Source organism: Onychostruthus taczanowskii, unplaced genomic scaffold (genome assembly GCF_017590055.1).
Source record: "Onychostruthus taczanowskii isolate IOZ18803 unplaced genomic scaffold, ASM1759005v1 scaffold188, whole genome shotgun sequence".
Classification (NCBI taxonomy): Eukaryota; Metazoa; Chordata; class Aves; order Passeriformes; family Passeridae; genus Onychostruthus; species Onychostruthus taczanowskii.
Window position 1 is genome coordinate 406,246 of NW_024499106.1, and position 67,889 is coordinate 474,134.

The window sequence follows — 67,889 nt, forward strand, 5'->3', positions numbered from 1 at the left end:
GTGTGGTCATGTGTGCATGATTTATGTGTTCGGGCATTGTTCATGTGTGCAGCCGTGTCTGATGTGTGTGCACACGTGTGATCTGTGTGTTCAGGTGTTGTTTGTGTCTGGTGTGTATGCACATTTTGTCATGATGTGTTTGTGATGTGTGTGATTTTTGTGCGTGACATATGTGTGATTTCTGTGTGTGAGATGTGTGTGCACACACTGTACCGTGTTTGTGCAAGCATGATGTGTGTGGTCATGTGTGCATGATTTATGTGTTCGGGCATTGTTCATGTGTGCAGCCGTGTCTGATGTGTGTGCACACGTGTGATCTGTGTGTTCAGGTGTTGTTTGTGTCTGGTGTGTATGCACAGTGTGTGATTTTTGTGTTCAGGTGTTGTTTGTGTCTGTTGTGTGTGTGCACACGTGTGATTTTTGTGTTCAGGTGTTGTTTGTGTCTGGTGTGTGTGCACAGTGTGTGATCTGTGTGTTCAGATGTTGTTTGTGTCTGGTGTGTGTGCACATATGTGATTCAAACATGACGCGTGTGCAAGCACACCTGGTGTGCGTGTGCTCAGGCACAACGTGTGTGCAAGCACTCATAACGTGTTCAAGTGTACATGGGCCGTGTGTGCAAGCATGATTTGTGTGTGCAGGTGTGCAGGATGTGTGTGCAAGCATGATTTGTGTGTGCAAGCATGTTTTGTGTGTGCAGGTGTGCAGGGCGTGTGTGTGCAGGTTTTGTGTGTGCAGGTGTGCAGGATGTGTGTGCAAGCATGATTTGTGTGTGCAAGCATGTTTTGTGTGTGCAGGTGTGCAGGGCGTGTGTGTGCAGGTGTGCAGGGGATGTGTGCAAGCATGATTTGTGTGTGCAAGTATGTTTTGTGTGTGCAGCATGATTTGTGTGTGTGATTGGTGTGGCAGTGTGCGTGTGCCATCCTCTTGGGACAGGTGGGGACTGAGCCACCCTGGGCTGGGCATCCCAAACCCGGGCAGGGCACTCCAGACCCTGAACAGGGCACCCCAAACCACAGGCTGAGCACCCCAAACCCTGGTTAGAGCACCCCAAACCCTGGTTAGGGCACCCCAAACCACAGGCTGAGCACCCCAAGCTCCAGGCTGAGCACCCCAAACCCTGGTTAGAGCACCCCAAACCACAGGCTGAGCACCCCAAACCCTGGTTAGGGCACCCCAAACCACAGGCTGAGCACCCCAAACTACAGGCTGAGCACCCCATATCCTGGGTAGGGCACCCAAGCCCAGGGCTGGCCATCCCAAACCCCAGGTAGGGCACCCCAAACTGCCATCTGAGCATTCTAAACCCTGGTTAGGGCACCCCAAACCCCAGGTAAGGCATCCCAAACCACAGGCTGAGCACCCCGACTTCTAGGCAGGGCACTCCAGACTCTGAACAGGGCACCCCAAACCCTGGGTAAGCACCCCAAACCACAGGCTGAGCACCCCAAACCACAGGCTGAGCACCCCAAACCTTGGGTAATCACCCCAAACCACAGGCTGAGTGCCCCAAACCTTGGGTAATCACCCCAAACCACAGGCTGAGCGCCCCAAACCTTGGGTAATCACCCCAAACCACAGGCTGAGCACCCCAGACCCCATGTAGGGCACCCAAGCCCGGGGCTGGACATCCCAAACCCCAGGTAGGGCACCCCAAACCACCATCTGAGCATCCCAAACCCTGGCAGAACGCCCCAAGATGAGCACTCCAAGCCCAGACTAAGGCACCCGAGCCCCTCCATAACCTCATGCCATGCCCAAAAACAGCAGCTGCCCTTTCCTGCCCAGTTCCTCCAGTCTCTAACTGGGCACAGACCAAGGTGTGCTGAGAACACTTTGGACTGAAGCCCTAAGCTGAGCCAGGCAGGAGTGCCCATCCTGCCGTGGTGCCCAGTGCCCAGCATGGGAGCTTGGGCAGCTCTTAGGTGATAAAATAGCTTTACACTTTATTAAATATATTAAATCTTAATAATTAAATAGTTATGTGGCAAAGCTGGTTCTGCTGAACGTCCCATCCTGGTCATGTCCAAACATCTCCAAGCATGGGGTGGATTTTGGGATGGTGAGGAGCAATGCAGGATGAAGCTGGCCGAGCCAAAACACCAAAATATTGACAAAGAGCCAAGAGGGCACTTCTTTGGCAAGGGGGATGCTGGCTGCTTGAACTGATGAGCTTAAAAATCCTCCCAAATGACACTGTGACGTCTCCCCCCAGGGCTGGATCACCACGGGACCCTCACCCTGACGCTCAGACCACTCTCATTTTTGGGATCCTCACAATCCAGGCTGCGGATCCGGCCTGCCCAGGGTGGGTGCTGCCCTTGTGCCATCCTTTGCCAGCAAAACCCATCCCTCCTTTAGCGGGGCACCGCGGCTCTGCCGGGGAATTCCTGCCGCTGCCAGCGCCGGGCGGGTCCGGGCAGCTCTCGGCCCGATGGAGCCGGCGTTGGGTGGGTGCCCCGGGCGCTGGGTGGGTGCCCCGGGGGCTGGGTGTTCTTCTATTTTTTCGTGCGTGCGCCAGGGGGTGGTTCTGCCACCGGTGCCCCTCGCCGTGGACTCGGGGTGGGCGAGCAGCTGCCGTCCCTGTCGGCGCAGCGAGACGCGCCGGTGTCGGATGACGGATCCAGGGATATTTTTATGGCCGGGTGGAAGATTCCTCCTTTGGTGTTTGGGTTTTTTTTTTTTTTTTCTTCTATTTTTTCGTGCTTGCAAATTCAACCGGCTCGAAGGAGGAGTGGGAGAGGCAGGAGCTGCGAGCGAATCCCCTCTGTGACCGGAGCCATCCCGTCCCCGGTGCCGCCCGTCAGTGGCTCCGGTGTCCGGTTCTCGGCACTCACTGCTCCAGTTTTGGCTTCTCCACGGAATTGTTCAGCTTCTTCAACGTCTTTTTAATGCGCAGGGCGGTGAGACGGGCCGAGGGGCTCTGGTACCAGCACTCCTTCATGATTTTCGCCAGCGCCGACAGAACCTGAGGGGAAGGCACAAAAAAAGGGATAAACGCGAGGGTTTAGTGGGCAGCAAAGGGGTGGGAGGGGTGCGGCCCCCCCGGGACTCACCGAGTCGGAGAAGAGGCGGTTGGGGATCACGGGGGTCTGCTGGTCCACACACACCACCTTCTTCATGTCCTCGAAGCTGGGGTCGCTGGGCACGGCGTCGAAGAAGGGCGGGCGGTATTCCTCCACGATGCCTGCGGGACGGGGGGGGCGTGAGGGCGGGGAGAGCGAGGGGTTCACCCCCATCCTCACCCCCATCCTCACCCCCATCCTGTACATCACGTGTAGGAATGTGCCCCCTGTTGACGGAGTGACCAAACTATCCTTTGTCCGCTTAAAAAGGAAAAAAGCCCAGAAGTTTCTCTCCTCAATTAGTGAAAAAGACATCGCATAGGACCTTGGGGACTTCACCTCAAATTTAAGGATAGCCAATTGGACAGAAGCCAAAAAGTCCCGCCTGAACAATTCACTAGAAAAAGACGAGAACAAAGGAACTAATTGCTTTGTGGGGTGTTTTACCAGGAGCAAGAACCCCTTGCACCTGGCTTGGTTATTCTCTGTAAAGAGTTTTGTTATTTTGCCTTTTGTTGAAACCTTTTTGTTTCCAACACCACCAAAGAAGCCATCCTGCTGATTCTATGCCTTCTAAGGTAGCTGAGCTATCTTGGGTGTGAAACAGATCTCCAAGATTTATAAGACCTGGCTCGAGGAGATCCATATTTCAATCATGGGCTGCTGGAGGGTCCCGGCACGGCCGAGCTGCTCCCTGCAGCATTCTCGGTGGGATGTGCCTCTCCTGGGCACACGGGGTGCTGACAGCTGGCTCTGGCACCACCGCTGGCTCCAGCACCAGCTGCAGCCCTGGCACCAGTCCAGCACCAGCCCCACCGCGAAGATCATCAGCTACAGCAGCCCTTGGCACTGTGGCCACCTCCACTCAGCACCTGGTGGTCAGCCTGCCAGCTGGCCCAGCTAATCTCGGTTTAACGCTTGCATATGTCCGTGTCCCCGTGGGATTTAATGGCTCTGGGAAGCATCGAGCCCCCAGCAGCTCCCTGCACCCCAAAGAGTGACCCCAAAACCCCGGGGTCCCCTGGAGTTCCCCATCCCCGATGCCCTGAAGCTGTCCTGGAGAGTGAGGGGTCTTGGAAGGGTTAAACCCAGCCGGCTGAAGGCCATTCCTGCGCAAGGCTGGGGTAATTCGGAGTAAATGTGTAATCTGAGGGAGCCCTGGGGACGTAAATGAGATTATCCCGGCCAGACTGCCCCTGGGGGGACCTCCCACCCATCCGCCAGCGCCCGCCATTTAATTAATGTTCAAATGGACTTTGCCGGGATGAGCAGCGCTGGCCAGGCAGCCCCAATTCGGTTCATCCCCAGCTAGGGGAGGACCCTTCCCCTTGCCCCAGACCCGAGTTCCCGAGCCAAGCCCGGCGGCCGGAGGTCCCGGCCGTGGCCGCTTTCCAGGCAGCGCTTGAAGCTGCTTGTTTTCTAATCAGCGCTGAACAAACAAAGCACTGATTGAGCCTAATGGGCCCTTTAATCAGGGAGCCGGGTGCTGACACTAGATTACAGTGTTTATAATTTACAGCTAATCTTCTGGGCGAAGGAAAGGGGAAAAAAAAAAAAAAAAAAGGAGCAAGAAAAGGAGGGAAGGAGGGAACGGGCGCGGAGCCTCGCGGGGAGCCGGGAGCGAGCGGGGCCGGCGGCCGGGAGCTGCTCACCGTTCACCACGGTTCTCCGGGTGATCTCCCAGAGCACCAGCCCGTACGCCCAGATGTCTGTCTTCTTGTAGGACTCGAAGCAGTCGGTGCGGATCTGCTCGCTCAGCACCTCCGGGGCCATGTAGCGCTTGGTGCCCACCCGGGGGTTGTTGCCAATGTCCAGGTAGTCGCTGCCCTGGGAGTGCATGACGGCCAGCCCTGGGGGGACGGGTCACAGAGTCATTTGGGATGATTTTAAGGTTATCAGTTCTATAAAATGCTGGGATACCGGCCCTGAGCAGAGCTGTGCTGGTGCTGCATCCATGGGGCTCAACATCCCTGAGGTCCCAAAACCCCAGGACGCCACATCCTTGTGGAACCACCACCCTGGGGCATCACATCCCTGGAATGTTACATCCCCAGGGTACCACATTCCTTGGAGCATCACATCTGTGGGGTTCCACAACCATGCAGCACCACGTCCCTGGGGTTCCAGGGTATCTCATTCCTGGGGTACCACATCCCCGGGGTACTTCATCTGTGGGCTACCTCACACCCAGGGTACCCCATCACTGGGGTACCACATGCCCAGGGTACCTCATTCTTGGAGTACTTCATCCCTGGTACCTCATCCCTGGGGTACCTCATCACCGGAGTACTTCATCCCCGGGGAAACTCATCCTTGGGGTACCACATCTCTGGGGGTTCCACATCCCTGGGGTATCTCATCCTTGGGACACTTCATCCCCAGGGTACCACACGTCTGGGGTACCACATGTCTGGGGTACCACACCCCTGGGGTGACACATCACTAGGGTACCTCATCCCTGGGGTACCTCATTCTTGGGGTACCTCACCCCTGGAGTACCTCATCCCTGGGGTACCACCCCCCTGGATTCCTCATCTCTGGGGTACCTCACCCCTGGGTTACCACATCCCTGGGGTACCACATACCTGGATACCTCATCCCTAGGGTACCACATCCCTGGGGCATGTCATCCCCAGGGTACCTCATCCCTGGATACCACATCCCTGGGGTACCACATACCTGGATACCTCATCCATAATCCCCAACATCCCTGGGGCATGTCATCCCCAGTGTACCTCATCCCTGGATACCACATCCCTGGGGTATCTCATTCTTGGAGTACCACACCCCTAGGGTACCTCATCCTTGGGGTACCTCATCACTGAAGTACCTCATCCCTGGGGTACATAATCCCCAGGGTACTTCATCCCTGAGGGACCACATGCCCAGGGTACCTCATCCCTGGAGCACTTAATCATGGGGGTACCTCATCCCTGGGGTACATAATCCCCAGGGTACTTCATCACTGAGGGACCACATCCCCAGGGTACCTCATTCCTGGGGCACTTAATCACGGGGGTACCTCATCCCTGGGGTCCCTCATTCCTGGGGCACTTAATCACTGGGGTACCTCATCCCTAGGGTACCACACTTCTGGGATACCACACCCCTGGGTACCTCATCCCTGGGGTGCCTCATTCTTGGGGTACCTTATCCCCGGGGTACCACACCCCTAGATACCTCATCTCTGGGGTACCACATCCCTGGGGTACCACACCCCTGGGTACCTCATCCCTGGGGTACCTCATTCCTAGGGGTACCTCATCCCCGGGGTACCTCATCCCTGGATACCTCATCTCTGGGGTACCACATCCCTGGGGTACCACATACATGGGTGTTCCACATCCCTGGGGTACCTCATTCTTGGGGTACCTCATCCCTGGGGTACCTCATCCCTGGGGTACCTCATCCTTGGGGTACCACACCCCTGGATTCCTCATCCCTGGGGCACCACACCCCTCGATACTCCATCCCTGGATACCTCATCCTTGGGGTACCTCACCCCCGGGGTACCTCACCCCCCCCCATCTCACCCAGGTCTGCGATGCAGCACTGCCGGTTGCTTTTCACCAGGATGTTCCTGCTCTTCAGGTCACGGTGGGCGATGGCAGGTTTGCCTTGCGTGCCAAAAATCTCTACGTGGAGGTGGACGAGGCCGCAGATGATGGAGGAGGCCAGGCCCAGGCAGGTGTCCACATCCAGGGCTGTCCTCTGCAGGTAGTCGTAGAGGGAGCCGTTCTCGTGGTAGTGGGTGATGAGCCAGAGCTGCGTGCTGGAGTTCCTGGAGGTCATGTCAGAGGCGATGAAACCTGGCCAGGGAGAAACAGCTGGGGTCAGGGGCAGGGAGAAACAGGTGGGAAACAGCTGGGACCCTGGGAAACACCCGGGATCAGGGGCAGGGAGAAACAGCTTGGAAACAGCTGGGAAACAGCTGGGAAACAGCTGGGACCCTGGGAAACACCCGGGATCAGGGGCAGGGTAGGGAGAAACAGCTGGGAAAAAGCTGGGAAACACCTGGGATCGGGGCAGGGAGAAACACCTGGGAAACACCTGGGAAACACCTGGGATCAGGGGCAGGGATAAACACCTGGGAAACAGCTGTGAAACAGCTGTGAAACACCTGGGATCATGGGAAACACCTGGGATCAGGGACAGGGAGAAACACCTGGGAAACAGCTGGGAAACACCTGGGATCAGGGGCAGGGAGAAACACCTGGGAAACACCTGGGAAACATCTGGGAAACACCTGGGATCAGGGAACCTGGGAAACACCTGGGATCACAGGAAACACCTGGGATCAGGAAGCATGGAAGAAACACCTGGAACCTTGGGAAACACCTGGGAAACACCTGAGATTCTGGGAAACACCTGGGGACACAGACCCTGGGAAAAAGCTGGGATCAGGGACAGGGGGAAACACCTGGGATCATGGGAAACACCTGGGATCAGGGGCAGGGAGAAATACCTGGGAAACACCTGGGACTGTGGGAAACACCTGGGAAAACACCTGGGATGAGGAAACCTGAGAAACACCCGGGGACACAGACCCTGGGAAACATCTGGGACCCTGGGATCAGGGACCCTGGAAAACACCTGGGAAACACCTGGGAAATACCTGGAAAACACCTGGGATTATGGACAGGGAAAAACACCTGGGGACAGGGACCCCAAGAAACACCTGGGGACACAGACCCTGGGAAACATCTGGGACCCTGGGATCAGGGACCCTGGAAAAGACCTGGAAAACACCTGGGAAACACTTGCAACCCTGGGAAACACCTGGGATTAGGGACGGGGAGAAACACATGGGGACAGTGACCCCGGGAAACGCCTGGGGACACAGACCCTGGGAAACACCTGGGATTAGGGACGGGGAGAAACACATGGGGACAGTGACCCCGGGAAACGCCTGGGGACACAGACCCTGGGAAACACCCGGGACCCTGGGATACTCCTGGGATCACAGACCCTGGGAAACACCTGGGATGAAAGATCATGGGAAACACCTGGGATCAGGAACCCTTGGAAACACCTGGGATCAGGGGCCCACCCCTGCTGCCCCCCGCTCACCCAGGATGTTGTCGTGCCGGAGGAGGACGGTGTTGTAGATCTCTGTCTCACGGAACCACGACTGCTCGTCCCGGGAGGAGAAGATCTTGACGGCCACGCTCTCCCCGTGCCACACGCCGCGCCACACCTCGCCGTAGCGCCCTTTACCTGCCGCAGCCATGCCACCGCGTCACACGGTGCCCCCAGGAGCCAGCGTGGGCCCCTGGATCCCGTCTGGGAGAGCCCTGGAGCAGCACGGGGCTCCTTGGCCAACATCCCCTCACCCGCCCAGCTGCTCCCTCCCTCCCCAGGGGCAGGACAGGGGGAAGAACTTGGAGTTTGTCCTAAATTGGGAGGTACTGTGTGAATTCTATTTGCCATCTCTCAGAGGTGGGGCATTATCTGCTGTTCATTGGGCAGTTTTCTTTATCTCTTCCACAAGCAATCCTCCCTCCAGGAGAGATCTGCTGTTAATGGGCCATTAATTATTAATTATCTTCTATTCATGGGCCTTTAATTATTAATTATCTTCTGTTCATGGGCCAGTGAGTGTCCCTGAATGGCTGATAAAATTCCATCATCTACTGGGAGATGCTCCACCCAGCGGAGGAGCCAAGCATTCCTACCTGGATAGAATCTGAGATTTCAAACATTCCTACATGGATAGAATCTGAGATTTCAAATATTCCTACCTGGATACAATCTGAGATTTCAAACATTCCATCTGACTTTCCAAACCAAGACAAGGTTGCTGCTGGGTTTTGGCTGACACAGCTGGGTCCGAGCCCCTCCTGGTTTTGAAGCTGTGCTGCCAAAGCTCCAGCATCAGCTGGGGGTGGCTGGGGCAGCCTCCTCTCCTTACCCACACACTCCATGAGGGTGATCTGCCGAGCCACCGTCCTCTGCACGAGGAAAGGCAGCCCAGAGCCACTGCCCGTGGTGCAGTCGTCGTTCAGCAGGTCCTGTGCAAACAGGGTGGCCACGGCGTCAGCGCGGTGGCCACCCCCACACACACGCACCTTGGGGACGTTTAGGGTCCCTCACGGAGCTCACCCACCTCTAAGGTGCTGTCTCCCATCATGGAAGCCTTCAGCATGAGGTCAGTGTCACCAAAGTCGCTGTGCTTGTGGCGGTGCTGGGCCACCTTCCAGCAGAAGAGTGCCGTGAGCGCCGCGAGGACGAGGAGGGAGAGCAGCGGGACGAAGATCATCAGGAGGAGGTTGGGAAGGGAAGGTGTCTTCACCAGGGCATCTTCTCCTGGGTGGGGGAAATGAGGGTGTGGCATTCACATTCTCTGAAAAAAATCCCTTCACCCAGGATTTTTCTCCTGGGAAGCTGAAAAGCCTCAGAGAAAAGGAAAACAAAATTATTATCTTGTTTGCTTCTCCTGTGTTTTGCTCATGTGGAATGTGTGTGGAGATTGTTTACCCACATGATTGTTTTATGTGGATTCAATCATTAATCCAATGGTTGTTTGATTGGATTCTGGTGTGAATTTTTTTGACTCTGGCCAATCAGCGCCAAGCTGTGTCAAGACTCTGGAAAGAGTCACAAGTTTTCATTATTATCTTTTTAGCATTCTGTAAGTATCCTTTCTGTATTCTTTAGTATAGTATAGTATAGTATTCTTTAGTATAATATATTATTATAAAATAATAAATTAGCCTTCTGAGAACATGGAGTCATTCTTCCCTGCTGTGGGGATCCCTGCAAATACAAAATGAGGGATGGAAGTGTGAGGGTGGACCTGGAAAGGTGGAAGGGTTTGGGCTTGGACCTGAGGGAGAGTGTCCCTGCATTGGACCTGTGGTATTTTCAGAGACCCCTGATGAAGGGGGAATGATGAATCTGACTCCATGTTCTCAGAAGGCTAATTTATTATTTTATGAGCTGTATTATATTAAAGAATACTAAACTGAACTACACTGAAGAATACAGAAAGGGTACGTACAGAAGGCTTAAAGATACTAATGAAAAACTCGTGACTCCTTCCAGAGTCTCGACACAGCCTGGCTGTGATTGGTCATTGAGTCAAAACAATTCACATGAAACTAATTAAACATGCACCAGTTGGTAAACAATGCTCAAACACATTCCAAAGCAGCAAAACACAGGAGAAGCAAATGAGATAACATTGTTTTCCTTTTCTCTGAGGCTTCTCAGCTTCCCAGGAGAAAACCCTGGGCAAGGAGATTTTTCCAGAAAACATGACAGTGACAGGGATCAACCCCAGGGATGGCAGCTCTGCAGGCACACCCCAAGCAGGGACACCTTGGCGGCTCTGCAGGTGCTGAGCGAGCACAGGGACGATCCTGAGACCCAAGCACATCTCCAGCCCCGTGGGCAGCTCATCCCCTGCCCCCTGTCCCCCGTACCTTGCAGGAAGATCTCCATCTTGGCGTTGCACATGTGGAAGTTGCAGCACCTCATGCCGTACTGCTCCGTCACGGGCGTGTGGCAGTGCTCCAGAATGTTCTGGGAGAAGCAGCCCCGGTGCTGGGTGACGGTGCCCTCCTCCCTCCTCTTGCTGACGAAGCACACCTTGCCCGTGCAGTTGGGCTGGCTGCAGTGGGGCACGTCACAGGCGCACAGCAGCTCCTCTGCGGGCACCAGGAGGGGACATGTTGTGCCACAGGGTCACCCCCACTGCCCACCCGGGAGCTTTGGTGGCTTTGGGGACAGGGACATTCTCCTAAAGGCTCTAAATTTTGAGAATGGGCAGCCTGGGACGGTCAGAGAAGGAGGGGAAGGCTGATGTGGGTGCTCAGTACAAGGAGCCCATCCTGGCACCTCCCAGAAAATCACCTGCTCCCAGCTGGGCTCCAAATCCAAGCCCTGAACCTGGGGGTCCCCTGTTCCCACACCCCCAAGAGGCTCCATGGGATGGACTGGGCATCCAGCCCAGCAGCTGGGATTAACTGGGATGCACTGGTTTACAACACACAGAGTCACATCCTGCCCACAAAATCCCAGGGCACGTGGGACCTATGGGAGCCTGGGGTGAGGTCAAAAACCCCAAACTCAGCCAGTGCCTTCCCAGTGGGTGTTTTGGGAGCTGGGTGCCAAACCCAGGGTCTTTCCTGGAGTTTTTCCTGACTTCCCTGAAGGCATTTTCCTGTGCCAGAGTGGCTCAGATGGCAGCCACACTCCCAAATTCCTAATTTAGCTCTGCCCTTTTGCACAGAAAATATCCCTCCTGGAATCAGGGAGTTCAGCATGAGGGCAGCCAGACATCCGGTGGTGAGGGGACAGCGAGGGGACAGCGAGGGGACAGCGAGGGGATGGCTGTGGTGGCCATCCTGCACTCCTGTCCCCCTGCCTGGTGCTGTAGGATGGTGCTGGGGCTGGTTTGGGGTTGGTGGCCCTGTGGGCAGGACAGGGACTCGGCAGAGAATCATCTCCCAGTGAGCTCTGCTGCTCCTCCCTGGACCTCCCTGCACGAGCACCCAGCCTGGATCTGTCACCTGGTGCTCCCCTGGGATGCTGAGCAGCTCCTCCTGCTTCCCACCACCAGCATCATCATCATCCTCACCACCACCACCCCTGGGAAAACCCACATTTTTGCTATGTGGTTCCAGCCTTTCCCCATCTCCCCTCCGGTGACAGCAAAGCGCTCCATCAACCACAATTAATTAAGCTGAGATCCTCTCCGGGGGATGGCTCACCGTACCACAGGGGCACAGCACAGTCCCTGAGGAGCCCAGCTTCCTCCCTGGCTTTTCTTTTGAGCAGAGATGCTCCCAAAAAGCCGAGGGTTTATTTTAAGCTGCTCCCACCCCGCTGCATCGGCACTCACCGGCGGCGAAGCTGAGGGACAGGCTCATCAGCGCCAGCACCACCCGGCCACCGGCCCCGCACGGCATCATCCTGGGGACAGAAGAGGGGTCAGAGCAGCCCCTGCACCCCCAGGGCACATCCCCAGCCCTGGGGGCTTTGGGAAGGGAGGGGGGCTTTGCGGAGGGCAGGCACAGACAGAGTGAGGTGGGATGTGCTGCTCCAGCGGAGCTTGGCTCCGGACATCCTGGGCACGGCCCTTCCTGAGAACAGATCCCGGGACCTCCCAGCTCTGGGGACCTCCCTGCCGTGGCGTGGGGTGCCACTCGTGGCCCCACAGGGCTCAGGGAATGTGCTGGAACCAGGCCCTTGCCTCGTCCGTGCAGCCCCAGCTCCTTCCTTTCTCATGGTGATCCCCACACTGGCCCTTCCTGTTATCTTCACATTTTCAGGATTTTTCTCCTGGGAAGCTGAGAAGCCTCAGAGAAAAAGGAAAACAATAATTATCTGATTTGCTTCTCCTGTGTTTTGCTCCTTTGGAATGTGTTTGGGGATTGTTTTCCCACAGGTGATTGTTTCATTGGGTTTCTGATGTGAATTGTTTTGGCTCTTTGGCCAATCAGTGCTAAGTGTTGGGGCTCTGGAAAGAGTCACAAGTTTTCATTATTAGCTTTTTAGCATTCTGTAAGTATCCTTTCTGTATTCTTTAGTATAGTTTAGTATTCTTTAATATAATATAGTATTATAAAATAATAAATTAGCCTTCTGAGAACATGGAGTCAGTTCATCATTCCTTCCTTCATCGGGGCACCCCATAAATACAACCTCCCACTGTTCCCAGGGCTCCTGCTCCATAAAGACACAGCCCCCGTGGGCCTGGCAGTGGCACAGCACTGCTGGGGATCCCAGATTTGGGAAAACCTGACTGTGGGATGAGCCCAAATCCCCCACACCACGAGCAGCCCCCGCCGCTGGCCACGGGCAGGGTCTCCCTCCTGGGAGGGAGTGTGGAATGTGTTTGGGGATTGTTTTCCCACAGGTGATTGTTTCATTGGGTTTCTGATGTGAATTGTTTTGGCTCTTTGGCCAACCAATGAGCCAAAACAATTCACATCAGGTCAAGCTGTGTTGGGGCTCTGGAGAGAGCCACAAGTTTTCATCATTAGCTTTTCAGCATTCTGCAAGTATCCTTTCTGTATTTGTTGGTATAGTTTAGTATTCTTTAATATAATATAGCACCATAAAATAATAAATTAACCTTCTGAGAACATGGAGTCAGTTCATCATTCTTTCCAATACTGAGGCACCCTGTAAATACAACTTCCTACTGTTCCCAGGGCTCCTGCTCCATAAAGACACAGCCCCCGTGGGCCTGGCAGTGGCACAGCACTGCTGGGGATCCCAGATTTGGGAAAACCTGACCGTGGGACGAGCCCAAATCCCCCACACCACGAGCAGCCCCCACCGCTGGCCACGGGCAGGGTCTCCCTCCAGGGGCTGCTTTTGTGTGCAGCTTATCAATGACACAAACAGAGGTGCTGGGACAGCCAAAAATTCCTTGCTGAGCCTTTGGGGGAAGTTTGGCTATTTTTAATCTTCCCTTTTTTTTTTTTTCTCCTTGTGAAAGAGACGTTTCTGCCAAGGCAAACAAGGCCGTCCCCCCGCTGCCCCCCGCTCGCTGCGTGGCCGCAGGCCCCGGCCCCTCCTCAACTCATTCTTCGTGTTCCCGACATAAACATGCCAAAGGCTCCGTTTCCTGCAATTGAAGAGCCCAGCCCAGGGCCGCTGGGACAGGAATCAAGATTGTTTAGATTCTGGCCTTGATGGGGAAGCGCAGTCACGCAAGGCCGGCCCTCGGGAGCGCACACACGGACGGGGCTGACCCCGGCGGCTCCAGCCCTGCTGGAAACCGGGCTGTTCCTCCTGAAATAACTCTCTTGGTTGTGCCTCGAGAGGAGGAAACGCAGAGCAGATCCTGGGTCCTGGGGCTGGTGGAGGAGGGATGCCAGGCGGATCCTTCAGACCCTCACCTGGGCCAGGATCTGCTTTGTTATAAAATCCCAGCTCTCCCAGCTCTGGGCTGGGATCAGCTTTGTTTTAAAACTCAGCCCCTCTGGGGCTGGGCTGCTGACTCCTGACTGCCAGCACCACACTTCTTGCAGTCCTGAGAGCTCCAGGATGCGTCATCTAAAAGGGAAGCTGATCCTCCCAGGTGGTGAATTCCCTCCCTAGAGCCACTTCCCCAAAATCCTGAACCATTAGACAGCTGCAGGATATTTGCCATGGAACACAAAGCAGGCAGGGCCTCACCCAAACTCTGCTGTGTACAAAACATCCCATGGATTGTCGTTGTTACTGAGAGCAAACCTTAATCCAGAGCTGCTCCTGGCATCCCACAGGAAAAACATCCCAGGTTCTTCAGAAATGGCACAAACCAGACCTGGCATTCCCATCCCTCCTTCCTCCCTTCTCATCAGGAACTGCAGCTCACGTGCCCTCCTGGCATCCAGAGCATCTCACCCTGCCTGCCTCCTGCTGTTTTATGTTCTCTGGGATTTGTAGCATCACGAGAAGGAAAAAAAACTCCAGGGGAAACCTCTGGGATGGGACCTGGGTCTGGCTGGGAGCAAGAGGCAGCTCGAGGGTCAGGAGCAAAGCCCAGGGAAGGGGAATTTCCCCACCACCCTCATGGAGGGAAAAGGGAGCAGGAGACAAGAGGAGTGCAGGGAAGGGTGGCTGGGCACAGCCCTCGGGGTGGGCAGGGTGCTCCAGGGGTCCCTGCTCTTACCAGGGCAGCTTGGCCAGGCTCCTCAATCCCAGCTCCTCCACCTTCCCCTGTGCTTTCTGCTGCTCACAGGGGGTTTAGCCATGGGATGTGGCTCAGGATGTGCTGCCTTTTCCCAGGGAGTCACACACAGCCCAGCCCCTCGTGCCAGTGCCAGTGCCAGTGCCAGTGCCAGTGCCAGTGCCAGTGCCAGTGCCAGCGCCAGCCAGGGGTGAAGGACTGCATGGACACCAGGCCAGAGCTGCCAGGAGCTTCACCACACACCCCAAGGCTCCAGCCTGGTTCCAGGCACAGGGGGAAGTTTTTCTTTCCCTGTCTGCTGCTGCAGGTGGGTCACAGGTGGAGCAAAGCTGTGTTCACCCTCCAGCAGAACCCACCAGCCCAGCCCCTCTCACTGACAGGCACTTCCACTCCATGAACGTGCACCACACAAAGAGAGCAGCCAAACCCACTGAAAAGAGCAGCAAAATCCACTCAAGGGAGCAGCAAAACCCACTCAAGGGAGCAGCAAAACCCACTGAAGAGAGCAGCAAAACCCACACAAGAGAGCAGCAAAACCAGGGGTGAAGGACTGCATGGACACCAGGCCAGAGCTGCCAGGAGCTTCACCACACACCCCAAGGCTCCAGCCTGGTTCCAGGCACAGGGGGAAGTTTTTCTTTCCCTGTCTGCTGCTGCAGGTGGGTCACAGGTGGAGCAAAGCTGTGTTCACCCTCCAGCAGAACCCACCAGCCCAGCCCCTCTCACTGACAGGCACTTCCACTCCATGAACGTGCACCACACAAAGAGAGCAGCCAAACCCACTGAAAAGAGCAGCAAAATCCACTCAAGGGAGCAGAAAAACCCACACAAGAGAGCAGCAAAACCCACTCGAGAGAGCAGCAAAATCCACTGAAGGGAGCAATAAAACCCGCTCAAGGGAGCAGCAAAATCCACACAAGAGAACAGCAAAACCCACTCAAGAAAGCAGCAAAACCCCACTCAAGGGAGCAGCAAAACCCACTCAAGGGAGCAGCCAAACCACTCAGGTTGACCTTGGTGGCACCCCTGGATGCCGTGGCCTCTGTCACCTGGTGCAGGGCAGGGACAGGGCAGCGTGGCTGCCCTGGCCTCTCAGGGGGCTCCAGGGGCAGCACGGGGAAGGGGCTCCATGGTGGGGCTCTCCCCAGCTTGGTTTTGGAGATGGAGCCTCTCTGGTGACCATTTGGGTGTCTCCTGTGAGCGAGCTGGAGTGGGGCCATGCAGCACTGAGGTGGCACATTCTGTGCTGCTGGAGCTCACTGCAGCCCCTGCCAGCAGAGCTGTCAACTTTCCCTCCTTTTTCCCCCACGTTTTTTTAAAAATACACCCAAATTCCCTGTTTCCCATGTCGATCCCAGCCCTTCTGCTGCAGTTGCTTGTTATTTCAGCTCTTTAGCAAGGACCTGGGGACAGATCCTGCTACCCCCACACTGATGTGAGCCCTGATTCGTGCCCCTGGCCCCAATTCCAGCCTCTCTAACCCTGATGTCAACATTGCTGTCCCACAGAACACAAAGGAAATGGGGCCAAATCCTGATTTCGGGGGTCAGTCAGGAGGCAAACCCTGAGCTTGGTGCAGCCCCAGACCCCAGGAGCACGTGGCTGTTCCCCACTCACCTCCAGCATCCAGGTCCTGCGGGATCCCCTGGCACTGCCCAGCCCTGGTGGGGCTCTCCCAGCCACGATCCCGCTCCTGGATCCTCCTCAGCCGGGACAGCTTTGCTCCTGAGCCCCAACTCCGAGGAATCTTCATGGATCTGCTGCCCTCCCACCACCCATCCTGCCACCCAGGGGGCTCCCACGGCCGTGCCCGTCCCTCTGGGGCAGGAATTGTCACCCTTGCCCTGCCTGCAGGGCCCTGCTTGGCCACCCCGCTGTCCGACGCAGCCGTTTGGCAGCTGCTCTGTGGTCTGGATGTGGGAGAAGTCAAAAAAATGTTTCTTATTACTGCCTCTTCCTGCCTGGCTTCTCTCCACCACTCCCAGCTAATAAAGCATTTCCTATTGCTGAGCACACAGCCACGACCAGCCTCCCTTCCTCCCGCTCACCGGGCCCCAGCTCCATCCTGGCTGCTTTGACTCCCTCCTCGTCCTTCCCCGAGTGTTTTCCCACCCGATTTCCCGTTTTTTGGTGGCAAATTCCACCCCACGGTGCCATCAGCACTTCACGCCGAGCATCCCAAGGTGCTCAGCAGGAGAACAGCTTGCTGGGATGGGGATGGAATGTTCTAGAGAGGTGCTGTGGGAATGACCTGGGTCGGCTTGGCCGCCCCTCCTGCTCCAGCCCTGGTGGCAGAGCCAAGGGGCTCCCTGCTTATTCCATGCTGGAATTCCAGCAATTCCAGGGTGCACTGCTGAATGATGCCTTTCTTGGGCCACCTAAAAACAGAGGCCAGACAAAATTAAGGGAATAAAAAGCAGTTATTTGTTTATTTATTTATTTAGTTAGTTAGTTACGTATCTATTTATTGAAGGCCTTCAGGTACATTTCAGGCAGATGAAGCCCCCCCAGGGACTACACCCAAAAATGGACCAAACTTATAAAAGAATTAAAACTCACGGCCCATTGTCGCAAATTTTTGTACCAAAATGTACCTGAAGGCCCTTCAATGAATAGAACCACTTTTTTATTCCCTTAATTTTGCCTGGCCTCTGCTTTTAGGTAGCCCAAAAAGGCATCAGGAGGGCAGGAGAGGATTTCACCCTGGGGTGTGACGTGGCATCAGGTTGTGATGGATGAGCAATGTGATTGTTGACTCTCACAATTAAAAGGCAAATATTAAATATATATATATATGTGTATATATATATATATGTTAAGAGAAGTTTTATAGGTTTATAGTTATGTTTTACCCCCCTTGTGTTGTTATCACGGGGTTGCCTGGGGTTTGGGATAATTGGGAGGGTCGGCTCGTTACTATGGCAACACCTGACCTCCAATCACGATTTAAACCCCACCAAGGGGCAGCGAAGGAGTCGATGGACAAAACTTTGGGGAAAGTAAGTGTTAAAAGGTGAAACCCCCATTGTGTGGACGAGCACATGATGGGGAAAATCCTCTGCTCCGGGTGCCTATTTTCTCTATTCAATCTTCTGCTGTATTTTTGATAAGGTTTTAACAAACCTTTTACATTTCGGAAGCCAGCAGCATTTCTCCCAGGGCCGTGCCGGGGATGTGGAGGGCACGGAGCCGGGCACGGTGACCACGGGGCTGCGCTCGGAGCCGGGTGCCGGCGCGTCCCCGCTGTCCCCGGGGCACGCCGCGGTGGCAGGCGCTGGGACACGGCCACCAGGGCAGTTCCCACGGCCGGGGCCGGGCACTTCCCGCTCCCCCGGAGCCCTGGGACCCTGGGCAGAGGAAGCACCGCTTCCCGTTTTGCCACTTTCGGGGTTGCTCTTTGGGCCACCCCAATTTCAGCCCCACCACTTCTCCCTCCAGCGCCATTCCAAGCTCCATCCCTGCCCTTCTGCCTGCGGGTTTTTGGCAGAAAAGTGATATTACACGCTTCTAATCAACCGCACGGCCGCGATCTCAGTGCTACCAATCAATTTTGGAAGCCTTTTCCACGGCCGCAGGTCAAAACTCAGCGCTCTCCTGGGAGTCCGAGTGTGTCAGCACAGAAATTCTAAAATCCTCAGCGTCCAAACTCCAGCATCTGCCAGCTGTTTCCCTGGCACGGTGCCCCTCTCCAGCATCGCAGCCTCTTTCCCAAGAGGTGCCAGGACCTGATTTGCCTCCTGCCATTGCACCACCAGCCCAAATTTCATCCCGAACCCGCCCGGAGCCTCCCGGAGCCTCCCGGAGCCGGGGGCACCGCGGCGGCGGAGCTTTGAGTCTGGCCAGCCCTATCAGGCGGGATCTCGGAAGTTTAAACAAACAAAAAGCACAAAACCAGGATAAAACACGCAGGACCTTCGGCGGTGCCTTTGCCCGTGCGGGAGCCGGAGCCGTGCCCGAGCGGCGCGGGGGAAACGAGCGGTTTCCATCCGATAGGAGCTGCCCGATGCCTGCAGAATCCTTATCTCCGTGACCATCTTTGCTCCGCCGGGCGGCTCGCAGCGATCCGGACGGATTTTGGCCCCTCCCGGGTTATTCCTGGATGGTTCTTGCTGCCCTTCCATGGGAGCAGACACGGGGCATCCTGCTTGTGCGGCTCCAGCAAAGGCTGCTTTGATCCCTGCTACTCCGCCTTTCCAGCCGGCCACCTTCCTTTTTTAAATCACTGAGCGGGTAAACACTGCTTTAAAACTCCTGAAAGTTCCTAAATCCTAATCCTGGGTGACTGGAAAGGCGGGGATGGGTGGTGGTTTGTGGAAGCAAACAGATTTTACAACTTTTGTGAAAGTTGTGAAGTTGGTGTGTTTATTACAGTGTTGGATGCATGTGGGGATTTATTTTTTTTTTTTAAATGACATGTGTCTTTGGGAACTTTAGATTTTTTAAATTTTTGAAATTAATTTATGTGCATGGAATTTTACAACAGGTTTATAAATATTTATTTTACTGCTTTTGTGTTATACTTGCAGCTAGTTTTTTTATTAGAAAGTACAGAAAGAATTCTTGGGTCATCTCGTTTTGTTTTTTGTAGCAGTTTTTCTGTTTGTTTTAGAATCCAAGGGGCTTTCTCTTATTTTTGTTTTTTGGCTGAAGTAGTTTATTCGAGCACAGTTTTTTGGTTGTTGTTGTTGGGTTTTTTTTGTTTGTTCTTCGAGCACAGTTTTTTTGTTGTTGTTGTTGGGGTTTTTTTGTTTGTTTGTTTTTTTTTTTTTTTCTTGAGAACAGGCAGTTAGACTAAACAGCTCTGTTTGCAAGTTATAGACCTAATTCAGAAATGTACATTTTACTTAAATCAAAATGGATTTCTGCTCTGGAATTTTTTTCCTCTGTCTCAGTGGGAGCTCAGCTGCAGCTCTGACACTGCGGGAAAGTGAATTCCTCCAGAGTGGGAGGTTGGGATGGGCAAATCCGACCCACCGCGGGCTCCTGCCCCGTCTGGGGCACACGGGGTGAATCAGCGGGGCTGGGCACCACCCACAGACCCGTGCCAGCCCCGGGACAACCTCCCGAGGCCAAAGGGAGGCTTTCCGTCATCATCCCGGCGCTCATGGCTGAGATTTCATCCCGGGAAGGGAAGGGAAGGGAAGGGAAGGGAAGGGAAGGGAAGGGAAGGGAAGGGAAGGGAAGGGAAGGGAAGGGAAGGGAAGGGAAGGGAAGGGAAGGGAAGGGAAGGGAAGGGAAGGGAAGGGAACGGAAGGGAAGGGAAGGGGCTTCTCCGGACCCTCCCCAGGTGCACCCAGCCATCCCTTGGGGTCTCACTGAGCCATCCCCACGATGGCAATGGGCTGAGGGGCCGGTGGGTGCCCGTGTCTCCCTTCCCCCTGCGTGGCAGGAGCCAGGCTGGCACAGCTGATGGCAGGGCTGATGGCACGGATGATGGCACGGCTGATGGCAGGGCTGATGGCACAGCTGATGGCAGGGCTGATGGCAGGGCTGATGGCACGGCTGGTGGCACGGATGATGGCACGGCTGGTGGCACGGCTGATGGCAGGGCTGATGGCACAGCTGATGGCAGGGATGATGGCACGGCTGATGGCAGGGCTGGTGGCACGGATGATGGCACGGATGATGGCAGGGCTGATGGCAGGGCTGATGGCACGGATGATGGCACGGCTGGTGGCACGGATGATGGCACGGCTGGTGGCACGGCTGCTCCATGTGCCGCCCTCCCCCGGCTCAGCTGCGAGCGGCAGGGAGCTGCCAAGGAGGGCAGACACGTGCGGGGAGCCCGAGCGAGCCAGGGCATGGAGGAGAACACGCGGGGAGGCTGCAGCTCCTTCCCCCAGAGCAGCCCAAACCTCCCGGTGCCCCAAAAGGGCAGAGCTGCAGCCTCAAAGGGGGAGCGTGGACTCCTGTCCCCCCCAAAAAAGGGGGTGATGAAGGGAGGGGGCTGCACAGCTGGACAAGAATTATCTTTGCTCTGGAGTCCTGGAGTCAAACTCTGCCCACACTGCAGGAGCCAGCAGCCCCCCCAAACCCAGTTCCTGCACCCTGGGGTGGAGCTGGGTTTGGGGGGATCTGGAAATCTGGGAACACCAGGGCCCTGCTGCTGCTGCTCGGCAGTGCTGAAGCTCTGAGAGCAGCTGGGATGGAGCCCATGAGCATCCCAAGCATTTCCAGCCTGTGCCTGCAGCTGGTGCTCCTTCCACAGCACGGAGCTGCTCCCTGTGCTGAGCCTTGGTGTGTCCATCCAGCACCCAGGAACACCCAGGAGTGGGGAATGTCACTGAGGAGGTGACAGGGCGGCCAGGGGACACTGGCATCAACGGGGGAGCATTCCTGCCAGCCCCACAGCAACCCTGAGCTTTATTCATGGGATCAATCCTGTTAACATGGCAACCACTTCCATTTTAATTTGCTCAGCCACATTCCGACGCACGCCGCGGAATCCAGAACTTAGGAAAATCAGAGGCAAAAAAAAAAAAAAAAAAAAAAGGGAAAAATAGGAAGGGCTTGTGCCACAGTCCTGCTCCCTGGCATTCCTGGAGCTTCAGGGTCCCAGGATATCAGTGCCCAGCACGACATGTCCCATGCTAGGGTGGCCACCCTTGGGGTGGAGAGGACGAGAGGCCAGGCAGGGGCCTGAGAACCCTCGGGGATATTCCATTCCCATCCACCGGGAACAAAACCCCCCTCCCGTGTCAGAGAAGTCAGCAAATCCAAGGGGACAGCAAGACCCTTGTCCCCACCCCGACACCTCCCGCCTTATCCTTTCTTTTTCTTCTTCTTCTTCTTCTTCTCCCCCGTCTTGGCCTCCTCGGCCGCTTTCCTCTCCTCCTTCAGCACCTTGTACCTCCACTGCGGCGGCTGCAGCAGGTGCTTGTCCTTCACACGCGGCTTCCTCTCCCCGGCGGCCGAGCCAGAGGCTTTGCTGACTTTGATTTTGGGGACGGGCTCCCCGGGGCAGACGCTGTTGCCCCGGCGCAGCCACAGCGGCAGGAAGCTCAGCAGCCGGCTGGGCGGTGGCCGCGGCGGCGGCCGGAGCTCGGCCACGGCCTGGCCATTGCAGGAGGATCCCCCCGTGCTGGGCCTCGAGGACATTTCTGATTCCTTCTCTGGGTCCGGCACGTGCTGCCCGAGGATCTCCGGCACCGACAGCCTGCGCTTGCCCACCTCGGGAGGGCTGTCAGGGCACACGGTTTGGCAAGCGGTGGCCACGAAAGGGCTGGCGAGCGCCGTGGTCATCCTCACCATGTGGTCCAGCACGCCGTCCTCCTCGGGGTTGCGGGGGATGTTGAAGGTGAAAATGGAGCGGATCTTCTCCGAGAGCCTCTTGCTCCTGGATTTGGGGCTCAGGGCTTTGGCCACCAGCTCGGCCAGCGCTGGCCACTCGGGCTGGTACTGCGCTGCGAACTGCTCGGCACGCGGGCGCCGCAGGAGGCTCCGGATGCGCACGGTGGTCTCGAAGCGGCCGGTGAAAGTCGCCCATTCCCTGGCTGTCTTCCCCTTGACGGCATCCACAGCCTGCAGGTCAGCTCCTGGGGGCAGCAGAGAGCGCCGTGATGCCTCAGGAGTTTAGATTTGATGTTTTTCAAATGTTCTGCATTAGTGCATAACTCTAAACTCCATATATAGTGTAAACTCTAAGCTCCATATAAAGTGTAAGTTACTGTCTTCACACTTTGGTTTGACAAAACAATTCCTCTAGACCCGAGATCCAAGGACATCCTACAGCTTCAGGCCCCAAAAAGTATAAAAAAAAGTGAATTGAGGGGGTGCAAACTGGGGGAATATGTCTTTGTTACCCAAAGGTAATTAAGGTAATGAATGAGTTCATTACCCGAAGGTAACTGGAAGATTAAGTCTTGATATGTAAATGGACTAAACTTCTATCTGTCTGAAAAACTCATCATCCATCTTGGGTGTAGCCCCTGGGAGGCTTCTGACTGCCCAAATTGTTTCTATTTATAATAGAAATTGTAAATTGAAGGCCTTTAATAGATACTCACTTTATTCTTTATCCTTGACCTTTGTCTGTTCCTTGTCCTCTGACCTTGTCTAGCCTCTGTTCTAGGCAGCCTCTCCAAGGCATCATCACCACATTGTCCCACTCTGAGTGGCAGTGCCACCCCGAGCAGCAGTGCCACCCTTCCCCAGGAACCCCCAGGTATTGTGGCAACGGTCCCCTGAGCGGGGAATAATTAGCATTGACTCCCTGATTGCAGAAGGCTGATCAATTGCTTTATCATGGTGTATTATATTATACCATACTATTAAGAAACTCTTAATAAGTAACCCTTAATAAGAAACTCTTAATAAGAAACTCTTCAGTAACCCTTGCAGACTGATACAGCTTTAACCTAATTGGTCAATCAATCAATCCAAACACCATCCAGTGTCCAATTAAGAAACCACCCTTTGGTAAACAATCTCCATAACACATTCCGCGTGTGCACAACAACAGGAGCAGCACGTGGAGACAAGAATTGTTCCTCACTCTCTTCTCTGAGCTTTCTCACAGCTTCCCAGGAAAATGCTGGGACAGAACTATGTGTGTCTCTCTGTTCGGGGAGTAAGAGCCTGAATGAGAGATGTGGGACTCCAGGCAGCTCTTCCAAATGCAGTTTATTGTATCCAAGAGGTTACAGCAGCCCAGGATTGTGGGTGACAGAGCCTGTGCCTACAGCTGTCAGCTCCAGCTGCAGGCAGGCCTGGAGACCCCTTAATTTTGGTTACAATGCATTATATAATTTGCAATTATATATAATTAATTTAATATATAATTTAATTTAATATATAATTTGCAATTATATAATTATACAATTATATAATGCAATGCATTATATAATTTTCTTTGCTGAGCATCTTAATAGAGAAGAACCAATCTATACCTTAACTTTTACCCATAGCCTATCACAACTACTATAATTACCACATTCGTGTTACTATTCCCCAATCACTAAAAGTTGGTACATTCCAGTTGAAGCTAGAAGTTGTTTTTTAGTTTTCTTGCAGTGGAAAATTCTGGGACCTTTTTTCTACTTACAACATCTGCTGACTTGTTTGCCTGTATTATCTTTCTGCTTGGTAAAAACATCTTCTTGTCTGAGGTGGGTTTATCCTTTGTTCTAAGCCATAAAACCCCTTCTAACTAACAACCCTTTTCCTCCTTGGTTGTCCAGTAAGACCGGCTCATCAATTCTTTTCTTCTGTGTCAAAACTTGCTTCCATCTCTATTCCTTCTTCAGATTCTACATTCAAAAAAATCTTTCTCCAAGCTTTGTAAATCTCTGTCTGAAATTCCTCTCATTTTGCCTCACGATTGTTGTGAAAAGGACAGAAACCGGGACCACCGGGGAAAAAGAAGGATCCTGCTCTGGAATCCGGGTGGACCTGCTTGTCCACCAAGACCCAGGAGCATGAGCAAAGCTTGAGGCTTGCCAAATCACTGTCTGCAGGTGTGTTTGCCATGCCACAAGGAGCACTGAACTTACTGAAAGAAGAAGGGGGGGGCACCTTGCCCTTCTTCACCTGCGTCGCTTCGCAGCACCGGCTCTGGAATTTCCCCACCTCCCGACTTGGCTGGACTTTTCTCTGGAATGACCTTTTGGTGGTCCCCTCAGAAGACCCTTCCTCTGCTGTAGAACCACCGTGACAGACGGGCTGAGATGGGAGAAGCCTCTCCCTCAAGGACTGAGACTGAGACCCCCACATGGAAAAGGACTGAGACTGAAAGCCCTGACCCAGGGGAAGGCACGCTGACCAAAGCGAGATGTTTGCCGACCACTGGACAAGAAGACACTGGTTCTCACCCATTGCTGAGAACATGGACTATTGTATCTGTTCCCCTCCTTCACAATTTTCAATAATAAAACCCCCTGAGTTAGCTAGGGGTTTTGACATCTCCCCTGATGTGAACACGACAGGTTCCGTTGACAGGACTTCGAAGGACCACGTTGTTCCACGTTTGGTAGCTATGTACCTTCCTGTCTTTCTCCCCTTTTTTTCGTTATTCTTTCCCTTTTTCCTCACTCCCCCCTCTCTAAGGCATTTTGCTGAGGTCGTTCAATAAAGGTACATTTGCTCTTACCACTGCAAACCCCCTTTGTGGTGTTGGTTTTTGCACCCTGAGCTCAGTAAAACATCGCGAGCCCCGTTCGTGAGGACGGATCGTGACAAGCACACATACATATCTGTGAGACTTTCTTTTCAACCTCTGATCCTCACCAACACGGAGATCAGCACAGCCGGGGTCTCTGGGGTCGCTCACCTGCCAGGAGCAGGGCGGTGACGCAGTCCTGCCGCCCCTGCACCGCCGCCTTCATCAGCGCCGTCAGCCCCCGCGGGTCCCTCTGATCCACCTCCAGGGCGGGGTAGTAATTCAGGAGATAGTTGACAATGGTGATGTGTCCTTAAGAGCCAGAGAAAAGCTGTGTTAGAGTCCCCACAGCCACCAGCCACCATGGCTGGGCTGGACAGAGAATTCAGCATTTTGATATCTCCCCTGACGTGAACACGACAGGTTCCGTCCACTGGACTTCAAAGGACCATGTGTTCCACGTTTGGTAGCTATATACCTTCCTGTCTTTCCCCCCTTTTTTTCCTTATTCTTTCCCTTTTTCCTCACTTCCCCCTCTCTAAGGCATTTTGCTGAGGTCGTTCAATAAAGGTACATTTGCTCTTACCACTGCAAACCCCCTTTGTGGTGTTGGTTTTTGCACCCTGAGGTCAGTAAAACATCGCGAGCCCCGTTCGTGAGGACGGATGGTGACAAGCACACATACATATCTGTGAGACTTTCTTTTCAACCTCTGATCCTCACCAACACGGAGATCAGCACACCTGGGGTCTCTGGGGTCGCTCACCTGCCAGGAGCAGGGCGGTGACGCAGTCCTGCCGCCCCTGCACCGCCGCCTTCATCAGCGCCGTCAGCCCCCGTGGGTCCCTCTGATCCACCTCCAGGGCGGGGTAGTAATTCAGGAGATAGTTGACAATGGTGATGTGTCCTTAAGAGCCAGAGAAAAGCTGTGTTAGAGTCCCCACAGCCACCAGCCACCATGGCTGGGCTGGACAGAGAATTCAGCAGCTGCATTCCGTGAGGGTGCTGTCACTATACAAAATAACACGACATGGACACGCTGCTCTTTTCAAAGTAGAAGGGGCTTTTTAATTTCTGACTCTAACATTTATAGGTTTCTAAAAGTGACAGTGGATTGGAGGGGGAAAGTGCCACCTTTCCAACAACACTGGACAAACCAACAGCCTATCAAATTTCTCCTCCTCTACAAACAAAAATACAAAACAAGTTATTTACATAAAGTGTGTGAGAAAGTTTGCTACAAAAATGTAAACATCAGAAAATTTAAAAAAACTTAAAGCAACAGGTTGCAGGTGTGGAAGATTGAAGGGGTCAGGATTGAAAGGGTTTGGGTCTATTTTGGTTTGGGTTTATTTTGGGTTGGGTTTATTTTGGGTTGGGTTTATTTTGGGTTGGGCATGGAGTGAGGAGCGATAATGAACCAACTGCTTTAGTGGAGAACACAGGAAAGAGTCCAAAAATGGAAAAAAATACCCAGAAAATGATGAATTCTAGCAAGGATACAATGGGAATCGAGGGTGATCCCCACTTTGGGACCCTTCTCCTTCCCCTCCTGGTAAGTCAGGGGAAGGGAGCCAGACTGGAGGTTTGGGCTCGGAGCCTTTTGCCAGGTAAATCCCTGTGACTCCTGGGGCACAAGGGGCAGCTCCAGCCCAGCTCTGCCCCTCGACCCAGCACCACTGCAAGAATCTCCATTTTCTCATAATTTTTAAAGCAGAGCTGAGGTAAACAACAAATTTAGCAGATGTCACCTTGGGAGCACGGCTTTCACCACAGAAAAAAAACCTTTTGGGGTTTTTGGGGGAAGCACGGGGGGTCACATCCCTTCCTGAGGGTGCCACCTGCGCCAGGGCCGGGCTCAGTGCTGACCTGCCTGGGCAGCCATCATGAGGGCCGTGTTGCCATCGTTGTCCTGCTGGTTGATGTTGATGTAGGGACACTTCTGCAGCAGTGGCACGATGTCCACGAAGCCCTTGGAGCAGGCGACCATCAGCGCGTTCTGGAGAGGGAACAGCACTCAGCACCACGGTGCTCCCCTGGCCATTCCAGACTGGCCCCCCACCCAAACCAGGCTGGAGCAGGATGGGAGGGCAGAGAAGGTTCTGCTCCAAGGATTGGATCAATCCCAGAAGATCCATCCCACCCATCCCATCATCCTGCTCCACCTGCTCTAGCCTTCAGGCTTTGCCTGCTCCTGGAAATCCCTCCTTCTGCTACAAGGATTGGATCAACCCAGGAGACCCATCCCACCCATCCCATCATCCTGCCCCACCTGCTCTAGCCTTCAGGCTTTGCCTGCTCCTGGAAATCCCTCCTTCTTCTCCAAGGTTTGGATCAGTCCCAGGAGATCCATCCCACCCAGGCCTCTCCCACCTGCTTTAGCAGCCCCCAGCCTTCAGGCTTTGCCTGCTCCTGGAAATCCCTCTTTCTGCTCCAAGGTCTGGATCAATCCAGAAGATCCATCCCACCCTCCTGTCCCACCTGCTCGAGCAAGCCCCAACCTTCAGGATTTGCCTGCTCCTGGAAAATCCTTGGTCTGTTCCAAGGATTGGATCAATCCAGGAGACCCATCCCACCCAGGCTTCTCCCACCCTCCTACCCCATCTGCTCTAGCAGCCCTCAGCCTTCAGGCTTTCCCTGCTCCTGGAAAATCCTTGTTCTGCTCCGAGGTTTGGATCAATCCAGGAGATCCATCCCACCCTCCTGCCCCACCTGCTCTAGTCTTCAGGCTTTCCCTGCTCCTGGAAATCCCTCATTCTGCTGCAAGGATTGGATCAATCCAGGGGATCCATCCCAGCCAGGTGTCTCTCTATTCCTTTAGCAGCCCCCAGCCCCCAGGCTTTGCCTGGAGCCCCGTGCAGCCCTGCCCAGCCGCTCACCCTCCCGTTGATGTCCAGCTCCGTGGCCTCGCTGCGGCTCACGCCCCGCTCCAGCCTCTCCCACACCAGCTTGGCATCATTCCTGGCACAGCACTGGTAGAGACTGAGGAGTCCAGCCCCGCCAGCCTCGGGGGACACCTCGTAGCAGGGGTACACCGAGTCATCCGAGAAGATGCTGCTGGCGTCCGAGGGCTCCGAGGATCCTGATGATGCCTCCTCCTCCTCCTCTTCCTCCTCCTCATAGTGCAGCTCCGGGTCGGAGGCATCCAGGCTGGCAGCGGGAGCTGCAGCACGTTCTCCTCCACTGCAGGCATCTGTCATCCGGCCCGGGGGGGCAGCGAGCCCTGCCCGGCGCCAGGAGCCGCTCCCGGGCGGCCGCGGGGACGCTCGGGGCTGGCGCTGCCCTGTGCAGGCACAGAGGGGCTGGGTGGGCTCCGGGCTCCCTGATCCTGCTGGGGAGCCTCGGCTGCCTCCCAGCCTCCAGCACAGCCCAGGCTCCATCCCCTGCAAACTCTCCCGGGGGTGTCTGGAGCTGTGACACCCCCAGAAGGGAGCAGCCCCCCATGGCACAGTGGGGCACCCTGTTGGACTAAACTCCTTTCTGAGCCAGAGGTGGGGTCGCTGAGAGGCATTTTAAAAAACTTTTATTCCATTTTCAGTCCCATGTGATGGGTGGGACAATAGAGATGTTACAATTCACGCCATCACAATAAGAAGCTAATTATTTCCTAATTATAGTACACTATAAGCATTTCTTGGCCTGTCAACTTTTGTTACAAGAAGCTGAAAATGCCTTAAAACCAATAATCAAAAATTACCCCTCGTGGCTCCTACTACAATGCATCTTTCATAGTTCTGTTTCTCCAAAGCATCTAGTCTTATTTTCACCATTTGAACCTTTTTTTTAGCTCCATTTCTCTCTCAGCAATGTCTGTCCCATTCCATGGCATTTCTAAGCCAGCATTTCTTATCCCAAGGTTTGCATAAAGATGTGGGAGCCTTCTCTCAGGCTTGGGGAATTCTCTACAAACACATTTCCCACATTTCCCCCTCTCTCTGGGATGGATGATGGGTGAGTGTGGCACAGCTGGGTGCTGAATCCAGGGCTGTGGTGGGGCTGGAAAGGCTCCAGGGCTGTGGAGGTGCACGGGGAGCTGAAGAGCTGGGCTGCTGTGCAGAGCACCAGAGGGGAGGACACATCCCCAAATCAGTGCCACACACAGGTCTGACCCTTCCCAGCCCCCTCCCCACTTATGAGTTGGGTGAGTGTGGCACAGCTGGGTGCTGAATCCAGGGCTGTGGTGGGGCTGGAAAGGCTCCAGGGCTGTGGAGGTGCACGGGGAGCTGAAGAGCTGGGCTGCTGTGCAGAGCACCAGAGGGGAGGACACATCCCCAAATCAGTGCCACACACAGGTCTGACCCTTCCCAGCCCCCTCCCCACTTATCCAGGGCAAATCCCAATGGATTCAAAGGTTTTTCCATGGAACAGCAGCTCCTGGCTCCCTCAGAGCACAGAGCCCTGCCTGCTCGTGGTGTGCAGTGAAGCTTCTGGATCACTGGGCTGTGTTTATTCTTCTACTACAGTTTGCAATTTTTAAGCTCTGAATTCCATGAGTGAGGTTAGCAGATCTCAGCCTTGGCTGTGGCAGTTGTCTTTTAGCTACAATTAGAGATTTCTTTGGCATCCTGATGTGAGGATATAAATGGCCTCCTCACCCTCACTGCAGAGTTTTCATCCTCGGTGAGATGTGATCCCTCTGGCAGGGAGGGCTAAAATCAATTCAAAGGCTTTTCCCACGGAACAGCAGCTCCTGGCTCCCCCAGGACACAGAGCCCTGGGACAGGAGCTGTGGGCAGGGACACCCTGGCAGAGGGATCAAACCCTCTCACTTCTTAGCAGAAATCCAGCAATTAATTAATTAATGAGTGCCATGAAAGGAGGAAAATTCCAAATGCCACTAAACTTCCCCACCCCTCAGGTGTTCCCAAGCAGGCTCTGGGAATGGAGGGCGTTCCTCTCACCTGGATCTTCCCTGGGGCTGCTCAGATCTTCCCCGTGGCTCCCTCTTCAGCTGGGCAGCATCCCGGCCACAGCCAGGAGGGAAACCTCACCAAGCAGCCATGAATGTCCCTCTGTACCCTCTGCAGGGAAAAACAGGTTTGTGCCCCGTGGCTGAGGTGGCCTTTTGGCACCAAAGCTGTGACAACCTGCACGTTGACGTGGGCTCAGCTACCCAAGAGATCTTAAATTAAACTGTTGCTTAAAATGGCTGCATCCAGCCTGAGCAGGATCAGGACAGGATTTAGTGTCTTTAGCTGAGGAGCTGCTGGAGCCCTGGGCTGTATTTTTATACCTGTCTCACTGTGGTGTGACTGTGCTGCCTGAGCAGTCCCACAGGCTCAGCTGAAACCCCAAAACCTCCCCCCACCTGACTTTCTAGCCAGGTGAATTTGGCTGAGCAGATAATTCTGGGAAGCCGCTGCTCCGCTCAAGGGTTTGGACATCTGAAATGTACACGTGTGTTAAATAAACTCTGTGATTTCCCCTTGGAGCTGCCTTGGAGTTCCCATCCCTCCTGCTCCACTGGGAACGAATTCCAAAGCTCTCAGGGCAGCCTCAGCCCAGGAGCTTCAAAAATTGTTTCCCAAATTCCACATGAAGCTTGCCTGTTCTTTTCTCTTTAGCTTTAAATTACACATGAAGCTTGACCTCTTCTCTTCAGCTTTAAGGGTTTTTTTGTTGTTGTTTGTATATTGTGGAGGTTTTTATGTGTGTCCTGAAGTTCAAGGGCCACCTGGATTCTGAGAGAGCATTCCCAGTCCCTGGATCAGCTATTTTCTTGCCAAAAAGGCAGGAAATTGGTGCCAAGGCAAATCGTGGGGGGTAGTGCTCCCTGTTTTCAGCAGAACCCCAGAGGGTCTTGGCTGCACACATGAAAATATGTGAAATGTATGAAAAATATGGATCAGAGGAAGGATTCCAGCTGTTCCCTCTGTGCTGGGAAGCACAAGCTGGGAATCCTGGTGCTGAATATAAAGACCCTGGTGCTGAATATGAAGATCCTGATGCTGAGTATAAAAATGCTGGTGCTGAATATAAAGATTCTGCTGCCCAATATGAAAATGCTGGTGCTGAATATAAAGATTCTGGTGCTGGATATAAAAATGTTGGTGCTGAATTTAAAAACCCTGGTGCTGAATATGAAGATTCTGGTACAGAATATGAAAATGCTGGTGCTGAATATAAAAATGTTGGTGCTGCATATAAAAATGTTGGTGCTGAATATAAAGACCCTGGTGCTGAATATAAAAATACTGGTGCTGCATATAAAAATGTTGGTACTGCATATAAAAATGTTGGTGCTGAATTTAAAGACCCTGGTGCTGAATATGAAGATTCTGGTCTTGAAGGTGCAGCTGCTGCTGCTGACCACGAGGATCCCAGTGCTGGATCAGAATCCTGCTGCTGAATGTGCAGATCCCAGGCAGCGCGCGGTCACCACGGCGTCACCCTGCTGTGACACCTCCTGCCACCCTCATGCTCTGCCTTACCTCAGGGAAGGGCAGGGAGCAGATTTAGGGCTTAAGGAGTCACCCTGGCAGCCATGTGCCGTAATCTGCTGCCTGGAAAAGTCAGGAGGTTCTGAGGCAGTTATGTAAAGGCAGGGCTGGGTGCTGGAAGGGGTGCCCAGGTGGTGCCAGGGCTGCTGGCAGCACAGAAAGGTCCTGCTGGTTATTAGATACAATAGGCAGCCCCAAATCTGCACCTGACACACTGGGGTTAAGTGCTTTCATCATATGGAAAAGATCAGTAATTCTCCCACAGGAGCTCAGGGCAGAAATTTCAATGTCAGCTCCAAAACTCCAAGACAAAAGCTGCCAGGACAAACAGGACCTGAATCCCCTAAAAAGAACTCAGGGCAGAAATTTAAATGTCAGCTCCAAAACTCAACACGTGCAAGGATTACTCCAAGACAAAAGCTGCCAGGACAAACAGGACCTGAATCCCCTAAAAAGAATACCCTAACCCTAAAACCCTAACCTGAACATAACCCAACACTCACCTGTAAGCAGAAACAAAGCACAAAACATAACTCTAAAGTTAAAAAAAAACCCTAATCAAAAAACCTTAAGTCTTACCCAAAATCTAACCCTAAAGATAATGATAATGAAAATCCTAACAAAACCCCACACAAGAATCCTATTCCAAACTCAAGGCAATAAAAATAAAGTTAAAACAAAAGCCCAAATCAAAAGCAAACCCAAATCCTAACCATAACCCTGACCAAACAATCAATCCTAACCCTAATCATAACCTTAACCATAACCCTAACCCAACACTAACCTATAACCAAATCCAAAATATAACTATAAAGCTAAAAAAAACTAATAATAAAAAAAACCCACTAAGTCTTCCCCAAAATCTCCCCCTAAAGACAATGCCAACAATAATCATAACAAAATCTCTAAACCTGAATAATAAGCCAAACCCAAATAACACTAAAGCAAAAACAAAAGCCCAAACCAAGAGCAAACCAAAATCCTAACCATAACCCTGACCAAACACTGAACCCTAACTATAACCCTAACCCCAACCCCTAGCTCATACCCTAACCCAACACTAACCTATAAGCAAAAACCAAATCCAAAACATAACTAAAAAGCTAAAAAAAAACCCTAATAAAAAAACCAAAACACTAAGTCCTCCCCAAAATCTACCCCTAAAGACAATGCTAACAATAACCCTAAGAAAATCCCTAAACCTGAATAATAAGCCAAACCCAAATAACACTAAAGCAAAAACAAAAGCCCAAATCAAGAGCAAACCCAAATCCTAACCACAACCCTGACCAAACACTGAAGCCTAACCCTAATCATAATAATAACAGCCCTAAACCCTAGCCCTTACCCTAACCTTAACCCAACACTAACCTATAAGCAAACACCAAATCCAAAACATAACTATAAAGCTAAAAAAAAACCCTAATCCAAAAAAACCCCAAACTGTAAACCTAAAGACATTGCTAACAATAATCCTAAGAAAATCCCTAAACCTGAATGGTAAGGCAAACCCAAATAACACTATAGCAGAAACAAAAGCCCAAATCAAAAGCAAACCCAAATCCTAACCACAACCCTGACCAAACACTGAAGCCTAACCCTAATCATAATAATAACAACCCTAAACCCTAGCCCTTACCCTAACCCTAACCCAGCACTAACCTATAAGCAAACACCAAATCCAAAACATAACTCTAAAGCTAAAAAATAAACCCTAATCCAAAAAAAAAACCAAACCCTTAAGTCTTACCCAAAATGTAAACTTAAAGACAATGCTAACAATAATCCTAAGAAAATCCCTAAACCTGAATGGTAAGGCAAACCCAAATAACACTACAGCAGAAACAAAAGCCCAAATCAAAAGCAAACCCAAATCATAACCATAAACCTGAACTCAAACCATAACCCTAACCAAACACTGAACCTTAACCCTAATCCTCACACCAACCCTAACCCTAATCATAACCCCGACCCTAAACCTGACCCTGACCACCTTGAGGCCAAGCCCAGCCAGACCTGCTAGTCCTGGCAGCTTTCTGGGAGCAATCCTTGGACATTCACAATTTTAAGAGCCAGGATCCCACATTTGGCAGCAAAGGATTCCTCCTTTCCATAGGAAGAAAAGCCCAAAAAAGAAAAAGTTTCCACAAAAGAAAAGCCTGGTGTCTTGGGGGCACAGCAGAGGCACCCTGGGGGGCCAAGGGCATTTAGACCCAGCCTAAGATAAGAGTGTGTTCTGTTATCTGTTAGAGGTGAGGCATTATCTGCTCCTCATTGGGCAGTTTTCCTTATCTCTGCCACAACCAATCCTCCCTCCAGGAGATCTCTGCTGTTAATGGGCCATTAATTATGGTTTTTTTAAGTTTTCCTAGGAAAGAAATAAGAATTAGGAATTTATAAGGAATACTATTTCCTTCTATACCAAAGAATAATACTATTTCTTTCCTAGTAAAGAAATTGTCTTCTTAGCAAAGAATAACTTTCCTCACCCCCCTCCCCCTCCTGTGATTTTCTTGGCTTTTCCGACCCCCCCTTGTCTCATCTCACTGACCCCTCCTTGTCCTTCCTTTGACTCCATTGCCTTTCCCACCCATGCACCACCCTGACTTGCCCACTTTTCCCTGGCTTTGCCTTGTCCTGCCTGCTCCTCCTCTGATCCTCCTTGCCTTGTCTTTCCCTACCCAACATTGCCTTTCCCTGCTGTCCCAAACCATCTCTGCCTTTCCCTGCCATGCCTGCTCCAACTTGAAGGCAGCAACAGTTTGTCAGATTAAGCTCTTTTCTGACTCAGAGATGGGGTAACTGAGAAAGTTTTTAAAACTTTTATTCCATTTTCAGTCTCATGTGAAGAGTGAAACAACACAAATGTTACGATTCACGCCATCACAATCAGAAACTAACAATTTCCTAATTACATTAGAAGCGTTTCTTGGCTTATTAACTTTTGTTACACCATATTCCAAATGCCTTCCAGCCAATCATCCAAACAGCTCTCTCAGCTGACACTTCCTTTGGGGAGCTGTGGTTTTCCCCGATGTTTTCATGTTTGTAGCCAGACTCAGCCAGAATGAAAACCCTCACCAGCACCAAGGGGCTCCTGTGTCCCCTGGAGCAAGCACAAATCAGAGTTTGAGCTGGGAAAGGGAAGATCAGCGCAGTCTTTGTCCGGAGCCGGCGGATTTGGGAGCAGGGCCGTTTTCACCTTGGCTGCTCGCGTTGGATGATGCAGAGCGTTCGCTTCCCCTGCAAAGGCACAGCGGCATCGTGTGGCTGCTCGGCCGGGCTGCGAGTTTATGGGCTGCGAAAGGGAAGGGAATTCCAGCACAGCCTCTTTGTCCTTTCCTTTCCTTTCCTTTCCTTTCCTTTCCTTTCCTTTCCTTTCCTTTCCTTTCCTTTCCTTTCCTTTCCTTTCCTTTCCTTTCCTTTCCTTTCCTTTCCTTTCCTTTCCTTTCCTTTCCTTTCCTTTCCTTTCCTTTCCTTTCCTTTCCTTTCCTTTCCTTTTTCCTTTCCTTTCTTTTTCCTTTCCTCGGAGCTGTGCCTGCTGCACTTTCTGAGCTGCAGGGACAAAGGGACACCGGTGCTCCCTTTTTGTCCTGGGACCTTTGGGATGGGAGCAATGCTGGACACAGCATCAGGGCGGGATGTTGATGACTCCTCTCCGTGTGTGGAGACACGAGGCTTGACTCTATTTCAGAAGGCTGATTTATTATGTTAAATATTATATTAAAATACTACATTAAAGCTATACTAAAAGAACAGAGAGATCAGAAGGCTACAACGAGAAAGAACAGAATAACAAAATTCTGTGACTGCTCACAGCCTTGGCACAGGTGGCTGTGAATGCTCATCAATGGAAAACAATCCACATGGACCAATCACGGATGCACCTGTTGCATTCCACAGCAGCAGATAGTAATTGTTTACATTTCTCTCCTGAGGCTCCTCAGCTTCTCAGGAGGGGAAAAATCCCAGCAAAGGATTTTTCACAATATCATGGCTACAGCAGGACACAGGGGAGGGCACACACAGGGTGGGACACAGCGTGGGACAGAGGGTAGGACACAGGACACACACAGGGCGGGACACGCGCAGGTCACACACAGGACACAGGACACGGGACACACACAGGGCACAAACAGGGCAGGACAAGCAGATCACACACAGGACACGGGACACAGGGCAGGACACACACAGGGCAGGACAGAGGACACACACAGGACGCACAGGGTAGTACACAGGACACAGGACACACACAGGACACAGGACACACACAGGGTAGCACACAGGACACACAAAGGACACAGGACAAGGCAGGACACAGCCTTCGGGGTGCTGGCGCTGCCCGCAGCCCCGCTCTGGACACGGCGGTCCCCGGGCAGTCCCGGCACCATTCCCGGTGCGTGCCCGCCAGCCCCGTGGCCTCCGCGTTGCTCTTGCCCTTCTCCTTTCCCAGCACCGGTTCCTCATCTCCTCTGCGCTTCTGCCCTTCCAAAATCCACGCTCTCCCTCCCTCCCGAGCCGGGCAGGGCTGGCGAGGGCCGGGCTCGGGGCTGGAAGGGGCTCGGAGGGAGCGCTCGGGGGATGCCGCGGTTCCCTCGCTGCCGGGCCCGGGTGCCGCGGCTGTGCCGAGCCCGACAAGGTGCCAAGGAGCCCGTTTGGCGGCCGGGCGAGTAAATGCCCGTTCCCGGGAACCGCCCGCGAGCCCCCCGCCCCAAACGGCGGCGTCCCCCGCGCGCCGGGGGTTCCGCAGCGCTCCCGCCGCCGCCGCCGGGCCAGCGGCCGCTGCTGCCCTCCGGCCGCCGCCTCTCCCTCCCCGTCTCTCTCCTCTGGCCCAAAAGCCACGCCGGCAGCCCGGCTTTGCAGCCCGGCACCGGAACCAGAGCAGCATCCCCGGCCCGGCGCTCCCGCAGGCTGAGGCTGCCCCAGCCCGGAGGGACGCTGGGCTTGGCGTCGCTCCCTGACACGGGTTGGTTTTGGGGACCGGGGGAAGGGAGAGATGGCAAACAAATGGCATCAAATGGGAGGAAGTTGGTGGCAGGGACGGGATAGGATGGGACTATAGGGGATGGATGAGTATTTTAGGGTCTTTAGAGTCTTGTACTTGTACACCCTCCTTGTACCCGTGGCAGATGTGAAAAACAACCTTGCTTGGTGGGATGCAGGACTGGGTTGTGTTATTTAAGGGAGGGGAGGGGATGCTGATTTCTTTCCTGCCAAAACCTCTCTGGGCAGTGCCAGCCCAGCGGGTATGGGGAGCTTAGAGGGAATTTCCCCGAGGCTCAGGGCTGTAAAACCCCCCCGGGGCAGCACTGCAGCTCCGTGCCCTGCACAGGGAGTGGTGTCACCCAGAAACTGGGAACATCCAGACTCCAGGGGCTCCAGGAACACCCTGTTCAGGTGCCAGCCTCGCAGACCCTCAACCCTCTGCCCCTTCCCGTTCAGGTGAACACTCCCAGCTCCGGGCCATGGTGTGCTCCAGCCCCATGCTCAGAGCTCAGGGACAGCCGAGCTCCAGCCAGGAGGAGCAGCGCGGTGCTCAGCCCGACCTGCTGTGGCTGGCCGACCTCACAGGCGCCCACATCGGCCTGGCCCCCATCTCCCAGGACCCCGAGGACCGCTGCAGCATCTGGGAGAACCTGGTGAGCCTGGTGGATTTCCAGTGCCCGGGTTTTCCCCTGACCTCCGAGGAGCTCTGCCACTACATCGACATCCCCCGCTCGCCGGTGGCCGTGACCCTGCCCGGGGCTGTGACCCCGCCCGGGCCCCCCGTGCCCCCGGGGGACATCGACTACAGGACCAACGCGCACGTGAAGCCGCCCTACTCCTACGCCACCCTGATCTGCATGGCCATGGAAGCCAGCCAGCAGCCCAAGCTCACCCTGGCAGCCATCTGCAAGTGGATCAGCGACAACTTCTGCTACTTCCGCCGTGCCCACCCCAGCTGGCAGGTACGAGGAGGTGTCTTGGTTTGGGAAGTCAGGTGTGTCTGCTCAGGAAGGCAGGAGCTTCCCCTGAAATGGAGAATGTAAACACCCCCCCCCCTCCAAATTACTATGAATTTTAAATTAAGGGTTCTCAGGAAAAAAAAAAAGTATGGGAGCAGGAAGAAACAGGTCTTTAATAGGGAAGAAAATAAAAGGATTAAATAAACAATGCAGTAAACTAAAAACAACGCTGACAGAGTCACAATATGACCTGACCCCCTGTTGGTCAGGGTGTTGGGACCAATCCAGTTGGAATTGTGGCTCAGCCCTCCTGGAGTGTCAGTGTGGTTCTGCTGGAGCAGGGATCCTGTAGCAGTCCAGTTGGAATTGTTTAAGGGTTCTCAGGAAAAAAAAAAAGTATGGGAGCAGGAAGAAACAGGTCTTTAATAGGGAAGAAAATAAAAGGATTAAATAAACAATGCAGTAAACTAAAAACAACGCTGACAGAGTCACAATATGACCTGACCCCCTGTTGGTCAGGGTGTTGGGACCAATCCAGTTGGAATTGTGGCTCAGCCCTCCTGGAGTGTCAGTGTGGTTCTGCTGGAGCAGGGATCCTGTAGAAGGGTGCAGTCTGCCTCTGAAGATCCAGTGGAAGAGGCAGCTGCTCCTCTGGGAATGCAGTGGAGAAGCCGTGCTGGTGATCCAGAATCTCCAGATTATATCCAGGAAGGAATGCTTGGCTCCTCCCTCTGGGCTCACATCTCCCAATGGATGCTGGAGTTCCTATCAGCCATGCAGGGACATTCCATAAACTGTTATCAGCAGATGTTCCCCCAGGGGAGGAGCGGCTGTGGAAGAGATAAGGAAATCTGCCCACTGACCAGAAGACATACAGATGGCAAATAGAATACATCTTGCCCTGCAATCTGGGGCAGGAGGTTTGGAGCCCCCCAGGGCCCTACACAGCCCCCAGCCTGCAGGGCAGGGTCCTGGATGCTGCTTGTGAAAAATGTGTATTTTATGATTGGCCTTTTGCAAATATTAAAATGAAAATTGTATGTGTTATGTTAGAAAGTTACGCTGCATTAATTTTCTTAAGTAGTGTGTTAGATATAGTTTTAGGTTATAAGATAATGTTAAAATAGAAACTATGCTATGTAAGAGACTTTTTTGGGAGGACTCACACTGAGACAGCAGCCACAGGACACCTAAATCTTTCAGAGAAAAAGAATTTATTGCTCTCTTATCAAGTTCTTCCCACCTTGCTCAGCCCTCAAGGCACCTTCAGGATTGAGAGGAAAAAGTTGACACTGACCAGAGAGAATCCTTTGTTTGAATGGAATTCATGCATCATGCATGAGATGTATGAATATGCAACAGGCTATTGCTTTTAAGGGTTAATCCTCTGTTAACGTGTGTCCTTTTTTGGGCTTATTTTGCCCAGAAAATGTGAATAGTTTTGACTTAATTACCAATCATGGTCAGGCTGTGTCCGACTCTGGAGAGAGAGTCATGAGATTCATTATTATCTTGTTAAGCCTTCTGTGTGTATCCTTGCTCTATTATTTAGTATAGTTTATTATAATATAATATAATATAATATAATATAATATAATATAATACCATCCATAACTCTTTGTTTTTATTGCCTCATATTGTCCTAATCCAAATCATCCAAATTTTTATTACTCTAATTACCTTGCTATTTCTACAACCATTTCATTCCTGTTAAACTTTGAAAAAATTTAAAACCAAGTGAGTGACGTTTTTGTTCCTTTTTTTTGTGTGTGCCCAGAGCTCCATCCGGCACAACCTGTGCATCAACAAGCGCTTCGTCAAGGTGCCTCGCGAGAAGGGGGAGCCGGGCAGAGGAGCCTTCTGGAAGCTTCACCCCCAGTACGCCGAGTGGCTCAAGAGCAGCACCCTCAAAGGGCACAGGTGATTAGTGGGTGTCGGGGTTCCTGTTATTTGTCTCTGCCCCAACACGGGAAAAGTGGTTCTGGGTGGCCGCGATTCCAAGGACGAGCCTGGACTCCCAGGTTTTTCGGTCTTCAGTCTTGTTTGTTAATTCTTATCTACAATATTTTCTCTCTGCCCAGCCGAGGTCTGTTCAGCAGGACAGCTGAGTGCTCTCTTTCCCCTCTCAGGCTGGTGCTATCTTTTATACTAAAAACTACCTACACCATGTTTACAGTTATTTTCCAATACCTATCACCTGTGTTAGACGGTGACTTTCTACCCTAAACCAATCTGTGAGTGCCAACATCATCCTGAACGTGGATGCCAGGGAGAAGAAAGAAGGACAGGGCACGCCCAAATCCCTCCATCTCAGACCCCCTGACCCCCATGTACAGAATCCAAACCCCTCTGTACAAGGTCCAAAACCCCACTGTACAGTGCTCCAAAATTTTTCCCTTCACCCTGTGATTGCCACTGCTATGCCACTTAAACTTTTCTGACCTGTAATTCTTCATAGAAGAATTGGTAATTTGCTCCATGGGTTGAGATCAAATTTCCAGGTGTCTTTGGCTTCCTACCAGGGTCTCTGAGCCCTTGCCAGGGCTTTGAGACATCCAGGGCATCCAGAGAGATGTCCTGGGTTCCAACAAGTGGGAAAAAACCCAACTTCACTGATATCAGGGTCTTTGAGATAGGTTTTATAGGATTTTGGGGATTTGTATCACGTTCGAGATAGCTTAGCTGCTTCAGGTGGTGTAAAATCAGCAGGGTGGCTTTTGTGGCGGTGTTGGAAACAGAAAAGTTTTAATAAAAAGTTTTAATAAAAAGTAAAATAACAAAGCTCTTTCCAGAGAAAAACTGAGTTAGGGCAAGAGGTTCTTGCTCCTGGTAAAACACCCCACAAAAGCAATTAGTTCCTTTGTTCTCTTCTTTTTCTAGTGAATTGCTTAGGTGGTACTTTTTGGCTCCTGTCCAATCCTTAAGTGTGAGGTGAAGTCCCCAAGGTCCTATGAGGTGTCTTTTTACCTAACTGAGGAGAGAAACTTCTGGACTTTTTTCCTTTTTTAGGAGACAAAGGATAATTTTGTCACTCCATCAACAGGGGCACATCCCTACACCCCACAACTTGTAAAAGTTGTAAGGCTGGTGTGTTTATTCCAGCACTGGATGCACGTAGGGATCACTGTCCCCCCTAAAGGACACCCTAAAGTGCCCTCCTGAGAATTCCCAATCCTTTTTTATCCCCCTTACTTGCACATATTCACAATAGGCTCGTGCATATTCATTTTGTGGTTTTGCATTCCAACTTGCAGCTCGTCCTTGTACAGAGAAAACTCTCTGGTCATCCTGTTTCAAAGCTCAAGGGGTCCTTTTTATCTCTTCAGCTTGGGAATTGCATTCATTTTTCCTCACCTGAGGCAGTTTTTGTGATAACAGACTAAACAAACTCACTTATTCTAGCAAGCTGCAGACTTAATAATCCAAAGCGGCGCGTTTCGCCTAAACCCAAAATGGATTTCTGCTCTGTTAAATTTCAGCTCTGCGGTATTTTTGGGGTTCCCAGACGAGGGAAGGAAGGAATGAATCTGGCTCCATGTTCTTAGAAGGCTAATTTATTATTTCATGATATTATATTATATAAAATAATGCTATAGTAAAGTATACTGAAGAATAGACAAAGGATACACAGAGAAGGCTCAACAAGATAAAAATGAACCTCGTGACTCTGTCCAGAGTCCGAGACAGCCTGACCATGGTTGGTCATTGAGCCAAAACAATTCACATGTTGGATAAAAAACTGGATTTGCAGAAAAGGAAACAAACTCCACAACTTTTGTGGAAGTTGTAAAGCTGGGGTGTTTATTACAGCGCTGGACACGTGTGGGGGTGGCTCCCCCAAAATGACACGTGTGCCTCTGGGAACTCCAGATCCTTTTTTATCTCCCTCTCAAACACATATGCATGCAATATGTATTCATTATTTGTACAATATATGTACAACATTATTTGTAGAATATATGTATTTCACAATAGGTTCATACATATTCATTCCACTGATCTTGTGTGACATTTGCTGTTGATTCTTCTTTATCAGAAAGAATTCCTGGGCCATATTGCCCTGCTCTCTGTGTCTGCCCCCCTTATCTCTTCTCCTTCAGCTGAAGCATTTTCTCTGAGCACAGGTTTTTGTGAGAACAGGAGTCAGACTAAACAGCAGTGTTTGCAGGCTACAGACTTAACACAAAGATGTACATTTCACCTAAATCAAAACAGATTTCTACTCTGGAAAATTTCCATCCTGCCTCACAATCTCCAACCACATTCCCAAGCAGCAAAACGCAGCAGAAGCAAATGAGACAATTCTTGCTTTCCTTTTCCTCTGAGGCTTCCCAGCTTCTCTGGGCAAAGAGGATTGTTCAGAAAACACCACGGTGACCCAGCTCTGTTCCACAGGCCCCTTCCAGAGCCCGGGAGTGCCCAGCAGGGAGCACAGCGCGTCCCCAGCCCCGCTGCCGCCGGCGCCGACCTCGAGGTGGGCGCGGAGCTGCAGCGGCTGCTGTGGGAGTTTGAGGAGTTCGAGAGCAGCCAGAGGTGGAGCCCTGAGGAGAACCCAGCGGGCCAGCAGAGCGAGCCCGAGGCCTCTTGGCTGCCAGGCTGTGCCCCGGCGAGCCAGGAGGAGCCGGGCGAGCTGACGGAGCTGAAGGGCAGCACGGAGTGGGAAGCGCTGCTCGACGCCCCCGCCGAGCTGGGGGATTTCTCCGCTCTGGGGCAGCTCCCACCTTCCAGCCAGCCTGGAACCTTCCCCCTGCACCCCAGCAGGGCAGCGGGGCAGCAGCTGGGCTGGCCTCAAATGCTGCCCGAGCCCAGCCCTACCAAATCGGGCTCGGATGAAACCCTGATGGCCACGGCTTTCCTGGAGGCTGCGTGGCACGAGGAGGTGAGAGGGAACCTTTGCAGCCCCGCCGAGCAGGGGGCTGCAAACTTCCAGGCCTCTTTGCCCGGCAGGGAGGTCATGGATTGGGACTCTCTGGCCCCTTTAAGGCTCTATTAGAGATGGGAGATTAGATTAGATTACATTAGATTACACTTGATTTGATTTGATTCCAAGGATTTAGGAGGGGTTTTAGGGTGGGTGTAGCTGGTTTGATGGATGAGGGGTTTTTTTTGCTGTTCTTTTTGCTTTCTGTTCTGTTTTTTGCTTGGGGAACGTGCTGAAGATACTTGGCTACTTTAAATTTTTTTTTTTTTTTCATTTTTTTGGCGGTTTTGTAGCGATGAAGAAGATACTTGGCTACTTTAAATTGGTTTTTTTTCATTTTCTTGGCGGTTTTGTAGAGATAGAATAAAGGAAGCAAAGCAGAGAACTCCTGGTTTACCTTCTGCTTTCCCTCCAGCCCCTGTGGCTCTGCCCAGCCCATCCCTGCCCACCCAGCACAGGGCAGCTCCCAGCTCCTTCCATGCTGGCACAGCGATTCCTGGGGAAACTGAGGCACGAGCCAGTGACAGGGTGCCCCGGATCCAACGGGAGCCCAGCTGAGCTGGTGTGCCCAGGGGCTGCTGCCAGCCTTGCCCGTCCCCTTCCCTGCCCTGCAGGCAGCTCCCAGGTCTGGCACGGCCCCAGGGTGGGCACTGTCCCTGTGCCACTCTCCAGAGCTGGCACTGCCCTTGTGCCACTCCCAAGGCTGGCACTGTCCCTGTGCCACTCTCCAGAGCTGGCACTGTCTTTTCCATGGTTCTGCAGCACCCCGGGGGCATTTCTGCATTTTTGTATAATTTTTATTGGATTTAATCACCAGATCCTGGTGCCTGAGCCCCCCCTGCCCCCCAAAATCCAGATGTCCCCTCAAATTCCTCCAAGCTCCCACCGGATTTTTTATTTTTATTTTCCCAAATGTTGTGAATATAAAGCTTCTCTTCAATGTTACAATTTTTGTTTTTCCAACCATGCCCACAAATAATGGGCACATTAACAATGGGCTCGTTTTTCCTGAAAAATGCTGTATTTAAAGGGAATATTCAGTGGAAAAAGAAAATAAATGGTTCAAGTAGATTTAAATCAGAATTGTGGGTGGCTGGAAAAGGGTGAATTCCTCAAGGGGGGGCTCTGAAATTCCCAAAATTCTCTATTATAAAGGGAATATTTCAGTGGAAAAAGAAAATAAATCGTTAAACAAGATTTAAATCAGAATTGTGGCTGAAAAGGGGTGAATTCCTCAAGGGGGGGCCTCTGAAATTCACAAAAATGCTGTATTTAAGGGGAATATTTCAGTGGAAAAAGAAAATTAATTGTTAAAATAGATGGGGATTGTGGCTGAAATTGGGTGAATTCCTCAAGGGGGGGGCTCTGAAATTCCCAAAATTCTCTATTATAAAGGGAATATTTCAGTGGAAAAAGGAAATAAATGGTTCAAGTAGATTTAAATCAGAATTGTGGCTGATAAGGGGTGAATTCCTCAAGGGGGGGCTCTGAAATTCCCAAAATCCAGCAGGGAGTGGTGAGGAAGGGGGTGGCTCCCACCCCTTTATACCCCAAAAACGCTTTAAAAGGGAAATTTTCCAGGTGTCCCCACGGCCATGTCCCCCCAGGGGGACACCAGAGCCACCCCCAAACCAGTGGAGCCACCAGTTCCTCCGGTCTGGGCTGAATTCCCTTTGCCAGCAGGGATTCCTCGGCCGGGGGGGGGCAGGGGGGTTTAACCCCAAAGTTCCTGGAGTGGGAAACGAAGGGGGAAAGGTCAAAGGGGCTCCAAGGAGGCTGAATTTGGGAGGGGGGGGGTGCAGTCCTGGGACCCCCCCCCTCAGCCCTTCCCAACCCCTCCTGACTCTCCCATGGACTCCAGACTCCCCTCCTGCTCCAGAATCCCAAAAGGAAATCCCACAGGAACCTGGGAGGCTCGGGGGGACCCCAAGGGGCTCCTCAAGCCCTGGGCGAGGGCTGGGAGGTTTAAGGCTGTTCAGAGGAGAAAAGAAACAGGAAAACGCTCCAGCAGGGAGTCAGGGCCACCAGATCCCACGGGAAAGCCCAGCAGATCCCACAGGAACATCAGCAGATCCCACGGGAACATCAGCAGATCCCCCGGGAACATCCAGCAGATCCCATGGGAACATCCAGCAGATCCCATGGGAACATCCAAAAGATCCCATGGAAACACCCAGAAGATCCCACGGGAACATTATGAAGATCCCATAGGAACATCTTGAAGATCCCACAGGAACATCCTGAAGATCCCATAGGAACATCCTGAAGATCCCATGGGAAGCATCCACCAAATCCCAGGGGAAGCATCCAGCAGATCCCAAGGGAATATCCAACAGATCCCACAGGAACCTCCAGCAGATCTCACAGGAACCTCCAGGAGATCCCACAGGAACATTGAGCAGATCCCACGGGAACACTGAGCAGATCCCATGGGAACATCCTGAAGATCCCACAGAACCTCCATCAGATCCCACAGGAACATTGAGCAGATCCCACAGGAACCTCCAGCAGATCTCACAGGAACCTCCAGGAGATCCCACAGGAACATCCACCAGATCCTACAGGAACATTGAGCAGATCCCACAAGAACATCCTGAAGATCCCACAGGAACATCGAGCAGATCCCATGAGTACATCCAGCAGATCCCACAGACCCTCCAGCAGATCCCACAGGAACACTGAGCAGATCCCTCAGAAGCTCCAGGAGATCCCACAGGAACATTGAGCAGATCCCACAGAGGCTCCAGCAGATCCCACAGGAACATTGAGCAGATCCCACAGAGGCTCCAGCAGATCCCACAGGAGCACCCCCAGCTGAGGGAGCCGCTCGCTCTCCCCACAATTAACGAGACGCGGTTAATTACTGGAACAAGGAAGCCAGCAGCTCTGGTGGCCGTGCCACGGAGGCCGCGAGGGCACGGCCCGGCCGGCTCGGGACGTGGCAGCAGCAGCTGGCAGGGGACACGGCTGGCACCCGCTGTCACTCGGGGGGCTGGCTGTGGTTGAGGGCCAGCAGCACCATGCTGTGGGCCAGCAGAGAGGACTCCGAGGCTGTGGGAGAACAGGGGCACCGTGAGACTGGCACTGGGGGCACTGGGAGAGACTGGCACGGGCACTGGGGGCACTGGGAGAGACTGGCACGGGCACTGGGGGCATGGTGACAGACTGGCACGGGCACTAGGAGAGCTGGGACTGGCACTGGGGGCACTGGGAGAGCACTGGCTGGGGTGGGAGTGGCACTGGGGGACACTGGGGGTGCTGGGATGGGCCCTGGGTAGGTTGGGAGCCCTGTGGGGGGCACAGGGGGTGGCTCTGGGTGGACTGGGCAGCACCGAGATAGGAACCTGGCAGACTGGGAGCACTGGGATGGGCACAGGAGGGGCACTGGGATGGGCACAGGATGGGCACAGGGGAGCACTGGGATGGGCACAGGAGGGGCACCAGAGGTGCACTGGGATGGGACTGGGGGGAGCACTGGGGTGGGCACATGGGGAGCACTGGGATGGGCACAGGAGGGGCACTGGGATGGGCACAGGGGGAGCACTGGGATGGGCACAGGAGGGCACAGGAGGGGCACTGGGATGGGCACAGCGCCCCTGGTCCCCCATTTCCACCCCACCCCTTTTTCCCTTCCTCAGGGCTGCAATCTGCCCCCAGAGCTCTGCAGGACAGGGACACCTGGGCACAGGTGAGGGGGGTGTGCCTAGATGGGGACAAAGCCACCCCAGAAGTGACACCCTGTGCCCAGGGAAGCCTTTTGGGGGTGCTCCCCCACCAGAGGTACCTTGGAGCTCACAGGAGAGCCTGAGCCACTGCTCCAGCCACGCCTGGCACTCGGCCTGGCCCAGGTGAGTGGAGTTCAGCCCACGCAGGTAACAGGCCTGGGGACACACAGACACAGTCAGGGACGGACACACAGACCCCCAGCACCCCACCAGGACCCCCTCAAGGAGGGCAAGATGTGGAAACCCAGAGGAATATTTCTCTGTCTGCTCTGGGGAGCTCTGACTCTGACCCTCATCCATGGAGAAAGTTTCCCAGACTTCAAGCTAGACTGGAACCCACCAAAGATTACAGAGTGGTGGAGGTGTATCCCTGGGTGAGAAATTTAGGGTTTAAAATTTCCAGTGTGTTGTGGATGGAAGCAAAACAGAAGGCACAGGGCGTTGTCCTTTGCACCTCTCTTAGCTTGCAAGCCACGACAGCAAAGTGTCCTTCCCCATGTTGTTTCAGTGTAGGTTGATGTGGGTTGGAAACGCAATCGATGCCCAAGGTCTCTGCCACCCTCCTTTAAAGGATGGACAGAAGCACGGGGACCAAATTTGCTACAGCAAGTTCAGATGTGAAATTTTAGAAACTCGAGCCACAGTGGTGGCTCAGCCCTCCTGCAGGGCCAGCTGTGCTTCTGCTGGAGCAGGGATCCTGCACAAGGGGGGAGTTTTCCTCTGGAGCTCCAGGGCTGCTGGAGATGGGCCTGCTCTCCCTCTGGGAATGCAGAGCAGGAGAAAGCTGCTCCTCTGGGAATGCCGTGGGCAAAGGCTGCTGGGCTGTTCCAGGCTCAGATTGTATCCAGGTAGGAATGCTTGAAATGTCAGATTGTGTCCAGGCAGGAATGTTTGAAATCTCAGATTCTATCCAGGTAGGAATGTTTGAAATCTCAGATTGTGTCCAGTCAGGAATGTTTGAAATGTCAGATTGTGTCCAGGCAGGAATGTTTGAAATCTCAGATTGTATCCAGGCAGGAATGCTTGGCTCCTCACCTGGGTGGAGCATCTCCCAGTGGGATGATGGAATTTTACCAGCCATGCAGGGTCACTCACTGGCCCATGAACAGAAGATAATTCATAATTAATGACCCATGAACAGGAGATATCTCCTGGAGGGAGGATTGGTTGTGGCAGAGATAAGGAAAACTGCCCAATGAACAGAAGATAAATGCCCCACCTCCAACAGATAACAGAACACACTCTTATCTTGCAAGCCAGGACAGCAATGTGTCCTTCCCCACGTTGTTTCAGTGTAGGCTGATGTGGGTTGGAAATGCAATCCATGCCCAATGTCTCTGCCACCCTCCTTTAAAGGATGGACAGAAGCACAGGGAGCTGTTTTGCTACAGCAAGCTCAGACGTGAAATTTTAGCAACATGAGTGTCACCACTGAGTCAGGAAGGGATGAATGAGTGACACACTCCATGCATTTTCAGAAGGCATAAAAGCTTTATTAAATAATCTCCCTATATTTAAAACCAACATTGTTCACCCAGAACCTCTACTTGTTGCTCCTGGTATTAATTATTAATTACCTTCCATTCCTGGCCAGTGAGTGTCCCTGCCTGGCTGATAAAATTCCATCATCCATGTATTTTTTCCTTCCCTAATAAAGAACTGTTATTCCTGCTCCCTTATCTTTGCCTGAGAGTCCCTTAATTTCAAATTTACAACAATTCAGAGGGAGGGGGTTTACATTTTCCATTTCAGGGGAGGCTCCTGCCTTCCTCAGCACACACCTGGCTTTCCAAACCGAGACAACTGCCATGAAGTTGTGACTTTCTAATATCACTCCGTTTTTGCTGGTTTTTGGTTACTTAACCACACTGCAGTGAAACTTTGCAGAAAGTGTGGAACATTCTTTTTAAATCTGCTGCTTGCAACAAATTTTGCAAAAAACCCAAACAAACCACCCCATGCCGTTGTATTGTTAGATGGAAGGTTCTGGAAGTTGATTGATCATCTGAAACCCATTCAGATAATCCCATTACACCCTGAATGCCCACTCAGGCACTTCCACCTGCCCACCTGGCTCCAACCCAGCCTGGAACACTTCCAGGGACGGGGAAATCCCTCCCAGTGCCTTCCCACCTCCACAGGGAGGAATTCCTTCCCCACATCCTCCTCTGGATTCGTTCCCAGCAGCTCCAGATTCTCCTGATTCTGGGGAACCCCCTGTTGGAGGCAGCACTGCAGGTGGGGTCTCACCTGAGCCCCCCTCACCTGCTGCCACCGTGCCCAGGACCCCAAATACCCCCAGGGATGGGGATACCCCCAGCCCAAGGCACCTCTGCAGCTTTCCCTCTGCCCCTGGGCTGGTTTTGGGGCACACCTGGACTGAGCTGAACTCACCACATGATCCACCTGGAGCCTGTTGAGCACCAGCAGGGACCCCGAGAACAAACTCCTCACAGCCAGGAGCTGGGCCAGGCCGGGCTGGGCACCTCCCTGCACCTGAAAGAGCCCCAGAGAGCACAGGTGACACCTCAGACAGGCGGATGCCTCCGGTTTGAGATTTTCTCTTTTTCAGGTTCTGTGCTGCTTTACTCTGTGGGTTTGGGTTTCACATTATGGGATGGTGAGCTCCCTGCACAGAGCAGGGAGACAAAACAATTCCTGCTCCAGCTGGGGACCAAGGACAAATGATCCAAATCTCAGCCCCAAGAGCACAAACAGCATGGGATGAAGAGAGAAAAACAAGCAGGATGGGATCTCATAACCTAAAGGTGTAATTGGACAATTAACTCCAATATGCAAATGGAGCAGAATTTATAAAAGTGAGAGACCCCGTGACTGGGCGTCCATTTTTGTGACAACTTTGGGTTCATTTTGTGACAATTTTGGTTCATCTTTGATCATTTTGTGATCATTTTGGGTTGATCTTGGGTTCATTTTGTGAACACAGGGCAGTGTGTATTCTATTTGTCATGTATTAGAGGTGGGGCAATTCTCTTATGTTCATTGGGCAGTTTTCTTTATCTCTGCCACAACCAATCCTCCCTCCAGGAGATATCTCCTGGTAATGATCCATTAATTATTAATTATCTTCTGTTCATGGCCAGTGAGTGTCCCTGCATGGCTGATAAAATTCCATCATCCCATTGGGAGATGCTCTGCCCAGGGGAAGAGCCAAACATTCCTGCCTGGATACAATCTGAGATTTCAAACATTCCTACCTGGACAGACTCTGAGATTTCAAACATTCCTGCCTGGATAGAATCTGAGATTCTGGGACAGCAGAGCAGCTTCTCTACTGCATTCCCAGAGGAGCAGCTGCCTCTTCCACTGGATCTTCAGAGGAAGACTGCACCCTTGTCCAGGATCCCTGCTCCAGCAGAACCACACCTGACACTGCAGGAGGGCTGCAGCCACAATTCCAACTGGACTGCTGCCAACAGGGTGCCAGGTTGTATTGATTCTGTCAGTGGTTTTTCTTTTGTAACCATTTTGGGTTTATTTTTTTACCATTTTTGGTTCATCTTGGGTTCATTTTGTGACCATTTTGGGTTCATCTTGGGTATAACCCTGGGTGGGCTCTTGTGATGCCAAAGTTGAATCCATTGAGGTCTCCTAACAAATCCCTACTCTATTATTGAACAGTCTCTGTTCTAGGTCAGCCTTCACAAGGTGACAACACCTCCCTTGTTGAATTAAGCTTTTTTCTGACTCAGAGTGGGGTAACAGAGGTGTTTCCAACAGAACCACACCTGACACTCCAGGAGGGCTACAGCCACAATTCCACCTGGATTGCTACCAACACCCTGACCCACAGGATGTCAGGTTGTATTCTGACTGTCAGTGGTTTTTCTTTTGTATTACTGCATGTATTTTGGGTTTTTTTTCCCTAATAAATCATATTTCTGACTCTGAGCCTCTCACTGCTTTTGCTTTCAAGCCAGAACACACGGTGTGGCAGTGCTGGGGGCACAGACCTGGGCACAGAGCTGCAGGAGGAGCTGCTGGGGCTGGGCCTCGGGCAGGGAGCGCGCTGCCCGCGCCAGCGCCCGCAGCACGGCCGGGTACGAGGCCCTGCGGCGGCAGTCGTAGGCATCCAGGAACTCCAGCTGCTGCCTGGGCGTCCAGAAGTGCCTGATCAGCAGCTGCCGAGGGAAGAAATACCTGGGGAAAGGCAGGAGAGGGGATTCAGAGAGGGAAGGGCAGGGCAGGGGGTTCCAGGGGGTTCCCTCTTTCTTTTTTGGAGACAGTTGAATATTCACTGCCCTCCCCGAATCTCCATTAATCCAGGAGAAGATTTCCTCCTGAAATGTGCCTGGATGTGGCCTGGAGTGGCAGTGAGTGGAGCTGTCACAGGAATTAGAGTGTCCTTTGTTTTCTTGGAGTTCTTAGACCCTCCTGAATCTCCTCCTCAGGCATCCAGGAACTCCACCTGGACATCCAGAAGTGCCTCACGAGGAGCTACTGAGGGAAGAAATACCTGGGGAAAGGCAGGAGAGGGGATTCAGAGAGGGAAGGGCAGGGCAGGGGATTCCAGGGGATTCCCTCTTTCTTTTTTGGAGACATCCCAGAGCTGGCACTGCCAATCCAGCACTCAGCTCATCAAGGCTATTAGAACATAATTTGTGCTAAATTAAGAAAGAACAGTCTGAGAAACTGAATACCAAGACAGCAAGAACTGGATAACAGAGATATTAAGATATTAAGAACATAAATTGTGCTAAATTTAAAAAGAAGTCTGAGAAACACAATACCAAGACAGCAAGAACTGGGTAACAGAGGGCTGTGAAACACCTGCACTGCAGCCAATCACACACTGTGAGAAATGCAGGCAGAAAATGAGGGAACAACACAAAGACACCAATCAAGAAGTGTGTACTGTGCTTGTAGAGTTCATAAAAGTGTGTGTAATATAAACAATAAATGTAATGTAATGTAATATAAACAATAAATGCAATATAAACAATCAAGCTTCTGCTTGATCATATTTGTTACTTGTTCAGGAGTCCTGCATTTCCCATAATATTTGTTCTTACATGGACAGATTCCTGCCTCTAGAAACCCCCACTGCAGGGAATTTGGGGCTCAGGGCACCCCAATACTCACACCAGGACAATTCCTGCCCTTAAAAACCCCCACTGCAAGGAATCTGGGGCTCAGGGAGCCCAAGGAGCACCCCACTACTCACATCAGGACAATTCCTGCCTCTAGAAACCCCCAGTGCCGGGAATCTGGGGCTCAGGGCACCCCAATACTCACACCAAGACAATTCCTGTCCCTAAAAACCCCCAGTGCAGGGAATGTGGGGCTCAGGGAGCCAGGGCTGGGTACTCACATCAGGACAAGCACCAGGAAGTTGGCGAAGGGGGGGATGGCGATGATCCCGATGGGAATGGCCTTGAGCACGTCCCTGCGGAACTGCCCCGGGGGGCAGGGGGACAGATCAGCACCTGACTCCAAAAAGCCCCAAAAATCCCAAAATTCCTCCCTCCCCGTGCTGGCTGCAGCTGCTAGTCCCTGGTTTTGGGCAGGGATGGTGTCCCAGAGGGGTTGCAGGTGCTCCCTGCAGAGGGGGAAGAGGGGGGCAGAGGTGGGGCAGAAAGGGGGCAGAAAGGGGACAGAAAAGGGACAGAAAAGGGACAGAAAAGGGGGCAGAAAAGGGGGCAGAAAGGGGGCAGAGGGGAGGCAGGTGAGGCAGGGGGAGATGAGGCAGAGATGGGGCAGAAGGGAGGCAGACATGGGGTAGAAGAGAGGGGAGGCAGAGAAGAGGCTGAGGTGGGGCAGAGGGAAGGCTCAGATGAGAGCAGAGGTGGGGCAGAGGGGAGATGAGGCAGGGATGAGGCACAGAGGAGGCTGAGGGGAGGCAGGGATGAGGCAGAGGGGAGGCAGAAGGGAGGCAGAGACAGAGGTGAGGCAGAGATGGGGCAGAGATGAGGCAGGGGTGAGGCACAGGGGAGGTGAGGCACAGGGGAGGGGAGGCAGGGATGAGGCTGAGATGAGTGCAGAGGAAAGGTGAGGCAGGGGTGAGGCAGAGGGGAGATGAGGCAGAGATGGGGCAGAGATGAGGCAGGAGGGAGGCAGAGGGAAAATGAGGCAGGGTGAGGCAGAGACTAAGGTGAGGGGAAGCAGAGATGAGGCAGGGGGGAGGCACACAGAAGATGAGGCAGGGATGAGGCAGGGATGGGGCAGGGATGGGCTGGGATGGAGCAGGGATGGGGCACACAGAAGCTGGGGCAGGGATGGGGCAGGGATGGGGCACACAGAAGCTGGGGCAGGGATGGGCTGGGATGGGGCAGGGAAGGGGCAGGGAAGGGGCAGGGATGGGCAGGGATGGAGCAGGGCATCAGGAAGGGATTAAAAACAGGGAAGGGGCATCAGAAAGGGATTAAAAACAGGGAAAGGGCATCAGGAAGGGACTGATAACAGGGAAAGGGCATCAGGAAGGGACTCGTGTGTGGAGCAAAAGTGGGGCAGCGATGGGGCAGGGATGGGGCAGGGATGGGGCAGGGATGGGCAGGGATGGGCAGGGATGGGGCAGGGATGGGCACACAGAAGCCGGGGCACGGAGCTGCAGCTGACCTGGCGCAGGCGCTCCATGTCGCGGTACGGGAGCTGCTGCGGGCTCAGCTGCAGCTGGGCCATCCTGGCCCTGATCCTCCTGATCTCCTGCACCTCCAGGAACAGCGCCTGCACCCCTGCAGGGACAGGGCTCCCTCAGGAACCAGCCCCCAGGCAGGGCCTGGCAGCTGCAGCCTCTGCCCCCACTCCAAAACGGGTCCTTCTGACAGCTGGGACCCCTTTTGGGACCCCTTTTGGGACCCAGATGTTGGGGGCCCCCCATCAGCCCCCCTTTTCCTTGGGACACCCCTTTCTAGAACACCCCACCCACTTTCAAACCCTCTTTTCTTAACCCACCTGCTGGGATCCCCCCCCCCATTTGGAACCCAGATATTCAGACTCCCCCATCAGCCTCCCTTTTTTCTTAGGACACCCCTTTTTGGAACACCCCACCCTCTTTCAGACCCCCTTTTTTGGACCCAGCCCCTGTGCCCCCTTTTACGACCTCCTTTGGACTCAGATCTTTGGGCTCCCCTTTTTCAGCCCCCCTTTTTCTTAGGACACTCCTTTTTGGAACACCCCATCATCTTTCAAACACAATTTTTGGACCCATCTGCTGGGACCCCCTTTTTGGGACCCCATTTTGGGCTCCCCTTTTTCAGCACCCACCTCTTGGGACACCCCTTTTTGGAACACCCCCAAAAAACCAGGATTTTCAGACCCCCTTTTCCTGACCCAGCTGCTGGGACCCCCCCCATTTGGAACCCAGATATTCAGACTCCCCCATCAGCACCCCTTTTTTCTTAGGACACCCCTTTTTTTCAGCACCCCCTTTTTTGGACCCTCCCTTTAACACCCCTTTTTGGGCCCACGCCCTTTCAGACCCCCCTTTTTCGGACCCCCCTTTTTGGGGTCCCCCTCTCCGCCCTGACCCGTTTTGAAGGTGCTGTGCAGGAGGTAGAACCGGGGCCAGCTCCTCTCCAGGTACCGCTCGTACCGGGCGCTCACCCGCCGGGCAGCGGCGGCCACGGCGGCCACGAGGGCTCGGGAGGAGGCGCGGGACGAGAGAGAACGGACCTGGGAACACAGCGGGGAGCTGCGCCCCGAGCCCCGGGTGAGCCCCGAGCACACCGGGGAGACCCAGCCCCGAGCCCCGGGTGAGCCCCGGGCACACCGGGGAGCTGGGAACCCCCCCGGGGCAGGGCTGGGGAGCGAATCGGGGCCCGAGGGAATTGAGGGGCCCCCGGTGGTTCCGGTATTCCCGTGCCGGGCTCGGGCAGGGCGGTAATGGGCGGTACCGGCAGGGAACGGCAGCGCGGTAACGGAGACGGGTTGCGATAACGGGGGGCACCGAGCGCTGGGCAACAGCGTGGGGGGACACGGCCAGGCGCGGGGGGAGCCGCAGAGGGCGAGGGGGGTAAAGGGGAGGGGTACTCGGCGAGGGATCACGACCGCGGTCGGTTTTGGCCGGTATTTAACGAGGGCTGCCGTCGGTGTTTGGGTCTCCCTGAAGGAAGCGTGACCCGGCCGGCACCACGGCTGCTCCGCGGGGGTCCCCGCTCACCTGGACACGGCCAGAGCGAGCTGCGGCTGCATCGGGCCCCGCGGGGGGCTCAGGGCGGCGGGGCCGAGGCGCCAAAGCCCCCCCCGGGCCGCGGCCCCGGGCAGCGCCATCTTGGCGGCTCACAGGGCGGCGGTCACGTGCGGCTCCCAGCGCTGATTGGCTGCCGCGCCAGAAGTGCCCGTGTGCCGGGGGCTCCGGGCGCGCCCCGAACCTCCGCATTTCTGTTCCGCCCAGCCCAACCGGGCGCTCCCCGGTCCAACCGGGCCCGGCTCTGCCCCGGTGGCGGCGCTTCCTCCCGGGTGGGTGAGCCGGAACCCTCCTCCCGCTTCCCCAGGGTTGGAACCTTTCCCACTCCCGTGCAGCAGCTGTCGCTGTGCCCCCGTGCTGCCTCCCGAGCCCGCTTCTCCCGGTTCTCTCCCGGTTCTCCGGGCAGGACCCGCCGTCTGCGGCTCCTCCCTTCCAGCCCAGCGCTATGTGGGTCATGTTTGTTTTCCTCGTTCCAAACAAACCAAACCCTACCCAAGGATTTTCGGGAAACACCCGCAGAAATTCCCGGCGCCGGTGCCACCCCCGGTGCCCCTCAGGGCCTCCCGGTGCCCCCGGGGACTCCCGGTGCCCCCGGGGACTCTCTCCGCTCCCCGGGACGTGGCACCCGTGCCCTCCTCACCTGTGCCCGGGTGCTGCTGACTCTGCTGTTCATTTATCGCCCCCGTGGCCCGGGACGCTCCGGGCCGCACGTCCCGGGGCTGCCCGAGCAGAGTCCGGCCCGCATCAGCGGAGCCGCCGCCGCTTCATCAAAGCGGCTTAACGAGCGGCTAATTAACGATCGGCGCCCTTTGAGGTGCCTCGGAGCTTTTTCGGGGACTCTGCTCGGGGTGGAATGGGGCAGGGAGGGGACACCCGTTAAATACGGAGGGGACGGGGCACGGGAACCGGAGGGGCTGCGGGAGCCATGCCCGGTAATCCCGGCTGCGAGCGGGGTGAGTACCGGCCGTGCCCGGGGCGGGCGGGATTGGGGCACTTTGGGACACTTTGGGGCACTTTGGGGCAGTTTCCCAGCCCAAACCAGCCGAGATTTGGGGATTTGGGGCAGTTTAGGGCACTTTGGGGCAATTTCCCCAGCCCAAACTATCCGGAATTTGGGGCAGTTTGGGGCAGATACCCAGCCCAAATCAGCTGAGATTTGGGGATTTTGGGAATTTTGGGCAGTTTCCCAGCCCAAATCAGCCGAGATTTGGGGATTTGGGGCACTTTGGGGCTCTTTGGGGCAGTTTCCCCGCCCAAACCAGCCGAGATTTGGGGATTTGGGGCAGTTTGGGGCACTTTGGGGCAATTTCCCCAGCCCAAACTATCCGGGATTTGGGGCACTTTGGGGCTCTTTGGGGCAGTTTCCCCGCCCAAACCAGCCGAGATTTGGGGATTTGGGGCAGTTTGGGGCACTTTGGGGCAATTTCCCCAGCCCAAACTATCCGGGATTTGGGGCACTTTGGGGCAGATACCCAGCCCAAACCATCCGGGAATTGGGGATTTTGGGAATCTGGGGCAGATACCCAGCCCAAATCAGCCGAGATTTGAGGATGTGGGGCATTTTCATAGCCCAGATCAGCCGGAATTTGGGGAGTTTGGGGCACTTTGGGGCAGTTCCCCAGCCCAAACTATCCAGGATTTGGAGATTTTTGGGGCACTTTGGGGCAGTTTCCCAGCCCAAACCAGCTGAGATTTGGAGATTTTGGGCAATTTGGGGCAGTTTCCCAGCCCAGCCCAGCCGGGATTTGCGAATTTTGGGGCAGTTTCCCGGCCCAAACCTGCCGGGGTTGGGGATTTTGCGGAGTTTGGGGCAGTTTGGAGTGGTTTCCCAGCCCAAACCAGCCGGGATTAGGGATTTGGGGATTTTGGGGCAGTTTCCCAACCCAAACCAGCCGAGTTTTAAGGATTTTGGGCAGTTTGGGGCACATTCCCAGCCCAGCCCAGCCGGGATTTGAGAATTTTGGGGCAGTTTCCCAGCCCAAACCTGCCGGGATTGGGGATTTTGCGGAGTTTGGGGCAGTTTGGAGTGGTTTCCCAGCCCAAACCAGCCGGGATTTGGAGATTTTGGGGCAGTTTGGGGCAGATTCCCAGCCCAAATCAGCCGGGATTTGGGGATTTTAAGGCACTTGGGGACAGTTTGGGGCAATTTCCCAGCCCAAACCAGACGAGATTTGGAGATTTGGGGCAGTTTGGGGCACATGCCCAGCACAGCCCAGCCGGGATTTGGGGATTTTGAGCGGATTCCCAGCCCAAACCAGACGGGATTTGGGGATTTTTGACAATTTGGGGCAGATTCCCAGCACAAACCAGCTGGGATTGGGGAGTTTTGAGCAGTTTGGGGCAGTTTCCCAGCCCAAACCAGCCGGGATTTGGGGATTTTTGACAATTTGGGGCAGATTCCCAGCACAAACCAGCTGGGATTTGGGAATTCTGAGCAGTTTGGGGCAGTTTCCCAGCCCAACCCAGCCGGGATTTGGGGATTTTGGGGTACTTTGGGACAGTTTGGGGCAGTTTCCCAACCCAAACCAGCCGGGGTTTGGGGATTTTGGGCAGTTTGTGCAGTTTCCCAGCTCCTGGCTGCCTTTGGGGTCAGTCCCGCCTGGTTCCAAGTGGGGAGCGAGGCCTCCCGTTGGGTCATTCCTATTTTTAGGAATATTTTTTTGTGTTATTCCTGTTCTGTCGGGTCAGAGCTGTTGTGGTGGAGTCTCCCACCTCCTGGATTTTTCATTTTTCCAGGATTTGGCCATTTAGCAGCACCATTAATAATGGCACACCATTAATAACGCCAGGCTGCTCCTGCACAGACATCCCAAAATCCCACCGTGGGCACCCCAAAATCCCACCCTGGGCATCCCAAAATCCCAAAATTATACCCTGGGCACCCCAAAATCCCACCCTGGGCATCCCTGGAGTGCTTTCCAAACGCTCCTGGCAGTCCTGGGGGTCCTGGGCAGTGCCCAGCACCCTCTGGGGGCAGAACCTTGCCCTGTACCCATCCCAAAGCTGCCCTGGCACGGCTCCAGCCCTGCCCCTGGGTGTGCCCCCACCCACCACAGGGGTCTGGGGACCCTCCTGGGGCCTCCCTGGGGCTCAACCCCCCCCTCCAGGGGCTCAGGAGCTGCACTGGGGCCCATGATCCCTGCACCGGGGCACTGGGACCCCAAACTGGGGAACTGGGACCTGGGGCTCTGTCTGCCATCCTGGGACCCCAAACTGGGATCTGGGACCCCAAACTGAGCCCTGGAGCCCAAAATTGGGACCTGGGACCCCAAACTGGGGGACTGGGACCCCAAATTGGGATCTGGGTCCCCAAACTGGGGGACTGGGACCCCGAACTGAGACCTGGGACCCCAAACTGGGATCTGGGACCCCAAACTGGGATCTGGGACCCCAAACTGGGACCTGGTGCCCCAAACTGAGACCTGTGACTCCAAATTGGGACCTGAGACCCCAGACGGGGACCTGGGGGCCTGGTTGCCATCCTGGGACCCCAAACTGGGACCTGGGACCCCAAACTGGGACCTGGGACCCCAAACTGGGACCTGGGCCCCAAACTGGGATCTATGGCTTGGTCTGCTATCCTGGGCCCCCAAACTGGGATCTGGGCCCCGGCTGCCATCCTGGTGCCACGCTGGGGCTCGCCCCCCGCACCCCCCAGCCCCGGACCTAGGTTCGGGCTCAGGCCCCACCCCGGGGTCCCGGTGCCGCCCCCGGTGCCGCCCCGTGACGCGCTCGGTGCGCCGGGACGCGGCTCGGGCCGGGCATGCGGCGGCGGCGGCGGGGCCGGGGGCGGCCGGGGCCGGTGAGCGATGGGGGGCGGAACGACCCTCGGCGGACGGACCGGAGTGGTCCCGGTTGTGCCGCAGGGGGCTCCGGTGCCGGGGGTCCCGGGGACTTCAGCCCCGGGGGGTTTGCGGGGGGCTCCGGTGCCCGGGGATACCGAGGGGTTTGGGGGCCTCCGGTGCACCCCCCAGCCCCGGACCTAGGTTCGGGCTCAGGCCCCACCCCGGGGTCCCGGTGCCGCCCCCGGTGCCGCCCCGTGACGCGCTCGGTGCGCCGGGACGCGGCTCGGGCCGGGCATGCGGCGGCGGCGGCGGGGCCGGGGGCGGCCGGGGCCGGTGAGCGATGGGGGGCGGAACGACCCTCGGCGGACGGACCGGAGTGGTCCCGGTTGTGCCGCAGGGGGCTCCGGTGCCGGGGGTCCCGGGGACTTCAGCCCCGGGGGGTTTGCGGGGGGCTCCGGTGCCCGGGGATACCGAGGGGTTTGGGGGCCTCCGGTGCCAGGGGGTCCCCTGGATTTGCTGCGGGGGTCTCCAGCCCCGGGGGGTCCGTTACCGGGGATACCGGGGGGCTCCGGTAGCGGGGATACCGGGGGGTTTGGGGGGCTCCGGTGCCCCCCGGGGGTCCCCTGGATGTGCTGCGGGACCCCTGGGTGGGGGTCGGGAGGGGGTCACGGAGCCGCTGCCCATCGCCCCCCGGCGCTGCCCGCGGGGGTTCGGGGTCCCCCGGTGACCTTGGGGTGTCCCGGGGACCCGGCCGGGGGTGGCGGCACCGGCTCCGACCCTCTGCGCTCCGCCGGGGTTTGGGGGTCCCCCAGGCTCGTCCCTTCGGGCTGGGGGTGCCGGGGCTCTGTGCGGAGCCCCGCGGGGCTCGATCTGCCCGGGATGGGGTCCCCGTGTCCCCGGTGGCAGCTCCGGTTCCATCCCGGTACGAGGCTGAGTCCGGCCGGTACCGAAGGCCCCTCAGCGGCTCCGGGAATGTCGCGGTGACCCGGCAGGGCTCCGCGCTCCCGGCTGGCCCCGGGCAAGGTTCACACGTGGCGCTCAGAGCGGGCTCCGGTCCCTCCGCGCTCCCGGTAACGGGAGAGCAGCGCCGGAGGGTGCGGTGACGGCTCCGGGGTTTTGTGGCTTTGGAAACTCTCGGTCCCAGGTGTGCGTCAGCTGCCCCGTCCCACGCTGGAAGGAACGAGCGGGGCTGGATCTTTAGTCTGGGGCTGGACCCTAAATCTGGGGGGTGGACCCTAAATCTGGGAGGTGGCTCCTAAATTGAGAGCTGGATCTTAAATCTGGAGCTGGATCCCAAATCTGGAGGCTGCCTCCGAAGTCTGGGGGATGGCTCTTGAACCTGGGGCTGGACCCTAAATCTGGGGGCTGGCTCCTGGATCTGGGGGCTGCCTCCAAAATCTAGGGGCTGGCTCTTAAATTTGGGGGCTGGCTCCTAGCTTTGGGGGCTGGATCTTAAATCTGGGGGCTGGACCCTAAAACTAGGGCTGGCTTCTAAATCTGGGGCTGGATCTTAAATCTGGGGGCTGGAGGCCTAAATATTTGGGGGCTGAGCAGGCCGGGAGGAGAGCTGCTCCTCCCTGCAGGTGTTGGTGGTTTCGGGGTGTGGAGTAACTGGGTCACCCTCGATACTTCAACCCTCGTGGTGAGAGGAGGGCACCCCGAGGTGAGCGGGGTAGGCTTGGTACCCGGTGCCTCGTGCCCTGCTGAGCCCAGGCCAGGCTCGGTGCCGTGCTGAGCCCAGGCCAGGCTCGGTGCTCTGCTAGCCCAGGCCAGGCTTGGAGCCCCATGCCGTGCTAGCCCAGGCCAGGCTCAGTGCCCTGTGCCCTGCTAACCCAGGCCAGGCTTGGAGCCCCATTAGGGCTAGCCCAGGGCAGGCTTGGTGCCCTGCTGAGCCCAGGGCAGGCTCAGTGCCCTGTGCCCTGCTAACCCAGGCCAGGCTCAGTGCCCTGCTAACCCAGGCCAGGCTCGGTGCCCCAGGCAGGCTCAGCTCATCTTACCCTGCTGAGCCCAGGGCAGGCCCCAGCTCTGTGCCCTGCTGAGCCCAGGGCAGGCCCCAGCTCAGTGCCCTGCTGAGCCCAGGGCAGGTCCCAGCTCTGTGCCCTGCTGAGCCCAGGGCAGGCCCCAGCTCTGTGCCCTGCTGAGCCCAGGGCAGGCCCCAGCTCCCGAGTGTGGGATGGGGTCAGGGCAGGGACTGAGCTGGTCCGACCTGCTCAGGTGGGCAGGGCCCTGCTTGGTGAGACAGGAGCAGAGTGGGCTCAGCCCTGCCTGGAGCTGCTGCTCGTGTGCTGGGCAGGAGTGGGGCAGGGCAGGGAGTGAGGGAGCCCACAGGGATGGATCCCTCAGGGTGATGGAGCCCACAGGAATGGAGCCCGTAGGGTGATCCTACAGGGATGGGTCCCACAGGGCTGATCCCATGGGGATGGATCCCTCAGGGTGATCCCATGGGGATGGATCCTACAGGGATGGGATCCCACAGGGGTGATCCCATGGGGATGGATCCTACAGGGATGGGATCCCACAGGGGTGATCCCATGGGGATGGATGATCCCACAGGAATGGATGATCCCACAGGGATTGGATCCCACAGGGGTGATCCCATGGGGATGGATCCTACAGGGATGGAGCCCACAGGAATGGAGCCCATAGGGTGATCCCACAGGAGTGGATCCTACAGGGATGGGTTCCACAGGGCTGATCCCATGGGGATGGATGATCCCACAGGGATGGATCCCACAGGGATGGATGATCCCTCAGGGCTGATCCCTCAGGGTTGATCCCACAGGGATGGATGATCCCATAGGGTTGATCCCACAGGGATTGGATCCCACAGGGCTGATCCCATAGGGATGGATGATCCCATAGGGTTGATCCCACAGGGATTGGAGCCCACAGGGCTGATCCCACAGGGATGGATGATCCCATAGGAATGGATGACCCCACAGTGGTGATCCCCCCGTGCTGTGCCCCAGGGTGACCCCAGCAGGTCCCTGCAGAGGACAGGGTTTCCAGGTCCTGGGCCCGGTGGTGCTGGTGCAGCAGAGGAGCAGGGCAGTGTGGGAGGGGTCAGCAGGCTGGAATCAGGGCATGGAGCTTGGGAGATCTCTCTGGGATCATCCAGTCCAAGCATTCCAGCACCCAGCTCACCAGCTGCCTGTGCTGGCGTGCCAAGCAGCTCCTGGGCTGTGTGTGCCCACGGCTCCCTGTGTGACCCCACCTGGAAGGGCTGGCCCGAGGCTCAGTGAGCAGTCACGGGCTCCCAGTGCCGCCAGGTGAGGTGTCACCAGCCTGCAGGGTGTCTGTGCGTGGAGCACAGCAAGATGTCAGCCCCAAAACCACCTCAGAAGGATCCGTCAGGACCCTGCAGGAACAGCCCTGCTCAAAGCCCACATCAAAGGCCTGAGCTCAATGGCAGGAACTGCTCCCAGCACGGGGCCTGCGTGAGGAGGAGCAGGATGAGCCCAGGGTGGTGAGGAGCAGGAGCAGGATGAGCCCAGGGCTGTGGAAGGAGCAGGATGAGCCCAGGGCTGTGGAAGGAGCAGGATGAGCCCACGGTGGTGAGGAGGAGCAGGATGAGCCCAGGGTGAGGAGGAGGAGCAGGATGAGCTCAGGATGGGGAAGAAGAGCAGGAGCAGGATGAGCCCAGGGTGGTGAGGAGCAGGAGCAGGATGAGCCCAGGGTGGTGAGGAGCAGGAACAGGATGAGCCCAGGGCTGTGGAAGGACTCGTGGGACAGCAGGGTGGGGGCAGAACAAGAAGCCCATTGTCCATTGTTGGCTGCACACAGCCAGCAGCTGTGTCTGGAGGGAGGGCACAGGCACCTCGTGGTGCTCTGCTCAGGGCTGGGTGGATCCAGGGAAGGATCAAGGCTGGGTTCCCTGGGAAAGAGCTGCTGTGCCCACTGTGATGCCAGGCTCAGCCTGGGGGTGAGCCTGCTGAGCCCACACCTGGTGCCAGGGAGAGACCCCAGGGCTGGATGTGAGCCCAGGTGGGCATGGGGGCACCTGGCTTGTGTCACCTGGCTTGTGTGCCCACTGGCACCACCAGGGCAGTGCCCATCCCAAGCTGGGCAGGGCTGAGTGCCCAGCCTGAGCCCTGGGGTCAGTTTTGGGTGCCCAGAGCAGGACAGGGAGGGGCTGGAGCTGGGACAGGCTGAGGGGTCTGGGGGGCTCAGCCTGGAGAAAAGGAGGCTCAGGAGGGACCATGTGGCTCTGCACAGGAGAAACTTCAGTGGGGGAGCCAAGTCCAGCTCTGAGGCTCCCAGCAGGGATCAGAGAGGGAATTTAGGCTGGGACCAGCTAAGAAAGTCCCTCTGCCCTGCCCAGGGGAGCCCAGGGGCAGCTGGAGCCCAACGGGAGGAGCAGCCAGGTCAGGCTCTGCTCCCAGGCAACAGGAGGAGAGAAAAAGTCTTTTTGGGCTCCTCATCACCATCATGGCCCTGACCTTTGGATATGAGGTACCCACCCCAGGAGACCTGAGGGGTCCAGAGCCAGGAGTGGGGCTGGGGAAGGGGCTGCAGCACCAGGAGAGGCTGAGGGAGCTGGGAAAGGGGCTCAGCCTGGAGAAAGGGAGCTCAGGAGGGGCCTTGGCTCTGCACAACAGGAGGGGACAGCCAGGTGGGGTTTGGGCTCTGCTCCCAGGGGACAGGAGGAGACAAAAAGACATCCAGGGGAGGTTTAGGTTGGAATTTAGGGAGAATTCCTTCATGGAAAAGCTGCTCAGGTGGAGTCCCCACAACTCCCTGACAGGGGAAACAGTCAGGTGGGTTTGGGCTCTGCTCCCAGGTGAGAGGATGAAACAAAAAGGCATCCAGAGGAGGTTTAGGTTGGAATTTAGAGAAGATTCCTTCATGGAAAAGCTGCTCAGGCCAAGGGTGGAGTCACCACAATTCCCTGACAGGAGGGGACAGCCAGGTGGGGTTTGGGCTCTGCTCCCAGGGGACAGGAGGAGACAAAAAGGCATCCAGGGCAGATTTTTAGGATTTTAGGGAGAATTCCCTCATGGAAAAGGCAGCCCACGGGAGGCTCCTGGGGGTGGGTGAGCTGGAGATGTTCCCAGGCTGGGTGTGGGTGCAGCCCCCAGCCCTGCAGCTGCTGGGGCAGATAAGGGGCCCTGTCCTGCCCCTCCCAGGCTGGCCTCAGATACTGAGGTGGGTCCACAACGAACATTCCCCCCCAAATCCCCCTCCTGGCTCCACCCTGGGGTGAAGCTCTGGTGGGACTCACTGCTGGGGTAAGGGCATTCCTCCTGGATCACCTTTTGGAGAAAAGTTGGTTTTTTGCTAAACTTTACTGGGTTTTTTGTTTGTTTGTTTTTTGGTTTTTTTTTAATGGAGGCTCTGAGGTTTGGTGCTTAGAAAAGAAGGAAAAGTTTTTGTGAGGGGTCAGAGCTGGAGGAGTCTCTGGCTGATGATTTCCTTTTGCATCCTCTCTGAACCAATATTCCCTTGTTTGCTGGAAATCTCCCTTTCAAACCCGATGGAATTTCAGAGGATTTGGTGCTTTGTTGGCTTCCCCTGGGAGTTTGAGCTCCTGGATGCCTCCTTATCCCTCCCAACCCCATTCCAGATCCTGCCTGGCTTTAATTTAAACCCAGGCTGTGATGAAGGAGTTAAACCTGCTCTTAACCCACTTCCCACTGCCTGGGGGGGGGGTTGAGGGGCCTGGGAGGGTTTGGGGGTGCAGGGAAGGGGGGTGAGATGTGGTTTCCTCACCAGGGGAATTCCCTGCTCATTTCCTGCCTGGGGTTTCACAATCAGCTCCAGCTGCCCCTGGGCTCTCCTGGGCACAGCAGAGAGACTTCCTTAGCTGGTCCCAGCCTAAATTCCCTCTCTGATCCCTGCTGGGAGCTCAGAGCTGGAATTGGGTCCCTCACTGGGATTTCTCAGAGCCTGGGAAGTGAATCTGTCTCTGTCCCCCTCTCTCCTGCCAGCTCTGATTTTCCATCCTGGTAGTCTTTTATTAATAATATTAATATTATTAACTATCCTTTGTTATAATGACTTTTAAGATCAAACTAATTAGGGAATGGTACTTAAATTATTTCCTTTTTGAACTAAATAACTAATCTTTCCAAGTCCAGACGTTTTTGTTTAATTACAAAATACTACTTAAACTTATGAAGAAGAAGGAAAATAATAACAATTTGTTTCTGCCTTAAAACTTTTCATATTTATTACTGTACTTCAAAACTCTAAGTTTTCTACTTTGTGGTATTACACACTTTTAACTAATTGCACACGTGTAATCTTAGTGCTATTAATTAATTTTGGAAGCTTATTCCACAGCCTCAGGTCCAATGCAGTGGGGTTTTTTTGTGCCTTTCAGCACAGCAAATTAAAAATTCTTAACACCTAGGGCTCTGACTCACCCTGACAGGATTTTTCCTTTTTTCCAGCCCATGTGTCCAGAGTGAAGCAGCTCCCAGAGCAGGGCAAGGCCTCCCCCATGGGCACCTCAGACATGGAGAGGAAAGCATCCTATGGTGAGCCTGGCACAGGGGGCCTGCCCTCATCCCCCTGCCCTTCTCCCTGCTTTTTGGGGTGCTGGGCTGAGCCCTCATCCCCCCTTTCTCCCTGCTTTTTGGGGTGCTGGGCTGAGCCCTGATCCCCCCTTTTCCTTCTCCCTGCTTTTTGGGGTGCTGGGCTGAGCCCTCATCCCCCCCTTCCCTTACCCCTGCTTTTTGGGGTGCTGGGCTGAGCCCTTGCAGCACCCCAGGGTCACTGAGCCCAGCTGAACCAGCCCAACCAGCCCGGCCTGGGCAGGAATGTCCTGGGGGAAATCTGCCAGCAGGATCTCTGCACACCTGGGCAGCTCTGAGCAGGGATCCCTGCACACCTGGGCAGCTCACCTGGGCAGCTCTGAGCAGGGATCCCTGCACACCTGGGCAGCTTTGAGCAGGGTTCCCTGCACACCTGGGCAGCTCTGAGCAGGGATCCCAGCACACCTGGGCAGCTCCCAGCACACCTGGGCAGACCCCTGCACACCTGGGCAGCTCTGAGCAGGGATCCCAGCACACCTGGGCAGCCCCAGCAGGATCCCTGCACACCTGGGCAGCCCCAGCAGGATCCCTGCACACCTGGGCAGTCCCAGCAGGATCCCTGCACACCTGGGCAGCCCCAGCAGGATCCCTGCACACCTGGGCAGCTCTGAGCAGGGATCCCAGCACACCTGGGCAGCCCCAGCAGGATCCCAGCACACCTGGGCAGCCCCAGCAGGATTCCTGTGTAAGGAGGCCCTGGCCGGGCTCGGGAGGCCGGGAGGAGGAGGAGGAGGAGGAGGAGGAGGAGGAGGAGCCCGGGTGATGCAATCGGAGCTGGGCAGAGCTGCCCTGTCCCTGCCCTGTCCCAAAGCCGCGCTGCTGCCGGGGAGGGAATGGCCCCTGGGGAGAGCAGCAGTGAGTGGGGGGCTCTGGGGGGTTGTATGGGATTGGGAGAGAGTGTGGGATCGTGTGTGGGACTGGGATCCTGTATGGGGTTGTGTGGGGAGGGAGTGTGGGGTTGTGTGGGACTGGGAGAGAGTATGGGATCAAGTATGGGATTGGGAGACAATAGGGGATTTTATAGGGTTGGAAGAGAGTATGGGGTTGTGTGGGACTGAGAGAGAGTGTGGGGTTGTGTGGGATTGTATGGGATTGGGAGAGAGTGTGGGATCGTGTGTGGGACTGGGATCCTGTGTGGGATTGTGTGGGGAGAGATTGTGGGGTTGTGTGGGACTGGGAGAGAGTATGGGATTGAGTGTAGGATTGGGAGAGAGTGTGGGGTTGTGTGGGATTGGGAGTGGGGTTGTATAGGATTGGGAGAGAGTGTGGGATTGTGTGGAGTTGTATAGGATTGGGACAGAGTGTGGGATCTAGTATGGGATTAGGAGAGAGTATGGGATTGTATAGAGCTGGGAAAGAGTGTGGGGTTGTGTGGGATTGTATAGGATCTGGAGTGATTGTGGGGTTGTGTGGGGCTGGGAGAGAGCCTGGGATGGAGATTTTGCTGGCAGTGGTGGGGGCACAGGGTGGCAGTGTGGGGATGGGGAATTTGGGAATGGGGGAATTTGGGGATGTGTCAGTGTGGGGATGGGGAATGTGGGGAAGTTGCAGTGTGGGGATGGGGAATTTGGGAATGGGGGAATTTGGGGATGTGGCAGTGTGGGACCTGCTGGGGTGACCCTGCCCGTTTCCTCCCTCCTCACCCTCGGGAGCTCAGTGCTGGCTGTCCCTGCTGGGGCTGTGCCATCTCCTGGCTGTCCCTTGCTCCAGGTGTTGGATTTCCCTGGGATCCAGCCAGGAGAGGCTGGGATGAAGGTGCAGGGGCAGTCCCAGATTTCTCTGGGATCTGACTCATCCAGATTAATCGTTAATTAATCATTAATCGTTTTGGGGACGCTGCTCCTGCCACCACTCCAGATCAGCCCACAGAATGGGCTTTTTAAAAATTACCTGGAATAAATAAATAAATCCCAGCCTCCAGCCTGGAACCAGGAGGGAGAGGAGCCTCTGAGGGATGCAGCAGTGTGGGATATTTTAATTTAATTACCTCTTTATCACTTAATTGCTATCAACCGTGCTGGCTTGTTGTTCTGCTGTGCCTGTGGGGCCCCTGCAGGATCTGCTGCCCTTGCAGGGTGCTCAGTGCTCCTGTCCCTCTGTCCCTGCAGAGGATGTCCCCGGGGAGCCCGGGGGGCTCGGGGGGGTGGTCAGCACCATCTCCAGCAGCAGGAGCCCCCTGCAGCCCCCCGAAGCTGATGATGGGGAGCCCTTCACCACCTACTTCGACAGCAAGATCCCCATCCCTGAGGATGAGACGGTGAGTGGGAAATCCCTGCTGGAAAAGTCTGCCTCAGACACACGTAGGAATGTGGGTTTTGTTGTTCATGGAGTGACAAAACTATCTTTTGTCTTTCTAAAAAGGAAATAAGTTTAGAAGTTTCTCTTTTTAATTAGGTGAAAAGGCATTTTATAGGACTTGGGGGACTTTACTTCAAACTTAAGAGTAGCTAATTAAACAGAAGCCAAGAAGTTTTGCTTAAGCAATTTATTAGAAATAGAAGAGAACAAAGGAACTAATTGCTTTTGTGGGGTGTTTTACCATGGGCAAGAACCTCTTGCACCTGGCTGCGTTTTTCTCTATAAAGAGTTTTGTTATTTTGCCTTTTATTAAAACTTTTTTTGTTTCTAACACTACCATCCTGCTGATTTTATGTCATCTGAGGTGGCTGAGCTATCTTGGGTGTGGTGTGAAATAAATCTCCAAAAACTTATGAGACCTGGCTGGAGGAGACCCTTAAATCAGTGCAGTTAGGGTTTTCTTTTCCTCTTGCATCTGGCTGGGTTTTTCTCTATAAAGAGTTTTGTTATTTTGCCTTTTTTTAATTTTTTTTGTTGTTTCTAACACCACCATCCTGCTGATTTGATACCTTCTAAGGTGGCTGAGCTATCTTGGGTGTGAAATAAATCTCCAAGAGCTTCTGAGACCTGGCTGGAGGAGCTCCATATTTCAGACACCCCCTGAGTCACTCCCAGGGGCTCCAGTTCCCCGTCCAGCCTGCACTGGGAACCACTGGGAGGGGGGCAGGGGAGGGGGGGAGGGGTCTCCCGTGGTTTGGGGGACGTGGGGCCCCTGTTAATGATTGATCCCACGGCATTTGGCTCCTGCTTGGAGCAGCCAAAGAGCAGGGAAGGGCCTTGTCAGAGCTCAGGGAGGGACTGGGCTCTTTGTTCCCTTATCAGGGAGTGGGAGCTCTGGCTGGCCTCGTGACTCTGTCCCCTCTGTCCCCTGGCCTTGGCTGCAGCCCCCAGTGTCAGCTGCCAGCTGGGGAGGGTCCTGCTCCCCCCTGGGGCTCCCTGGGTGTCACCTTGGCTCGGGGGACAGCCCAGACTGGGAGCAGCAATCCCAGTTTGGGGTGGGATCAAGGATCAGGGTTTAGGATGGGATTAGGGAACGGTTTGGTTTTACAGCCCTGCAGAGTTTGGGGTGGGTTAAGGAGCAGGCTGAGCTGGGGTGTTCCAGGAATGTGCCCCCTGTTGACAGAGTGACCAAATTATCCTTTGTCTCCTTAACAAGGAAAAAAAGCCCAGAAGTTCCTTTCCTCAATTAGCAAAGAAGACACCTCATAGGACCTGAGGGACTTCACCTCAAACTTAAGGATTG

General features: G+C 54.6%; 5 protein-coding genes across 12 annotated transcripts in view; 2 read left to right on the forward strand and 3 right to left on the reverse strand.

Annotated features, from left to right (window-relative positions):
- Positions 1-2,516: 2,516 nt before the first annotated feature.
- Positions 2,517-16,594, reverse strand: ACVRL1 (activin A receptor like type 1). The gene is made up of 10 exons (XM_041401296.1): positions 16,312-16,594; positions 11,911-11,981; positions 10,490-10,714; positions 9,172-9,371; positions 8,977-9,076; positions 8,136-8,282; positions 6,599-6,874; positions 4,718-4,915; positions 3,057-3,187; positions 2,517-2,968 (listed from the first exon to the last, which is right to left on the reverse strand). The coding sequence occupies exons 2-10, from the start codon at positions 11,978-11,980 to the stop codon at positions 2,834-2,836; spliced, it is 1,482 nt and encodes a 493-aa protein (XP_041257230.1). The 5' UTR covers position 11,981; positions 16,312-16,594; the 3' UTR covers positions 2,517-2,833.
- A 4,774-nt stretch (positions 16,595-21,368) lies between these two features.
- Positions 21,369-27,772, reverse strand: ANKRD33 (ankyrin repeat domain 33). The gene is made up of 4 exons (XM_041401300.1): positions 27,670-27,772; positions 26,660-26,789; positions 25,557-25,697; positions 21,369-22,229 (listed from the first exon to the last, which is right to left on the reverse strand). The coding sequence occupies exons 2-4, from the start codon at positions 26,778-26,780 to the stop codon at positions 21,457-21,459; spliced, it is 1,035 nt and encodes a 344-aa protein (XP_041257234.1). The 5' UTR covers positions 26,781-26,789; positions 27,670-27,772; the 3' UTR covers positions 21,369-21,456.
- An 8,039-nt stretch (positions 27,773-35,811) lies between these two features.
- On the forward strand, positions 35,812-42,383 carry LOC121334264 (forkhead box protein J1-like). Its single transcript, XM_041401233.1, has 5 exons — positions 35,812-35,869; positions 36,802-37,178; positions 38,953-39,095; positions 39,634-39,641; positions 41,474-42,383. The coding sequence occupies exons 1-5, from the start codon at positions 35,812-35,814 to the stop codon at positions 42,166-42,168; spliced, it is 1,281 nt and encodes a 426-aa protein (XP_041257167.1). The 3' UTR covers positions 42,169-42,383.
- A 582-nt stretch (positions 42,384-42,965) lies between these two features.
- LOC121334308 (LETM1 domain-containing protein 1-like) lies at positions 42,966-54,149 on the reverse strand. Of its 3 annotated transcripts, XR_005952426.1 has the most exons (9): positions 53,941-54,143; positions 53,309-53,472; positions 52,398-52,513; positions 51,154-51,236; positions 49,796-49,982; positions 48,216-48,317; positions 45,881-45,977; positions 44,599-45,147; positions 42,966-44,445 (listed from the first exon to the last, which is right to left on the reverse strand). XR_005952426.1 is itself a non-coding variant. In XM_041401308.1 (8 exons), exons 1-7 carry the CDS (start codon positions 54,048-54,050, stop codon positions 45,889-45,891), a joined length of 843 nt encoding a protein of 280 aa, XP_041257242.1. In that variant the 5' UTR covers positions 54,051-54,149; the 3' UTR covers positions 42,966-45,147; positions 45,881-45,888. The 3 variants fall into 3 exon arrangements, 2 of the variants coding, with proteins under 2 accessions (XP_041257242.1, XP_041257241.1); XM_041401308.1 differs by having other exon boundaries at positions 42,966-45,147; positions 52,398-52,505; positions 53,941-54,149; XM_041401307.1 differs by having other exon boundaries at positions 42,966-45,147.
- LOC121334296 (natural resistance-associated macrophage protein 2-like) overlaps positions 54,131-67,889 on the forward strand; it is a 35,243-nt gene continuing 21,484 nt past the window's right edge. For 3 of the 6 annotated variants that reach the window (XR_005952424.1, XM_041401282.1, XM_041401283.1), the window contains exons 1-3: positions 54,875-54,920; positions 64,145-64,231; positions 66,397-66,545. Coding sequence is in view for 5 of the 6 variants with exons in the window: in XM_041401282.1 (XP_041257216.1) it covers positions 54,893-54,920; positions 64,145-64,231; positions 66,397-66,545 (264 nt within the window). In the remaining variant the exon portion in view is untranslated. Of the gene's footprint in view, positions 54,240-54,874; positions 54,921-57,746; positions 57,770-64,144; positions 64,232-65,041; positions 65,144-66,396; positions 66,546-67,889 lie in introns of those variants that run through there. The other 3 variants (XM_041401284.1, XM_041401285.1, XM_041401286.1) reach the window with 3 other exon arrangements.

Bases quoted from the DNA above. Each gene is read 5' to 3' on its own strand.
- ACVRL1 (XM_041401296.1), bottom strand. From the start codon at position 11,980: ATGATGCCGTGCGGGGCCGGTGGCCGGGTGGTGCTGGCGCTGATGAGC. The intron at 9,077-9,171 runs GTGGGTGAGCTC...CTGTTTGCACAG, and splicing joins TGGGAGACAGCACCTTAGAG to GACCTGCTGAACGACGACTG. The intron at 4,916-6,598 runs GTGAGATGGGGG...CCGTCCCCCCAG, and splicing joins GTGCTGCATCGCAGACCTGG to GGCTGGCCGTCATGCACTCC.
- ANKRD33 (XM_041401300.1), bottom strand. From the start codon at position 26,780: ATGGTCGCCTGCTCCAAGGGCTTCGTGGACATCGTGCCACTGCTGCAG. The intron at 25,698-26,659 runs GTCAGCACTGAG...CTGGCTCTTAAG, and splicing joins CATGATGGCTGCCCAGGCAG to GACACATCACCATTGTCAAC. The intron at 22,230-25,556 runs GTGAGCGACCCC...TGCTGCCCCCAG, and splicing joins CACCGCCCTGCTCCTGGCAG to GAGCTGACCTGCAGGCTGTG.
- LOC121334264 (XM_041401233.1), top strand. From the start codon at position 35,812: ATGCCGCGGTTCCCTCGCTGCCGGGCCCGGGTGCCGCGGCTGTGCCGA. The intron at 35,870-36,801 runs GTGCCAAGGAGC...CCGACCTCACAG, and splicing joins GCTGTGCCGAGCCCGACAAG to GCGCCCACATCGGCCTGGCC. The intron at 37,179-38,952 runs GTACGAGGAGGT...GTGTGTGCCCAG, and splicing joins GTGCCCACCCCAGCTGGCAG to AGCTCCATCCGGCACAACCT.
- LOC121334308 (XM_041401307.1), bottom strand. From the start codon at position 54,050: ATGGCGCTGCCCGGGGCCGCGGCCCGGGGGGGGCTTTGGCGCCTCGGC. The intron at 49,983-51,153 runs GTGAGTACCCAG...GCCTTTCCCCAG, and splicing joins TTCCTGGTGCTTGTCCTGAT to GTATTTCTTCCCTCGGCAGC. The intron at 45,148-45,880 runs GTACCTCTGGTG...GTTCTCCCACAG, and splicing joins GCTCTCCTGTGAGCTCCAAG to CCTCGGAGTCCTCTCTGCTG.